General features: G+C 37.4%; 7 protein-coding genes across 11 annotated transcripts; all 7 read right to left on the reverse strand.

Annotated features, from left to right (window-relative positions):
- Positions 1-6,645: 6,645 nt before the first annotated feature.
- Positions 6,646-12,610, reverse strand: LOC103401167 (ATP-dependent DNA helicase DDM1). 3 transcript variants are annotated; one of them, XM_008339879.4, is made up of 16 exons: positions 12,480-12,610; positions 12,197-12,261; positions 11,503-11,715; positions 11,325-11,423; positions 10,609-10,955; positions 10,317-10,506; positions 10,044-10,219; positions 9,463-9,532; positions 9,186-9,375; positions 8,734-8,829; positions 8,558-8,652; positions 8,364-8,483; positions 7,826-7,945; positions 7,625-7,723; positions 7,425-7,532; positions 6,646-7,129 (listed from the first exon to the last, which is right to left on the reverse strand). In XM_008339879.4, exons 2-16 carry the CDS (start codon positions 12,251-12,253, stop codon positions 6,887-6,889), a joined length of 2,223 nt encoding a protein of 740 aa, XP_008338101.3. In that variant the 5' UTR covers positions 12,254-12,261; positions 12,480-12,610; the 3' UTR covers positions 6,646-6,886. The 3 variants fall into 3 exon arrangements, with proteins under 3 accessions (XP_008338101.3, XP_008338103.3, XP_017178110.3); XM_008339881.4 differs by having other exon boundaries at positions 12,454-12,580; XM_017322621.3 differs by having other exon boundaries at positions 12,475-12,569.
- A 1,270-nt stretch (positions 12,611-13,880) lies between these two features.
- On the reverse strand, positions 13,881-17,475 carry LOC103401168 (sulfite exporter TauE/SafE family protein 3-like). 2 transcript variants are annotated; one of them, XM_008339883.4, is made up of 12 exons: positions 16,953-17,475; positions 16,656-16,815; positions 16,364-16,564; positions 16,133-16,197; positions 15,834-15,873; positions 15,636-15,697; positions 15,432-15,518; positions 15,215-15,265; positions 14,863-15,084; positions 14,533-14,626; positions 14,278-14,418; positions 13,881-14,176 (listed from the first exon to the last, which is right to left on the reverse strand). In XM_008339883.4, exons 1-12 carry the CDS (start codon positions 17,199-17,201, stop codon positions 14,094-14,096), a joined length of 1,455 nt encoding a protein of 484 aa, XP_008338105.1. In that variant the 5' UTR covers positions 17,202-17,475; the 3' UTR covers positions 13,881-14,093. The 2 variants fall into 2 exon arrangements, with proteins under 2 accessions (XP_008338105.1, XP_008338104.1); XM_008339882.4 differs by having other exon boundaries at positions 15,636-15,703; positions 16,953-17,454.
- Positions 17,476-19,029: 1,554 nt separating this feature from the next.
- Positions 19,030-24,523, reverse strand: LOC103401169 (U1 small nuclear ribonucleoprotein 70 kDa). The gene is made up of 10 exons (XM_008339884.4): positions 24,165-24,523; positions 23,792-23,906; positions 23,603-23,682; positions 23,431-23,506; positions 23,279-23,343; positions 23,123-23,185; positions 21,038-21,119; positions 20,796-20,958; positions 20,437-20,508; positions 19,030-20,105 (listed from the first exon to the last, which is right to left on the reverse strand). The coding sequence occupies exons 1-10, from the start codon at positions 24,264-24,266 to the stop codon at positions 19,385-19,387; spliced, it is 1,539 nt and encodes a 512-aa protein (XP_008338106.3). The 5' UTR covers positions 24,267-24,523; the 3' UTR covers positions 19,030-19,384.
- Positions 24,524-30,902: 6,379 nt separating this feature from the next.
- Positions 30,903-35,718, reverse strand: LOC103401170 (proline-rich receptor-like protein kinase PERK4). 2 transcript variants are annotated; one of them, XM_070814645.1, is made up of 9 exons: positions 35,559-35,718; positions 34,410-35,199; positions 33,142-33,690; positions 32,780-32,866; positions 32,594-32,664; positions 32,423-32,499; positions 31,983-32,127; positions 31,702-31,863; positions 30,903-31,568 (listed from the first exon to the last, which is right to left on the reverse strand). In XM_070814645.1, the coding sequence occupies exons 2-9, from the start codon at positions 35,083-35,085 to the stop codon at positions 31,335-31,337; spliced, it is 2,001 nt and encodes a 666-aa protein (XP_070670746.1). In that variant the 5' UTR covers positions 35,086-35,199; positions 35,559-35,718; the 3' UTR covers positions 30,903-31,334. The 2 variants fall into 2 exon arrangements, with proteins under 2 accessions (XP_070670746.1, XP_008338107.3); XM_008339885.4 differs by lacking the exon at positions 35,559-35,718 and adding an exon at positions 35,271-35,545.
- A 10,590-nt stretch (positions 35,719-46,308) lies between these two features.
- LOC103401171 (uncharacterized) lies at positions 46,309-48,634 on the reverse strand. The gene is made up of 3 exons (XM_070814642.1): positions 48,531-48,634; positions 46,903-47,441; positions 46,309-46,515 (listed from the first exon to the last, which is right to left on the reverse strand). The coding sequence occupies exon 2, from the start codon at positions 47,416-47,418 to the stop codon at positions 46,903-46,905; it is 516 nt and encodes a 171-aa protein (XP_070670743.1). The 5' UTR covers positions 47,419-47,441; positions 48,531-48,634; the 3' UTR covers positions 46,309-46,515.
- Positions 48,635-49,287: 653 nt separating this feature from the next.
- On the reverse strand, positions 49,288-52,161 carry LOC103401172 (F-box protein At5g07610-like). Its single transcript, XM_008339891.4, has 2 exons — positions 52,031-52,161; positions 49,288-50,652 (listed from the first exon to the last, which is right to left on the reverse strand). Exon 2 carries the CDS (start codon positions 50,607-50,609, stop codon positions 49,524-49,526), a length of 1,086 nt encoding a protein of 361 aa, XP_008338113.3. The 5' UTR covers positions 50,610-50,652; positions 52,031-52,161; the 3' UTR covers positions 49,288-49,523.
- A 9,201-nt stretch (positions 52,162-61,362) lies between these two features.
- Positions 61,363-63,654, reverse strand: LOC103425054 (F-box protein At5g07610-like). The gene is made up of 2 exons (XM_008363132.4): positions 63,475-63,654; positions 61,363-62,762 (listed from the first exon to the last, which is right to left on the reverse strand). Exon 2 carries the CDS (start codon positions 62,712-62,714, stop codon positions 61,602-61,604), a length of 1,113 nt encoding a protein of 370 aa, XP_008361354.3. The 5' UTR covers positions 62,715-62,762; positions 63,475-63,654; the 3' UTR covers positions 61,363-61,601.
- Positions 63,655-68,435: the final 4,781 nt, after the last annotated feature.

Consider the following 68,435-nt stretch of genomic DNA (forward strand, 5'->3'; position numbering starts at 1 on the left):
GTGTGGTTCTATGCAAACATCGAGTCTGAGCGGAAACAGGTACGTCATTACTTTCATAGATGATTATTCAAGGATGTGCTGGGTCTATTTTTTGAGATACAAATCAGATGCCTTCCATGTGTTTAAGAAGTTTAAAATTATGGTAGAGCTTCAATGTGGATACTCTGTGAAAGGGTTGATAACAGATAAGGGAGAAGAGTTCACTTCGAATGATTTTGGGAAGTTTTGTGAAGACTTGGGGATAGAAAGACAACTCACCGTTGCATATTCTCCACAACAAAATGGAGTTGCAGAAAGGAAAAACATGACTGTTGTGGAGATGGAAAAATGTATGATTCATAAGAAAGAACTCCCTTACAATCCATGGTGTGAAGCAGTGAACACATATGTGTATCTGCTAAACAGAAGTCCTATAAAGGCTTTGGGGAACATTACACCTTTTGAGAAATTCAGCGGAAGAAAACTTAGGATTAAACACCTAAAAGTGTTTGGTTCAGTGTGTTACACTTTTTTTTCCAGGAAATTTAAGGCACAAATTAGAAGAAACAATGTCATAGGTGTTTTCATTGGATATGGTGCGTGTGATAAGGGGTATAAGGTGCCGAATCCTACAACTCAAAAGGTTTTGCTCTCTAAGGATGTAATCTTTGATGAGAATGGTAAATGGGACTAGGAGAAGCACAAAGTCAAAGAAGTATGCATTCCACTATATACAAATGAATCTTTGGAAATGAATGGAGTTAATGATGATGTTGTATATGGATGTTCTTAAGTCCAAATTAAAGACTCTCCAACTACTATCTCTGGTGAAGCAAGCAGTTCAAGTTCTTCATCTTAGTATGATCATACTCCACTGAGGTACAGGAACTTAAGTAAGATTTATGAGAAATGTCATTTGTGCATTGTTGAACCCGAAGATTTTAATGAAGCTGCACAAGATGAGGCATGAAAAAAGGCAATGAAAGATGAAATGAACATGATTGAGAAGAACCAGACATAGGAATTGGTAAGGAGAGCATTTGATAAGCTAGTGATTAGGGTAAAATTGGTGTATAAAACTAAGTTAAACTTAGATGGTTCGGTTCAAAAGAATAAGGCTAGGCTAGTTGCAAAAGGCTACGCACAAAAGCCTGGGATAGACTATAATTAAACTTTTGCATCCGTGGCAAGGTTGGATACCATAAGAACCCTTATTGCACTGGCTGCAAAGAACAATTAGAAGCTGTTTCAATTGGATGTGACATCATTGTGCAAGGAAAGGATGATAAGGTGTACAAATTACACAAGGCTTTGTATGGTTTGAAGCATGCACTTAGAGCCTAGTATGGAGAGATAGATTCCTATATTGCGCGGTGTGATTTCAAAAGAAGTACCAGTGAGGCAACATTATATACTAAGTGTAAAGGAAACTCAGATTTGATCATTATGTCTATATATGTTGATGATATAGTCTATATTGGAAGTTCTCATAAGCTAATGGAGGAATTCTAGATTGATATGATGCACAAGTTTGAAATGACAGATTTGGGCTTATTGCACCATTTTCTGGGAATGGGGGTTATGCAAACTAAAGATTGTATCTTCATACATCAGAGAAAGTATGCCTCAACTCTATTGAAGAAGTTTAGGCTTCAGGATTGTAAACTTGTGAGCATCCCATTTGTACCAAATGACAAACTAAGAAAGGATGATGATAGTAGAGTTACAGATGAAGCTTAATACAGGAAAATTGTGGGAAGCTTGTTATATCTCATAGCAACAAAGCCTGATATAATGTATGTTGCATGTTTGTTAGCAAGGTTCATGCATTGTCCTTCTAACAGGCACTATAGGATAGCAAATAGGGTACTTAGATATGTCCAAGGAACTCTAAATTTTGGTTTAGAGTACAAGAAAGGAAAAAAGGCAATTATGATAGGCTTTTGTGATAGTGATTGGAGTGGTTCAGAAAAAGATATGAAGAGCACATCCGGTTATGCTTTTACATTTGGCAGTGGTTTCTTTCTTGGGCTTTTGTCAAACAATAATGTGTTGCTTTATCCACAGCTGAAGCAGAGTATATCAGTGCATCGGAGGTAATTGCACAAGCCACTTGGTTAAGATTTGTGTTGGAAGATTTTGCTGAAGTGCAATATGTTGCAACACCAATGAACTGTGACAACACTTCAACTATTGCTATCACTAAAAATATCATATTTCACCAGAAAACCAAGCATATCAACATAAGGTATCATTTCATCAAGGAGTGATTGACTTGATTCAATGTCCTACAAAAAAGCAAGTTGCTGACATTTTTACAAAGGCGTTGGTGAGGAAGCAATACACATATTTTAAAGATCCTCTTGGAGTGAAATCAGTCCATAATTTAAAAGGGAGTGCTAGTGTGGAAATTGATGAACTAATTAGTGAAGATTATAAGTTTACATTTGTGTTATGCCTCAGCTCATAGGTTGCGTTTATGTGTTAAAATGTAATGTGTTGGTTAAGTCTCATAGGGCTTAACATTGGACAAGTGTCTTAATCTCAGAGTAAGATGTATTGGATGGCTGAGATTGAATTTAGAAATGTGTGAGCTCACATGCTCAGAGTGAGTGCCCGCAATATATGGAAGATTGCAGAGGGATATTCCTTGAGATTTTCTGATCCAAATTCTTCTATTCTTCTTCCTCAAATTCGTTGAGATCCTATTCCATAACCACTGCTAGAATTCCTGTTTAATTTGAATCCTCTAACAAAATGCAGACTCCAACCAGCACCAACTGCTAAAAGAAAACGAGCTATATACACATAATCTCTTTCCAAAGTTAGAATGATAGAATCGAATACAGCTTCACGGAACAATCTCTTATATCCAAGGCAACACTAAAGCAATATATGATATGAATTTCAACTGTAACAACAAAGAAACAAAAGCAATATTCGACAACAATTATTTGTTGCACTGTTGTTACTCATCGTCTTCTAATACAAAAAAGTAAATCTTGCATAAATTTGACATGCTTGGGGTCATGTACTCATTACTTTAGAGTAATCATGTCATATGTATGCCACCAACAGCACTTGGCTTTTTCATTCTATTTATTGTTTTTCTTCTTCCCTAGTTCATCATACTAGACCTTGAGCCGTGTTTGAAGAAAAAAAGGAACAATGCAATTCTATACGTGGGGGACCAAGAAAACACAGGTGCATGCAAAATGATATAACAAGCGGAAAATGTATTTGCTCTGGAGTTACTAAATTTGTGAGTGTTTGATTCCCAGCCCCCTTTTGTTATATTAAAAGAAAAACACAGATTAAAAATCAACAAAGCAAAATTTAGAAGCTGAGTTAACTAGAAGAATTACGGAGATAATATTACTGACATGATCCTATCTCATGATGTGCAGATCTCAATACAACAGTGGAACCTATGCCTTTTATGGGATTAGTGAATTCAAATATGTGATTTGACCAGGGAGAAAATAATGTTGCACAAAAATTCAAAACGATAAACAATCTTAGGATTTTGACATATTTAAAGAAAAATAATTTCACAACTTCTGTTTTGTTGATGTTTTTTCTCTTATTCTTTCTAGTATTTGCTTTCACAAAGGCAAAGAAAAACAGCTTTAAGTTATTGCTAGAACTATAATTGTTATGATAATTGTATATTACTCCCCGAGTAATAAAGTTATAATGAAAGGCTAGACATGGATTTGATATCATAGTACAAATGCAGACAACGTTTCAAGTTGTTTCTGATTTTACTTTCTAAAAAAAACACCTTTCTAAAAGTAGTTCATTTATGTTATGATAAAAGCATATGTATGCGATTTTGTTATTTTATTTCTTTATATTACTTAGTTAACTTCCATTAGTAATAGTGTATATTATTTTGTTTTATTGTAGGTCTGATTTGGCATGGTTGACAATTTGAGGTTAAAAAGAGCAACATGGAGCAAAGTTTATTGGCAGGCGTTGGCAAGAAGGAGGTAGATGTTTTGGAGCTTAATATAGTGTAGATTTATGCATAAAGTATGGAGGATTTGAAGATGAGGCTTGGAAGACAAGGAATATCGCAAGGAAAGAGTCCTAGTTAGCGTTGAAGAGTGAATACTATAAAAAAGATAAGGCAGTTGTTGTGCACATTATCTTATCTTATCTCCATCTGAAAAGAAGAGTCCTAATCGACTTTAAACACTCTCTAACTGATTCCCTAAAGTCCTACCTCAACCCAAACACTCATTTCTACTTTTACCTATATCTGAAATTGGTACCAGACGGAATATTCTGCGATTATGAGGTAAAATATACTACATCGACTAGTCTGACAAACTAATCAAAATAATAAAAATTCGTTAGATATAAAAACACAAATCCAAGGAATAAACTTAGTTTACTACAAGTTAACCTAGTCAACAGCAACATGGTTCTTAATTCATAATTAAGCAATATAAACTTGAGCACAAACACATATCAATAACAAACCACGCAATGCGTGTAACATAAGTTAATAATCTAGATATGTGGATAAGTTTAAGCAAGAAAGAACACAAGAAGCTTTGACCAGAAAAAACTCTAACTGAGTTAAAAACTAGGGAATCCACGGAGTCCAATCCACTAGTGAAAATAAGATTAATACAAAGTACCACCACAAGCTCAAATCCTATATCTGTTTTATGGAGCAGTTTTATACCTTTGTGCAACCTTACTTTGCACGTAGCTAGAGAAGTCTTCAGTCTTCACAAGAGGGCAACTCCAACCTTGAGCTCATCTCCATGTGGAAACAAGACCAAACACGATTTATGTAATATGACATGATGATGAAGATCATATGTAATATGGATTCAAAGCATGATAAGTCAGTTCCTCCTGTCGAACAGTTGAAGAAGAAAAACTGAGTGAATCCAACCTAAGTCTATATGAAGATTTGAAACTTAAAAACTAGCCCATGGATAATGCAAACCTATTTATCAATGATAAGAGGAGTTAATACGAATTTTTTGTTTGGAAAAAGGTTTGGCAGCTAAGGTTTCATAAATGAGGAAGACATGAAGCTTAAGGCTTAATTGCACTCTCTCACTTTCTGTGAAAACTAAAACCAAACCAATGAAGGTTGGTCAGAGTGGAAGGGGCTCTGGTCGCTTAAGCAAGTGGTCTCGGTTTCGAGCCCTTGTGGATGCAGAAAACTTTCTTGGGAGAGGTCCCCGCATATGCGCCCGACAGTACCTCGAAGGATTAGTCCTGGGCTTTGCCTGGGGATACCTTGGGAAACCTAAAAAAAGGCTTGTTTGTTTTTAACCAATAAGGACAAAATGACACTTGTCAAAGGGAAAAATAATCTGAACATATCAAGGGTGAAAAGTAATATGAACAAATCAAGGGTGAAAAGCCTATTTCCGTATAAAAGATGTCAGTCAGCCCATGTGAGATGTCTTAAATTGCGTACCCAGTTCACGAATAAACAGCAAACAATTTTGACAAGACAACCACACAAGACAGAATGTAATAGGAATTTAAACGTAAAATGCATATGCATGAAAAAACCTTTGAAGTAATGAGCCAACCCCTTGAACATTGATTTCTAGCGTCATGATGCCTCAATGATAGTGTATTCTAAAGACTAAATAGAACATGTGTGGTAGATATATGGTATATTGACAAGAAAATCCAAAATACTAAAGTCTAGACTTCACAATATCCAAATCAAATTATAACACATGATAAACCATAATTTACTCTACAAATGCACCCTCTATCATAACCTAACCTCTTTGCCGCGTTCTATACACAATTCCCTGCAATTCCCATCATATTTTTCCAGCATCTTTCATCAACCCAGTTGTGCCTTACACATTTAACCATTTAGACATTCATTCGTCCATTCAAGTGAAGTTGCAGGAGTTTTCTAGTTTCTTTCTTTCGAACCTTTGTTTATCTATTTTCTTTTCAATGTTTATTATGATTTGCTTTTCAATTATGATGAACATGTGTAACTGATTTCATTTATAACTAAAGGTGAATTCGAAGCCATGAACATATGTTAATATAAGTTGATTCCATCCAGTTATTTCTTCATAAAACATGAATGTGATTCACTGCACAAATTGATATAATGTTTTATATGAACAATGACTTGAGACATTTAATGCACCGAAGGCAGTGTGGAAGAGAGAAAAAATTTGAAAACATTGTGAAAACATTATATCAAAAGATCCAACATTGTGAAAACAGTCTAAATGAAACACCCAATGCAGTGTAACTCAAAATCCCATGATCCCACCAGGTCTTATCTCGAAAGACATCGATCATTTCGAAGGTCATTGTGAACTCTCTATCTCCCTTTTTAAACAGCTACAAATACTCATGGTTGTCGAGCCCCTTTAGTGTTGGGCATAGGAAACACCCAAGATTTATCTCCAGCAAACGAATTTGGTAAGACTTGCAGGTGCAGTAGGCACACGGTGTTTCCTCACCGATTAGGATATCTGGCTTTCACCCAGAAAACCCAGTTCAAATTCCCCGGCAATGGAACCTTTTAGCCAATTTTCAATTTTTTTTTCTAATTATAAAAACCATTTAATATTTGAAATATTGAATTTATATCAGTGCATATTCATAACAAAACAAAAACAAAGAAAAAACATACATTCGTTAAACACCTAATAACTTGAAATAGCTGTGCCTTTTGCATTAAAATTACACTTCAACAAGTGTCTTGGAATCGAACTTGGATATTCAAATGGCAAAATGGAGCTCGATTCAAACATATACAAAATAATCGAGCCCCTCCATCGGGGGTTAGTTTTTCCATACTCAATTAGGCCTAACTCAAAAACATCCAAAATCATTGGACTTGAATAAACCCACTACCCCTACCAAGTTCAACATCCGAATACCGTTAAATTTAGCTATTGAGGGTGGAGAGCATGCCTCCACCTGCAGTGGGTAGCACCACCTCCCAGCCAGGGCCCTTGAGGGGAAGAACATTGGCAACACCATTGGCCTTCTCTTCATCATGATCAGCAGGACTGCACACTAGATCACTGCGATCCAACACCCTCTCCAAATCTTTGTCACTGATAACTGTCTGTATCATCTTGTCTTCAGCAGATTCTTCCTCTCTTAGCAAAGCTATAAGATCCTCTTCCTAAGAAAGATTTAACAGAACGCACAAACCAGCGTCAGCATGATAAACCCAACTGATATAATAAGTCAAAGCTTAATGCACTAGTCATGAAATGAGTCACATCCACTGCCAGACAATTCAGACTCGCAAAATTGATTTTTGAGAGTAAGAGTAATATAGTGAATATCGTGTCCCATAGGATTATGAACAAGATCAAACAGAAAAGAGCTACAATGATTTCTGCATAAACACATCAGACTATCAAGCATGATTTTCTAATTCAGTTCAACATAACCAACAAAGAACAGCAACCAACCTCTGAGACATCAGTACTACTCTTCGCTTTTTCTTGATGAAACTGCCCTTTCCCAATCACCACATGTTCAAGCTTCAACTTGCTAAAAGCTCTTTTCAGAATCCGACCCTGTTAATTAATATTTTCTCAGAAATTTTTAACAATATAAGAATAAAATATACCCAGTTACATATAAAAAGCTGCAATCATCACCTACTTACCTCTACAGATTGTGCCGTCGCCAACCTGTAAACATGAACAGGCTTTGTTTGACCAATCCTGTGGCATCTATCCATGGCTTGCAAATCCATTTGAGGGTTCTGATATGCACATGCAATATATCAAATGAAATCAATCATTCATGAATCCTTAGTTCCAGAAGAAGACTAGAAGAAAGAATTAAACAGAGAGGAATTATATACCCAATCACTGTCGTACAGTATACAAGTGTCAGCTGCAGTAAGGTTGATACCCAGTCCACCAGCCCTGGTGCTTAAAAGAAAAATTCTATAATTGCTGTCCACATCGTTGAACGCTGCAATCTGCTTTCAGAAATAGAATAGTTATAATTAAACAATAGTTCTTCAAAAGTAAGTGCTGAACCCAAAAGGATGGTAAATCCAAATTTGAGTAAGAAAACAAGTCACGCTATGAGAAAATAAACTCCCAAATCTACATATTGTCAGAACACTAATCTACGGCACGAACTGAAGGTTTTAAATGCCAGAGGTTTTCACTGCCAAGAAAGATTTCAGATGGTATAATCATGTTTATTTCGGCAGTTATGCTTTGATTAAATGATTATGTTACATTGCGGAAGTCCAAGAAAACAAGGATTGCTACATTGCGGAAAAATAATTCAAGTTTTAATGTGGCCAAAGAAAGAGATCGCATGCATCTACTAAACTTGGAAAATTTCAAATGAAAAATTAAGACTTCTGATTCAAACCAACCACAGACCTGACTTCTCCGTTCTTCAAGTTTCACATTGCCATCAATTCTACAAACTTCACATCCTTTCTCACTAAAATAGTACTCCATAATATCCAAAATCTTAGTCCACTGAGAAAAGATAAGAACCTGAATACAAATTCAAGATATTAGCAACCCAGTAACAAACAAAAAAACAATCCGAAAATAATTAGTAGACATACTTTGTGTTTGCGGGCAAACAGGTGCTTTAACAGTCTGTCCAGCAAACTAAATTTTCCACACTGTTCAACAATCTGTTCAACAGGTGGGTAGTAATCTGTCAAGAAAAAAGAACTGCATAAGCATAGGTATATCACCTATTTATATGACAACACTGAATCAGTTTAAGGCAAAGTACATGAGCCATCAAATGCCGACTCCAAAAGGTCAGGATGATTGCAGTTCTTCCGAAGTTGGACCATCAGATTGTTAAGCTTTCCTTTCATACCGCAAACTGCAAGTTTAATAATTGTTAAATAACACAGATTGCAGCACAATAGGATACAGCAAAAGACAACTAACCAAGCCAACCATCACATTTCAATAACATGCCAAAGTTTACATAGTAATACCTTCGTCCAATATCCTGCTTAAGGTTAAGACCCATAAAACAGGGACACAATAAAATGTGATACCACAGTGAAAAAACAGATTCAAATAGCCAGTCTATCATAAATCCTAAAACCATGGAAAAATACATGCCCCACCAATGATCCACCTCCTTAAGTGTCTTTAGTTACAGTAAGACCCAAGATTTCTTACAAAAAGGAATTTAGAGTCCAATGTTTTCACCGTAAAGACATATCATACCATGATCTCCCCTCTCAAGTAAATAATTCTCCAATGTCTTATTGATCAAAAGATCTTGAAAATGTTTTTGATGATCTGTCATGGATGCATATAATATGATTTCCTTTTTCCTAGGAAGCATGTGCTCAACATCAGACTTCATTCTTCGAAGAAGAAAAGGACGCAAGATGGCATGGAGTTTTGCAACCATCTGCAGAGAATTGGAAAACCATATTCAACATTACACAATTCAAATATGTGTAAACTTTTAAACCACAATATTTGCAAGAACACATACTTGAGCCCTTCTCTTCTCTTCCAATTCTTCCTTCATTGCCTCATTACTGCACTTTCCTGCTAAATCAAACCTGACAACATGATTGTAATAAGCTAATTAATCTGGTCAAACAATACTGGAACCATTATCTGCTGTAATGTTTTCATCCAACACACTAACACAATCTAGCCACACAGAAACTTCATAGTTTTCCACAAAAGTTACTCACTTAACATGTCATGGACTTTTTTTTATACAACGATGTATATACACTAGATTCAAACCTAAGACCTCTCACTTACAAGTGAAGAGGAATACCACTAGACCATAATACGAAGTGGTAAAACGTATTGACATAAAGTATGGTTCTTAAACAGCTAACCTTCATCACAGGATTTCCAAAATCTAATACATTAGTAGGCTAGAAGCTCAGTTCCTCTAGTTATAAATATGCAATGGTATTTCAGTTGCATAATGGAGATTCTGGTGCAGGAACTTCTCAACCAGACTACTAGTGGGGATGTTCACCTCACTAGAACGAGTTTGCAAGCTAACAAGCATCAAACTGAAGAAACAATAATTAATCAGAAAACCATACTTACCATGACTCAAATTCTTCATGGGATGAGAATATATCAGGCAAAATGAAATTCAATAATGACCAAAGCTCTGCCAGATTATTCTGTAGAGGCGTCCCAGTCAACAGAATCTTATTGTCTACATGTAATAATTTCAATTCCCGCAGTAGTTTGCACTTTGAGTTCTTCAATCTGTGTCCCTTTAATAAAAACATGCATAAAAGTTCAACATACATGCTATATAGTAATATGGTTTGAAAGGGAAACTGTATCTATAGGACTAGTTAGATTACTCACTTCGTCAACCACAAGATATTTCCAATTGTAATGTCTCAAACATTTTCTTGCATCAGCCATTGCAACTTCATATGAAGTAACAATTATAGGGAACTTAGGGCCAATTTGTCGAGGCATGTACTTCCTTCGTATCTCATCCCTTTGTTTCTTGTCACCATGGTAGACAATAGCATTTATTGAAGGCGTGAACCTATTTCAGGTAGAAAGAAGTTAAACAAGGAATTAAAGTTGGAAGATCATAGGATGAAACAAAATTCAGATCAGTTAACCAAAAAGTATATAAACAATTTACCTTGAAATTTCATTTACCCAATTCGCAAGAGTAGAAAGAGGAGCAATCACTAAGTAGGGCCCATCCATTCCATTCCCTTTTAGATGAGCAAGAAAACCAATGGTCTGGATGGTTTTTCCAAGTCCCATTTGATCCGCAAGGATCCCATTTAGCCCATTTTGCCATAATGAGATCAACCACTTTACACCTTTGATTTGATAAGACTTCAATTTTCCACCAGTCAACAGAGGTACAAGTTCCTTTTGCTCTTTCTCAATTCTTTCTTCTTCAGTGAGGTTCTCATCTTCAGTTTTCACACCCTCTTTAGATCTTGTAAGCATAGCTTCAACTGCCTTCTTGGCCTTCCTCTACGGAAATGATAATTATAAAGGTCAAGATGTCAGGATACAAGAATTCAACAAAGATAAGGAACTTGATGAGCGTATAAAAATATCAAATAAAGACACAAACTTCTTCTAAAGGGATGGAAAAGTTAAAAGCCATAAGACTTCCCCAAAATATCGCAAGAATACTTACGTCACAAATATCAAATAATCCACTTGGTACAGGAGATAAGAGCAGTCAGACCACTAAAAAACCTCAATATTAATTTGAAAAAATCAGATTAATCTGATTTTAAACCCCTAAACAGGAATATCCATGTATAACTATGATCTACCAACCAAACACACAAATATCTCATTTAAGAAAAGTAAGGGAAGCATAGACTTTCTTACATTATCAAAATTTGCAGCTGCTTTTCTTTTCCTACCACGACCTTTCTTCTCCTCAACATTCTTTTCCTCAACAGTTTCACTCGGTTGATTGGCTCCAATCTAGCAAAACATTTCATTTTATAACTTAATCAGTAAAAAGAAGAAATTAACCATTCAAGAGAAGTGTAAGGGACGGTACAAGTGTGATGTTATCCATTTTCTCCAGCAAAAACTGTGAGTAAAGCTGAGTTTGTGTTAGGAGCTCATCCAACTTGTTATACTGAGTGTCATTCAGGTCGGGTAACTGCTCTGGTTCCCTTCCCGTTTCTGACTCCTCTTCCTTAACCCGTTCTTTAAGCAATTTCTCCTCCACCTCAGTCAACTTGACATCAATCTTTGCCTCACATGCATCCTTAAACATGATTCAAATGCAACAAAATTATTCAACCAACAAACAATAATTTGGGGTTAATTAGAAATGTAATATTACTCATAGACTAAAACAAATTGAGACTGATTTATGAAGTTTCACATAAACCACACAATAAAGCTATCTACTTAGGCGCATAGAAACCCGCAGAGAGCAAGAAACACCGCATTTCACAGAAACAATAGATCGAGCATGCCTGCAAAAACATCGATTTTGCAAGCAAACGAAAACTGAAAATTTCCTCTACTATTAACTTGTATTTAATTCGAAATATATGTGAAAGACAGAGATAGACACAAACAGAAACATGCATAATTTTTTCCACAAAATCCTTTATTTTGAAGCATTTCATGTCTTTCTACTCATTCCTTCAAACATTTTCCTTCAAAATCCACCAAATTACAAATCCCCAAACAGAAAAACTGTGGGAACAAACGCCATTCTAAAAGAAATGAAAGCAAACCTCGTCCTCGAGTACCGAAGTCGGAGAATCTGCCGAGGGATCGTTCTTCGTCGCCATTTCAAAATCTACAAGCGAAGAACAAACGTTAAGTACATAAAAACAGAATAGAAAACCCTAATAGCAAATAAATTTGTAAGCTTTCAGGAAAACACAAACCCTAGGGTTCAAATTCCAGAAACAGCGGTGGAAATGAAATTTTCACCCAAATCAAAATAACAAAATAGAAAAACTAACAAAAAAAAATTGAAATTAATTACATGAAATGTAGGAATTCGAACCGTACGGGATAGGGTTTCTTCTCAGAGAGAATCGCAGAGAGACAGAGGGCTCCAGAGTCCGGCAGCGGAGAGAGAAAAAGGAGGGAAGACGAAGAAGCGCTTGAGATAATTAGTGTGACACCCAAATCTATTTATTAATTTTTCCAAGTGATGGGTGTGACTGGGCGGGAAAATGGGGTTGTAAATTTGCCCTGCGATTAGTACTTAATTACTCTGATGCCCTTCGTGTTAATATTAGAAGATTTGCCTTTATCGGTATTTTATTAACGTTGGCGAACAGGGTTATATTAGTCTTTTTAGTGGTAAGTAAGTGGGTTTGTGGGTTCCCAAATTGGAGGGAACAGGCACGTTTTGTCTGCCCTACTTCTAGATTTTGGCATTATTGAGGTCACTATATGAAAATTATGGAAACTTTTTTAATTTAGTTTTTTCTAAATAACTTTTGAATTCATATCATTTACTATTACGGTCTAATGGTATTCAAGTGAAAGGTTTTATGTTCGATTATCGTCAAAGACTGTTTGAACCACATTATTGCTACCACATCATGAGCCTAAACTCACTCCCTTCCCATATAATATCACCTGTTCAAAAAAAAAAAAAAAAACTTTTGAATTCATGAGTAGGTGATACAATTTTTTTTTTAACAATACATAGCAATGAGTAACAAGAAAAACAAGGCTGATATTAAACGTATAAATTTTAGCCTTACTGAAAATCAATTCAAATGTCCCAGCACCCCTGCGAAGCAGCATTAAGGTGGTGCTTTGGTTTGATTTTAATACGATTAAATTATACAGGTTGATGTGGCCTTATACAGATGTTAATTTTTTTCTGTTAAATTTTATTTTTAAAAAATTTAAAAAAAAAAAATTGTTTGATGTTTGATATGGGCATTTCAAGTTAGAGCATATCTAATGGAATAGACAAATTAAGTTAGCAAAATTGTACTTTGTGATAGGTTTAAGGTTAGAGCATGTGATAGGTTTACGTAACCAAAACGGTAATGGACAAGTTAGAGCATGTTGCTTAACCATTTGCCTTACAAAAAGGTTGGAACTTATGACCTTCACATTAACATTCTTTTTTCTTTTTCATATTGAAGTTATAATTTGGTGTTTGTAAATTTAGAAAATCTGAGTTTTGTCCAAATACATTAGAGCTGCATTTTGTACGCAGAAAAGAATTTATGGGAAATAATTTTTCATGTCTTTTTCATTGTTATATTATTTGTAACCTACATAATTCGATATCATAATAACCCCAACTCCAAGTCAATCACTCCGTGTTGCAGTTGCTTTTTTTTGTAGTAGTTGCCTTGACAATTTTTCCACTGGGTTGGGCCGGGGATGTTTATGGTTGTTCGATTTTACTAAAATCTCCAATATTCAGTCACGAGTCACGACTTTATAATTTTTGAACATTCTCATAAAAAGGCAAGGTTGTAAAATATGGGAACAAATAATTGTCTAAAAATCCAGTACATAAATAGCAAACAATGTTTGCCAGAAAATTAATGGAAAATACACAACATATATGAAAAGTAGATTGAATTGTGGATATCGTTATTTGGGGTTGAGAAATTCCACAACAATAATCATATTAGACAACATATATACTTAAGACGGGTTACAGAAATTTTCAAATCCCATGTACTCTTGATTCTCCATCTTTTCAACCATGTTTGCTATGCCCACCCCACCTGAAAAATACATCAAAACAAAATTACGCTGAGTTGAGAGTATGTACTTTTCGGCAGTATTAATAAATATACGTGTTATAATTCAGGTGACTAGCCATTACCTAAGCTGATTGCGCTGACAAAGATTGTCAAAGCTAGAATGAAGATGACAATGGATGCTCTCCCAAGGACTGCAATTATCTTTCTCACTACATGCTGACCAGTAAATGCAGCAATTGTTGCAACTAACACAAAATAAGCAGCTGCAGCGCAGAGTAAACTTTAAACATTTAGTTTTATTTTCCCTGTATTTATACAAACTATAAGCTTAATTACATGTACAATATAGTTCTAAAGTTAGATTATTGCTTGCTTACCATAGGGGACGGGGAAACGGTTGAGAAGATAATACTGTACAACTGACATGGAGGATGAGAATAGCATTGCAAAGGTGGATGTAGCACTTGCTACCTGCAAAAGGAAAAGATATGAAAATTCATCATCTGGTTTCATTTTTCCGCTTATTTCAGTTGCAGCAGAGAGGTTCCATTGACATTTTCCGTTATGATACCCAGTTATGTAGGTTATAGATGATACGTGGTTAGTGTACAAGCCGTGGATGTGAATGACCAAAATCCCATATCGAAGAAGTACAACATAATCTACAAGTTAAAAGTATGCGGTTCACTACTTGCATCGAACTATACCTGAGGAGGAATACCCAGTTCAAGAAAAAGGGGTCCCAAGATGAAACCACCTCCCAGCCCAAGTAGTCCACCGACCATACCAGCTACAATTCCACAGCTGCAGTAGAGAAAAATCTGATGCAGCTTCCAGTTCGTGATTTCCTTTCCTTTTGATGCAATCACTCTGGTGCCTTTGCATAAGCATATGGCTTCGAAGAGTGTTACGGAAATTGCAATTGGTACCTGTTTATGCAATGATAAAACTATAATGTTGAGCTGGATCATCATTGGGAAACATGAGTGTTAAATTGATATTGCATGTTTTTCGGGTTCTTCGGAAAATTCTCAAACTTACTAAGGTTTTTATCGTTACCTGCAATGAATTCATGATCCAGAACATGGTGGAGCAAGTTTTGGTGTATGTCTGCATAAAGATTCAGACAGTTTCATTCAGTAATGGAAGTGAAAAGTTATTGTGCGTTCGGAACAAAGGCAGAGGAATTAGAAAGATGAATCTTGTAGTTTAAGAAAGCCAAGGTCTACTAGCTCTTGACTACAGTGCTAGTAGTGATCAGAATTAACTAACTTACCTTCACAATCTGGACAATAAGAAAAGCCACCCAGACATACATGAGCAACGATAACTCTTTCCAGTAAATGTTGCGCATTATTGGTACCTGGATAGATTGTTCATATATTCAACCCAACAACAAAAAAAACTAGAAAAATTGCAGATAGGAGTTTTCTCAGAGTACTCTGCGTGTGGAGGTGCTAATGATATGATTGGGACTCACCTGCTCATCTTGCAATGAATCTGGACTGCTAGGTAGCGGTTTGTAGTCTTCTCCAGAACCCTCTGCAACTAAGGAGGTTAGTTAGCACCATTGTTCTCACAGATATGCTGACATATAGATATTGTATAACTGTTTATTATTATCAGTTTTCTTCTGAGTCCTCTTTTAGTTGTTTGGATGAGATGAATGAGCACTCACCGCCTGGTTTGGACTCCGATTCCAACAGCTTTTCTGCTTCCTGAAAGTCATGTAAAACATCAGTTTCCTTGTTAGTAGGTTGGTAAGAACACGCTCATTGATAGTTCTAAATAGTTAAGTGGAAAGGGAAGTGATTTTCATAGACCCTTTTTCTCCTTCTCCACCTTTCTTTATTTTTGTCCCTTGATTCGCCTTTGATTTATTCAATCCAAAGGCCAGGAAAAAAGGGAAGGTGCTAAAAGGTTTAAGGGAGAAAAGGGTTATGTGCGGAAATCATTTCACATGAATAAATATCTTACCTCCTTCATCATTGTTTCCTTCTTCCATGTTTCCACGCCTTTCATCAAAGCTTTTGCTGCTGTACCTGCCACAACTCAGAAGAATACCTAATAAGACTATTGGGAATGCATAGATATATCGAAAACCTGGATTTTCTTTTCTTGAAGCAGAGTCCATATTCCATTTTATCAGTTCATTAATCAAAGGAAATATAACTGTTAGGAATTGATGTACGGAATGTTACTGCATACCTAAGAAGAGAATGATAAGAAGAACTGTAACCATCCAATCGGCAAACATGACATTGAAGGCAACTCCGATGCTGATCCCTAGCATGAGCATTGGCTGAAAAAGCAATGCCAGATCATAATCTATGAGGGGCATGTCCAGTGTTGGGTGCCTCAGTCTCAAATTGAAGTATACCGTTGATCCAGCAGCTCCCATTATCATACCTGCATCACCAAAACAATGCCAAACAGTTGATTAATCTGTCTAAATTTAATCCCAAACAGTTAAAGAAAAGATTGAGAGGTGATTACTCACACTTGGAAATCGCGGTGGAAGACTTGGGATCGAAGCCAACGATCAAGGCTAGCATTGGAACAAAAATTCCTCCCCCACCAACACCACCAACACTACCCAATGCAGCACCAAAGAATCCAACTATTGATCCTACTACAATTTTCCAATCAAACTTCATCTCCTGCTCAACCAAAATACATACCCATACATGTCAAAATTCAAAATACCACAACAGCAAAAATCAAATATATAATTATGAAAGACATCTGTCTTTCTGTCTCTTGATTTTTTTGGTGTGTAAAGAGAGATTGAACTCACAGGCCAAACAGGCTGATAAGAAGAGCCTCCAGCCTGCCATAGAAAATTAACCACCCTCACAAAAAATGATTCATGTGTATCTTTCTGGACAGATTTTTCCGGCTTGATGATCTCGTCTCTTAAAGGCCTATCTGCACTGGCAACTTCTGTTATGATAAGAAGATTAATGAATACTGCCCATGCAATTGCCATTGCTGCTGCTCCTGCTGATACTTTTACTGCCCTCTGAGTGGCCTTGTTTCGAGCCATTTGGGTAAAAAGATTGATGAAAGTTTGGTAACAAGCAAGGAAGTTTATGAATCTCAGAAGCTATTTTCTGTATGTATATTTCTTGAGTTGAATTTATTTTTTCAACTCTTATATTCTTGTTTTTTTCAAGTGCAGTATAGGGGTGGAGGAAAACATGAAGAATGAGGAATATGCAGTCTTTTAGTACCTGCCTGCTCTTTATAATCCTTCTCTATTCTCCTCCATCTTTTTATTTGCATGTGTGTATTGATTTGGACTCGTTTTAAGTAAAACTAATTCACAATTGGATCCTCAAATCTTTTCTACGCTCCCATTCGGGGCCCACAAACCATATATACAAAAAAAAAATTGATTGTGACAGTCACACCGTTACGTAATGTTACTAATTCACGTGTTATAATATATATGAACTACAAAGTTAATATATCTTACGGTTAGATTATAGTATTAGCAAATATATTCACGTGTTGGAACATAAATTGACTGATAATTGCATGTAGCGTTGTTTTGGAACTCTCACTCATTCCAACTTCAAATTCATAAAAGTGAAATCAGAGTGGGAAAAACACCAAATGCTATCTCTAAACTTGGTAAAAAAAAAAAAAAAAAGTTTCACATCTTTTTTCTTGAATTATTTTCTCAAGGATAGGGTAAAAAACTGATTTTCCTTTGGCAAGTCAAAATTGCTAGGTAACTTTTTGTGAATACGGCCAGAATCTGGATCCCCTGATGTGTTCTTGTCCGCAAAACATCATCTTTCTGGCCATGAAGCTTCGTAGAAGTTGAGGTACGAGAATCTGGTAATGAAATATGATTGTTACATTTCCACGAGTAATTGAGTAGGTTTGCGGCCACTAACTATTATCTAAATTTTGAATGCTCACTGATGTGGCACGTAACATGTAAGTGTTTATACTGATTGTAAATAAATGAAACTCGCGGTGAAGTCGTGTATAATCTGTGACAAATAGATCACAATGTAATATTTGTTTCTTTGTTGTCACGTTTGCTTGTTCTCTAAACAACCTGCTGCCGCGCACAAAACCTTATGTTGCCATTTTTTGTTTGAGGTGTGATATCCACACACCATTTTTTACTTCTCACACACTCCTCTAATTTTCGGCCCTCGGATCGGATGAATTAAAGAAGACAACGAACAGAAATTAACAAAGGGTGTGTAAGAAGTAAAATGGGGTGTGTGGATAACACATTCCTTTTGTTTTCATGCCATAAAAACAAGAGTATTGGCTTCCAAGAAATTTCCGAAAAGCAGTTTGAATTCTGAAACAAGGCAAAGCCAAGGCAGTATCAGCACAGCTCATGCAGCGGCAATTCTGTGATTCTTGGAGCAGCTGTGGCTGCATGAACAAGTATTAGGCGGTGCTACTTTCTATGTGAAACTTCATCGCTGCTTCATAGTTGTTGGCCTTTTCTTTGCTCTTTATTTGTAAGCACTCACCGCCACTTCCAGACAGCCCAGATCACATTTTACAAGTGTTTTCATGCAACTTAATTCCCAAACTAATGATCGAGTATAAAAAGTTAAAATGCACAGCAATGTGTGTGATTGATTTTGACTACTGTCAGTCAACATCTCGGTAAAAGTAAAGTTTGTCCCATCACAATAGCAACGCGCTGCCATTTTTATCTCAATTTAAAAACATATTACAAAAGATGGGTCAGACTCGAGTGCAAAGGACTAAAACACTGCCCTCGTGCCCTCGAGTCCTGACCAACTAACCTGACTCAAATATAACAGTGGCAAGGCACAGACCTTTGGGCCTCATCATTCCAGCCTAATACACAAGATTTTTCAAGAGAAATAAGATGCAGTAAAGGACATCATGGATTAAACTGTCACACGAAACCACCAAAAAGGTCCATAAATTCTCACAAATTTCATAAAAAGGTTTACAAAAGAGAGGTGAAAAATCTCTACCAATTTCCATCAGCACAAACGTTCAGACGTTAAAACACCCCAACACACAATATCTTCAGCTTCAAGACATCTTCGCAAAAACATTTGACTGCATAGGATTCAGTGAAAACGAAAAAAAAACCAAGAAGATCCACAACATAGATAGCAGCAGCTGTGTAAGACGCAATCTCAAGCACTGATCAAACCAAGCAGAGTGAAAATCTAACCGGTAAAGCATCGCAGCTTGAGAGGTTTTAAACTTCAGTCAATACTCATTGTAATCCCGAGAGAGTGATCTAGATGACCTCCGATAATCACGCTCCACATCTCCACCCCTCTCCCTTTCACGGGACTCAGCTGGTGCTTGTTCATAACGGTAATCATCCTCTTCCATTTGATCATAGCGGTCATGAGCATGGTCAGGATATTGTTTGTAGCGGTCGTCATCATGCTGGACATCCAATTGATCATACTGGCTACAATGACGCTCGTAGGGCTTATCATCATCATCAGGCTCTGAGCGCCTATGGCCATGTCCAGGTTGTTCAAACCAACCCTGGTCATCTTCTTGGGCAGTGTGGTCATAACCCCGCTCCCTCTCCCCATGTCGGACCCTCTCATGTTTTGATTCAATACGTTCATGGGAATGGCCACGATCATGCTCAGGGTCCCCAACTTCATCATCCCTCTCCCTGTCTCTAGAGCGACGATCACGATCACGCTCCCGATCACGGTCTCTGTCTCGATCACGACCATGCTCATAGTCGCGACCACGATCCCGTCCTCGTTCACGAGTACGGTCCCGATCACGACCACGATCTCTTTCCCTATCCCTGTCCTTGTCCCTGTTTCTATCACGGTCTCTGTGGTGTCTATCTTCCCTGTGATCACGGTCTCTAGACTTGTCATGGGAGCGTTCGCGGGACTTTTCCCTTTCTCTTTCCTTTTCTTTCTCTTTTCCCCTTTCACGGGATTTTTGTCTATCCCTGAAAATCATTTCACTCAATATCAATCACACAGAAAACAAATACTAACATTGCAACAATCTAAGAAAAATTTGGCAACACCTACAAAGCATACCAAAGGATAGAACAAAAACTTCAAGCCATTGTTGCAAAACTTTTAGGACTCAGTATTAACTATCATTAAAACAATTATGCAGCATGCAATTTCTTCTTTTCGTTTTTTTATACTTAGAACCAAGTTATAATTTTTATTTTGTGTTAGTTTCACTACATCCAAAAGTACACAGCAATTTGCAAAACACTACACCAAAACCTTTATAGACAGTGTGTACAACAATATGCAAAATCTTACAAGTCTACATGTCGCTCCTCGCGTACCCTTGGCTCCTCAGACCGGGATTGTCCTCCGGATTGTACTTGCTCCCTAAGCAAATAACGATGAATGTTATAGTTAGCAAAGATGCTTAGAACACATAGAACTTGGAAGTCAACAAAGAAACAGTAAAACAGTTCAATTTTACGTTGAATTACATATTAGGAAGACAAAGAAACTGCTTCTGAGATACACTTAAATGCAAAACCACCAGCACGAAAGATAATTTCTTCTAAGAAAATTGACCACATTTGAAATTAAGGAAAACAAAATAAGTGTAGAAGCACGTTAGTTTTCTAATGACTGAAGTGTGGAAATGTTGGAATCAAACTACATACCTTCCAGAATATTTCTGATTGACATCTTCACCTCCAACTCTGGTGGTTCCAAGCCCACCACCCAGTCGGCGGGGTCGCCAGTTTGGAACTGTTCTTCCACGTTCAACATCAACAAGTACCCTTCTTCCCTCAATCTTCCTCCCATCAGCTTGTTTGTATGCAGCTGTAACGTATATAGCTAGCATTAGAAACAAAGGATCAATCACATGGTAATTTTTAGTGCAAACAGTATTAAGACAAACCTTTCATGTCCCTTGTATGCATGTACTCAATGAATCCATAGCCTCTAGGTTTATTTGTTTCTTTGTCAGCGACCAATCGGACCTGAAATTTCAAAGAAGAATTTAATTAATAAACCACATACATAGAGGATTCAGATCTTAAGCCATGACTGGTTAAGACAGAAATTATGCATAGATTTTTTTAGCATTTACAAGGCAGCATGCTAAAAAATTCTCAAATATTGAATCCTAAATGGCACGGCAGACAGGCACTGTGCCTCTTTAGCCGTGCTCACCTTTAAATCATACAGCTTCCATCGCAAGATGCATCACCACCGGCTAGATTTGCAGAAAAAGGGACATTTGTGGCCAATTTACCAGTTGGATAGACTACTATCCCCTTACCAGGGAGACTTTTTTAATAATAAAAAAGTTGTAACTACTACTAAAAATACCATGAAATCCTGCTGCTGATGTATCTTTTCTGAGAGCCTTTAAAGCCAGATGTAAAAGTTTCAGCAGGAAATGCACGTACTAAAAAGTTCAAAGAAGAAAGAAATGGTAATACTCCCGACATGATTTACCCAGAGCAGGGAAAAGAACAGAAGTTGGGGTCTCCTTTTGTTGCTTGAAATAAAGGCCAAAAGGCACACAGTGCATCACTGCTCTGCTCAACTTATAGTAATCAGCTTTGTTATGCAGGATGAAGCATCTTTGGAGTTGGATAGGAGAAATTATGGAACCAAAGATACCATATGCGAACAAATTACCACCTTACCAGGATAGTCTTGAATGTTAGGACTTAGAAAGAATATATATCCTAAGAAAACCCATTTCCACGATCTCTTAAATAAAACTATTAACTACATCAAAGAGGAACTATGAATGGAGCAAACCAATCTGAAATTACCATAATGCTTGCAGTGAAACCTGTGTTAAATTGTTAATATAAAGGCTTATAAACTCAGCTTTTCTGTGCACAAGCACCATGCTTGTAATCAAGTTGGTAGAAATCAAAGATATTGATCAATACTCACCACTTACCAGGGATACTTCTTGAATGTTTAAAACTTAATGCTAATATATACCCTTGTATCAAATAAAAAAGATCGAAGTGCCGATTTGGTCCCTGAACTATCACCTCAGTGAAAATTAGATCCCTGAATTATTTTTTCAGTAAAATAAGTCCCTAAATTCATTAAAAATTGCTAATTTCATCCCTACTATTATATTCAAAGCTATTTTATCCAATTTTTCGACAACTTAAGTCACTTGACACTTTAAGAGTGTAAGACCGTCTTTTTCTTGCCTATAAGCCCTTAACATGTCATATAGGTTGTGAATCTAATGTCCAATTTCCACTCCAAAGTTAACTCCATACATTATTTCTTTATGAAAATTTACCAATCTACCCTCCAATGTGTATCACATGCAAGTAACATGACTTAAATTAATGTAAAATTGAATATAGTAGCTTCGAATTTAATATTAGGGATGTAATTGGCAGATTTTTATAATTCAAGGACTGATTTTTCTGAAAAAAAAAAAAATTTAGGGATCTAATTTTCACTTAGGTGATAATTCAAGGACTAAAGTGGTAGTTCACCCACTAAAAAATGCTAATGTATACCCTAGAAACACCCAATTCCAAGATCTCTATAAAAACTACTTCAAAAGAGAGCTATGGAAGGATTTAAACAACCCCGTAAGACATTACCAGTAAATTTGTTGAGACACCTGTAATAGTAATACAAATTTGCATAGACTCCACTAACAATAAAACTAAATCAGAGAGAAAAAACTTGAAAGGCGTCATAATGCATTTCCAGTTATCGTTATGACAAAAAACAATGCATTATGTCGAACAATTTCGCTGAAAGGTGAATTTTCAAAATGTGTTTATCATGCATAAAATTTGTAAATATGTACCCCAGACGTATTTTTGAAGAAAACGAAAAAGGATAACAATACTGACAATGCTGAGACTGTAGCATTTTTTTTTCAAATTCAAAATTAGAAAATCTGCAATTTGTGAAGGTAAATAAAAGAATAAGCTACAAAAACCTCTTACCAAACCCCCTTGGGGTTTCTCAAAAAAATACCTACCCGCTTGATTGGACCATAAACGTCAAACTCCCTTTTGATTCTGCTCTCAGTTGTCTCGTAATTCTGCAAGTATGCAGGGAAAATCACAAGTTAACCTTAACGATTATGAAGAATCGGAGGAGGAAATCCAATACTATATGAAAAAATGTTACTTACGAGTCTTGCAACAAACAAAGTCTTGTATGGATCTCCAGAAATACTTGGGTCATTATTTGGATCATCTGCACTGAAACAGATTTTAGGAAGACAAGAAAACAGAAATTACAAGACTCCAAACCCTACAATCAAGTAAAGAATGAAGTCATTACATTTCTCTAGCTCTTCCGCAGCCTTTGCTGCACCCTTCTCAAGTCTTAGCTGGTGTATTCGAGCCCTTCTCTGTGTCTGAATCCAACAAAGAAAAACAGATATATGTTGCAGCACAAACAATGATTTCATAACGCTGAGTCCTCATACAAGCGATTCAAGTAAAAATCTTACAGGAGTTTCGCCCTTTTGGACAGGCGGATTATACTCAGGATCTCCGGGCTCCGCAAACTTACTCACAAATTGCGCTACCCCTTCATAAAGCACAACAACAAAATTAATAGTACAAAAATTAACAGCTACAACATAGAAACTAATACCAAATTGAAACCAATCAACCCCCATATAAGATTGTTAACAGACCTGTCAAAGGTGGGCACTTTTTCTTCTCTGGAGGCGGTTTGAAATCCAACGGCAGTCTAGGCTCAAAGAGCTTCAAAAGGTTTGTTGTTAGACCGGTGGGGTGGCTCTGCCCAATCTGCAAACACAAAATCTCCAAATCAACATCCCTTACAAAATACATCCAGAACTTCACAATATTTACAAAATCACCGCACACATTGTCCAGATACATCGAAATTCGTTAAATCACGATAAAAATTACAGAGAGAAACTCAAAACTTAACTAGGGTTTTTCTAAAAACAAAGAAAATCGCATAATTAACCAAGAAATTCAAGAATTAAACAGTCGAGCTTTAACAAAAGTTATGAAGAGCATAAAAACCCCAGGACGAACCATCTTGAGCTGAAGAACATTTTGGCGGTTCTGGGCCTTGGTTCGGCCCTGAACGGCGGCGTTTTGGCCGCGCATGAAAGCATCGTTGTTGAAGTCTCCCATGGAGAAGCGATGATCGGAGCTGGGTGACGGTATCTGGAGCAGTCCGAGTACTCGTACTCAGATGGTGAAGAATGCATAAATATATGGGCGATTCGGATCCGGTTGTGACAGTCGGGCCGGGGTCGGAGTCGGACTGTCGAAGCCAGATAGCGGCAGGGAAAATTTATAGACCCCAAAATTTTGTGGGATTTTGTCCTTCCGGGTAATTTTACAATATTCGGGGTAGGGGTGGGCGCGGTGCGGTTCGGTGCGGTTTCGAGTGAAACTACAACCGAAACCGAAGTTTTTTGCGGTGCGGTGCGGTGCGGTTTTGAAGCCAAAATCGAAATGAAACCAAACCGTTTGGTTCGGTTCGGTGCGGTTTCAAACGGTTTCGGTTTGGTTTTTGAGAAAAAAATGTACAATTTAAAATATACACCTATTTATGCATAAGACAATCTTATTTTCCTCATATATTAATTAATGAATATGTGGCAAAATTGCAACAAAAACAGCAACAATGTAGCAAAAAACAGTGGCAAAACTGCAAAAAAAATGCAGCAAAAAACAGCACCAAAACTGCATAAAAACGCAGCAAAACAACAGAAAAATAACACCAAAACTGCAACAAAAAACTCAGCAAAGCTGCACCAAATCTGCACCAAAAATGCAGCAAAAAAACTGCATCAAAACTGCAGAAAATCTGCACTAAAACTGGAGCAAAAAATTGCAACAAAACTGCACCAAATATGAGTTTTAAGAAGATAAGTTAAGGAGATGAAGATGTGTTTCAACCTTCAAGAGTCGAAGTGCAAAACTAGACGATAATGATAGTCTAGTAACCTAATTGAACTAATTAAAAATTTAAAATATAACATTTATTTATTAATTTTATTATATGATGCGGTTTCGGTTTCGGTGCGGTTTTGAAAACCCAAAACCGAAACCAAACCGTTTTCTTTGCCGCGGTTCGGTTTCGAAACCGAAACCGTTTCAAAACCGCAAAACCAAACCGTTCGGTGCGGTTTGATTCGATTCGTGTTTCGGTTTCGGTTTTCGGTTCCAAGTGCCCACCCCTAATTCGGGGTGGAAAGGAAAGGCCTTTTGTTAATTATTGTTGATAATTTTTTTTTTAATTTTAACAAATGATATTATTGTCACTAATGAGGTGGGGTGTTAGTAATTTGTCGAGAATCGAACATAAATGGAATATCACTAAACTATAGTGGCCTGTTGTCGATAATGTTTTTTATTTGAACAATTGATATTTCCACACTAAGACAAGAAAGATGAGCTTAGCTTAACAATGAACTAACAATAAAGCAATTTAAATTTACTTTTAACGATAATCGAACTTAAGATCCTTCGTTTACCGTAATACTAATACTTAGTGGCATATTTCAGTAATGTTAATTGTATTGTTGACCGAGATCAAGTGAAAGGTATTTTCGTCAAATTAATTTTAAAAGAATAGAACAAAGAAAAACTCAGGCTTAAAAAAATACACAAAAAGGAACCTTAAACCTTCACGAATAAGAAGAAGAAACCCTAATTAAGGACTAACCATTTTGAGCTGAACAACATTTTAGTGGTCGTAGGCTTTGGGTCGACTCTGAACGGCAGCGTTTTGGCCGCGCATGAAGGCATCGTTGATGAAGTCTCCCATGGCGAATTGATAGGAGCTGGATTACGAGTATATGAGAAAGTCAGAGTAATCGTACCCAGATGGTGAAGATTGCATAACTATATGAATCCCGTTGAGGCAATCGGGTCGGACTCGGACTAGTGAAAGCCCGATAGTGGCAGTGAAAGGTTTTTTTTCCCTCTTTTCTGGGTAGAAGGTTTTTGTGAGGATATTTATAGAAGAATCCGGATCCGCTTACTGTAAATTGTACATCATGCGGTTAGAAATTATTTTTAACATTTTTATTTAAAATTAAACACAAATAGTACTTGACAAAAACTGACCGCACGATATACGATAAACGAACACGATTCACGAATCTCCAAGATCTTCACCAAAAGAATTTGGAAGGATCCTGTTCGTTTTTTTTTTTCTTGGAAACCAGGCAATATATAACAAGCTAGCAAAAGCTAGAAAGATATAACAAAAGCCTACCAGAAGGCTAACAAACAAAACATCACAAACAAACAGCAAAGGGGATAAGGAAAGACACAAGAACCGAGTTCAAGTGTCGCCCCATATATTGCAACCTAAATTAACATGAACTAAGAGGACAAGGCAAACCATCCCTGTTAAGTACATGAACCAACGAAGATGGAGGGCGGTTAACCCAAATCTGGTTGCACATCTCTGTGTTGTGATGCGACGCCAAGAAATCCGCCACAAAATTGGCTGATCTTGGAACTCAAGACCAGTGACAGACCTAGAAAGACTCTTCAAACTTTTTAACCAACGACAAGGTAGGAAAGGTTCCCCAGCTGCCAGCATCTAATGAATGTGATAAAGATGAAATGGTATCTTGAGAATCAGATTCAAAGATTACCTTGCCCAAGCCCAGATGAACAACAAGTTAACATCCTATCAACATAGCCAATGCCTCAGCCGTGGATGCATTAAATGCTTGAACTTCATACCGTGCAGCAATAACAAACTGACCCTGCTCTCCTCTAATCACCACGCCCACAAAGCCATGTCGAGTGGAAGAAGACCAGTGGCATCTACATTTATCTTGAAGAAGGAAAGTGATGGGTGTGACCAAATGACCACCGCAGGCTATCTCGAGAAGAGCACCAAAGAGGAAAAAGAATGTGACCCATTAACTGCCAAAAACGTCGAAGCCAAAGTAGATATGGCAAGAAGAACTTTTGTAGGGTTGATGGGAGAGTGATGAAACAAAAATTGACATCTAGCTTTCCAAATATTCCAACAAGTAAAAGCAATATTAGAGAACAAGAAACCATGCTCCTCCGAAGACCCAAACCTTTGAGTGGCAATGGAATGGAACCAATCAACCCATGAAGAGATCGCATTTATATCAACTTTATAATTAAGAACTCCACCAAACCAGACTAGCTCAACCTAAGGGCATAATAAGAACAGATGTTCAATAGATTCTGCATGCCGATGACAAATCTGACACAGCGGCAAGGGAGCCGATTTGCGAACAAACAAGTTTTCCATCGTAGCCAAGGCTTGGTGGGTAAGACGCCACATAAAATGTCTAATTTTAGGCGGGACACTCAATTTCCATATAATAGATCATACCTGGCATGAAAGAGTCTGAGAAGAGGAGGGCCGAAAATGCACCAGTGACCCATGCAAGGAGCGGGCACAAAAATATCCCAATTTAACTGCGTATAATCCATTTTTGGTAGCTGGCCAGACTAAGCGGTCTTGCTTGCCAATATCCCTAATATGGGTTTTCCTGATTGCATCCAATTCCTCAATCGACAAAAAAGATTGAAAGCAACTAAGATCCCAAGAGCGCAAAGTAGGATGAATTAATGTTTCCACTCGAGTAGTCCAAGTAACAGGCACCTTTCCACTGGGAAGAGGATGACCCATCAGAATAGAGGGAAGCCAACGATCCACTTAAAGCCTCATGGTATGCCCATTCATAATTTGCCAATGGGCTTCCTTCATCAACAGATATCTACCCACCAGAAAACTATGCCACGCCTAAGAGGCCCTACTTCCACGTGGAGCATAAAAAAAAGAACAATTGGGAAAGTAACGAGCCTTCAAAACCAAAGCCTAAAGTGAGTGAGGATTATGGATCAATCGCCAACATTGCTTGGCAAGTAAGGCGTCATTAAAATCAATAAAGTTCTGAAAATCCAAACCTCCCACCTGCTTGGAAAGGCCCAAAGTCGTATGAGATAACCAATGGATCCTCCGCTTATCTCCAACATCTCCCCACCAAAATTTAGATATTAAGGAATCCAGTTCATTACATATTGCCGCTGGAAACTTAAACAAGTTCATAGGGTATGTAGGAATCGCTTGAACAACAGCTTTAAGTAAAACCTCTTTCCCAGCCGGCGAGAGCATATGCTGCTGCCAACCGCCGTGTGGCTTGAGCGAAGGCTCATACTTCATGGTTCCTAGAGTGGAGGGCACTGCGTAAGGCTGGATCCTGTTGGTTTATAGAAGCCAAAGTCGGCCAAAAGGAATGGGTAATTTTCCTGGTAGTTTTTTCTCCTTCCTTGTTTTTTGGGTTATGAAAGTGACAAAGCAAAAAAAAAAAAAAACAATGCATAAATCATAGAGGGTACCGACCCATTTTTACTATTGTTAAAGCCTAATAACTATTAATCTGTAAAATGGCAAGTTCATAATTAAAATATTCCTTTACTCTTTTAGTGTATGTAACATCCTTGTATAAAAGAAAATGAAATCGGAGCCTAAATAGTACTTATTTTGTATGGGAAGTGCTACTAGCACTCTCAAAATTTAATTATACACTCCACATTTTTTATATTTAAAAAGAAAAATGCTCTTATGAGGAAAGAATACATAAGAATATCATGAGGCCAAGAGACCCCAATTATATCTGCAATTAGCAACTGACTACAAGAAGGAGGAGCTTGCTAAAAAAAGACCGAAACTGCATGACAAACTCAAACAAGCCAAATTATCAGCAACAAAATACTTTTTACAATAAATATGTCGAATTTCAAAATACCAACTTTGGTGCATAAGAGCACAACATTTCAATACTAAACTTCCCATAGGGTGATATCCACTTTTGCATTTAAAATCAATTGTAGTGCAAGTGCAGAATCTCATTCCACCATAATCTTCTTAATTTCATTATTCCATGTAACTTGCAGCCCGATAAAAAGACCTTAAACTTCAGCACATAGAATCTCACCTCGACAGCACCAACACCAATGAAATTAGCCATTTCCTTGGGACACCCATCAAGATTAAGCTTTACCCAACCCTCAGGATTCCAATAAAAAAAGTATGTGTTTGAAGGGGCTTTGTGGAGGAAGCAATATTCGTCTGAAGCCAAATTATCACTCGTAATAGTTCCCTTTCATATAAGCTCTTTTATTGATTCACCATTGTTAAATGAAAACCAATTTGATTATTAGGAAGCTCTATGAGATGTTAGATTAAAGTAAATGGACAAAAAATTCAGAAAGAATACGAGGGCAGAATGGATAAAATAATAAAATTCATGATTCCTTGTTCCTTTTAAATCAAAATACTAACTCCCTCAAATAGTCTTGTTTGTACCATACTTGACCAATCCCGAAACTACTGAGCACTGGTCAATGTTATACTGTCAAGGACTCAGAAGAGTTTCCCTCCAACTAAGAGGCCAATCACAGCGCGACTTGTGTCGACATCAGAAGCCAATCATAGCGTGACACGTGTCGACATCAGAAGTCAATAACAACACGACACGTGTCAATGTCAGAATGAAACTAGAAACTCTCTTCTATAAATAGATATCATTCTCTCACAATATTTCATAATGTCATTTGTACTAAATCATTCACTAGTACTCACTAAAGGAGAGCTTGAACCTATGTACTTTTGTAAACCCTTCACAATTAATGAGAACTCCTTTACTCCGTGGACGTAGCCAATCTGGGCGAACCACGTATATCTTGTGTTTGCTTCCCTGTCCCTATCCATTTAGATACTTATCCACACTAGTGACTGGAGCAATCTAGCGAAGGTCACAAACTTAACATTTTATGTTGTATCAAAGTCCTCATTGATTTTGTGCATCAACAAGTCTAATTCCTCCAAAATCATAAGTTTAATTCCTTATTTTGTGTCGAAAACATTTATTTTTTATTCTTCCATAGTTAATACACACATGAATGATTCATAATTGGAAGCATGTTATTAATGTTTATACATATCAATTTAATCAGCTAACGCATGAACTATAACATTTTTCTCAAAATTAACGTGAGCATTAGAACAGTGCAACTTGTGATTGACTTTAGTTTCCGAAAAATGCATAAATCCTGGAATTTTCGTAAAAGAGGGACTTGAGTGACTCGCCCTAATCAAAAAGTGGGAGAGGGGCGAAGAAACTCGATCGGTTACTAGATACGAGCAAGGGCCATGGACGCACTCGACGTTAGAACTGTGCCAACTTCCATTCATGAAGGAGTTGCACTCATGAGTAAAATCTACCTAAACCAATGAAACGAACCTCCTAACCATAAGATAACCAAACAATTAATATTTGACAATATTAAGAAATTAATATTTGACAATATTAAGACCATGAAAATATCCCAAAGCTCAGCATGAAAAATGCCAAAAAATTACAAGAAGAACGCACGACATTAACTTCCATTAAACAATCCAATTTGTTAGGCAAACGAGGCGTTTTTAGGCAAAACATTAATTCAGATAGCAAATCATGGGTGACAAGATCATTAGCTGCAATTGCTCCGGTCACAAAATTCGTTTCTTGAAGAATACGCTTAAGCATGAATATCATAAAAAACGAGCTAGCAAGGGAGTAGATTTGTTTAACTTGTTTAAAATTAAGATGAAAACATTAGCATTAGATCCTCTATTTTGAGAACGAAATTTTCCTTAATATATATAGTGCAAAGGATTTTGATCAGAAGTATATTAATTAAACCCTTTTCTGATCCTAATTTCTGATTTGCAAGGAGGTGCGCACTACCTTTCTGAATGATAACATAAAAAGATTTATAATGTGTGATACAACTAATTTTATTGAAAATAAAAAATCCAACATTCAATGCAATTTACAACAATACAGACAATATATCTTCCAAGTCGAACGTATTTGTACGGGTATAGTACAAATCCAGTTATCAGAGAAAGATCAAAGTTAATTAAGCTAATTAACATCTGGGTCATCTCAATTACCCCACAAAGTACACAATTAACCAAAGCAAATCGCCCCGCGGCCGATCAATGGCACTCCAAATCTTCCATTAATCTCACATTTTTCAGCTTTATCACAAAGTTCTATGACAAATTAGAAACAGTAATCACGTTGCATGCATGCATATATGATCATCATCAATTGCTTTCTTTTTTACAGTTTTACTGTACTGTGAATTTTGTGTCCTCTTAATTCATTATTGTTGTAGAGGATGAGGGCTCAAAGATACTCATTTCTTGGGTGTGCTCATTTCTCTGGAGTCATTACTTGAAGTCCCGTAGTCACTGCTCCCTAATTCCTGGCTTGAAAGGGCTAACTTTCTGAACTTCTTCATGTCAGCATTGTACGCTTGCGTATCATAGTCTGAGCTTCCTCCACCCGCGTTGAACATAGAGCTCTGCCCGGGTTTTGTCCCCTCATTTAGGTTGTCCAGCGACACTTCTCCTTCTAGTGCACGTACTATCTGTTTTGTTCACAACACAAAGTGTTATGTTATCAACTGTAGGTCTCAAACAACAGTTAGGATGAAATTTTCTTCAAACATCGAGCCCACATCAATATCTATGACAACATAGCATTTTATTAGATATGTATACCTGACTCATCTTTGGGCGCTTTTTAGCAGAGTGACGGATACTTGCAGCAGCACAGGCGACCATGCGTGCCATCTCCTGAGGGTTGTAATTATTGTCCAAACCGATGTCTACTAGCTCCGTGTAATTACCATCCTCTAATGAACGAGTGAGAAGTGGTCGAGCCTGTACATTTATGTCACATTTGGCACAAATCAGTAAAACCTTAGTGATATATAATACTCTAAATATCCTTAATTTACAATAAATGATCCAAATTTGGAAAGAATAGAGCAAGTACTAACCCAGTCAACCAAGCTGTCGTCCATTGCATTTGAAGGATCCACTGGTTTCCTTCCAGTTATGAGTTCCAGGAGCATGACCCCAAATGAGAAAACATCAGACTTCTCTGTCAATTTTCCACTTGATGCATATTCTGGAGCTAAATATCTGCATTATTCATATGCAAAACCAAAATTAGAGTTATTAATTGGACCAGCCCACTAGTAATTAAGAAGAGATTGAGTTAGAATTTCACAGATCATATTATTGCTTGCATTGCAAGCTATCTATAAAATTGCTTCATCTAGTTTTAATTTAATTGCAGTATATATTTTTCTCAAAAAAAAAAAAAAATATTGCAGTATATATTATCTTCATTTTCTTATCTGTCATAATGAATATTCGAACTCATGTCTCGAGTGTAGGAGTAAAACTTATGTAATACAGAAGCTATATGAATTACCCGAAAGTTCCCATGACTCGTGTTGAGACGTGGGTATAATTGTCAGAAGACAGCTTAGCCAACCCAAAATCAGCAACCTAAAAGAAACGAAAAAAATGAACAGATTAAAAGGATGTTTAAAATGACTGAATGATTTTGGTACGCAAATTATAAACATCTCAGGGACTATACCATGGCTTCGAAGTTGTTATCAATGAGAATGTTAGCAGATTTGATATCACGATGGATGATTTTTGGGTGGCCTGGATGCAATTTATTTCCAATGAATTAGTAATGATAAGATTTTTAAGTGTGAAAAAGAGACAAAAATAAGTAAATAGGGGAAATAAATAGATATAGCGGCTGCGACTTTCTTACAATCTTCGTGAAGGTATGCAAGCCCTTTGGCAGACCCAACTGCAATCCGAAGCCTAGTTGGCCAATCCATAGGTGGAAGACCCTTTCCTGCAACCCAAAATTTAAACAATAGCTCAAAAAATCAATCAATACACAACTATTGAGACAAAACTTGATGATTACTTTGTTGACCACCTCTCTCGTTTTACCTTTTATTAAGAGAGAGACGATCAACAAGAATGTTTGAGATAGTATTGGTCCATATTTTTATTGTTAATGATGTGTTGTCATTTGTTGACATTTTGTGATATCAATAGAATATCGACAATGTATCAAATACTCGTGTCACAGAGGAGAATACATTAAGTGCATACAAAACTCACCGTGCAAGTGATATTCCATGGTTTTGTTGGGAACAAATTCATATACAAGCATTCTCTGCCCACCAGCAATACAATATCCAACCAGTGACACAAGATGCCGATGATGGACTCGACTAATGATCTCCACCTCTGCCGCGAATTCTCGTTCTCCTTGCCCACTACCCGACTTGAGACTTTTCACTGCAACTACTTTTCCATTGGGCAAAACACCTTTGTGCACATACCCGAAACCGCCCTGACCCAACAAATTGGCCTCATTAAACCCATTAGTGGCGGCCGCTAGCTCATCATAAGTGAAGGTGCTCTTGTTGAACCCAAGTGACATTGTTGGTGAGAGGGCTGGCAATGGGGGTCCCCGAGCTGCTGAATAATTGGTGCTCACTTCACCGCTCAGCGGCATTTGAGGCGGTGGTGAAGGCCAAGGACCACCACCACCACCACCACCACCACCACCAGGCGGTTGGTTGTTTAGCCTCATCACATGGTCTCCTTGTGGATTATTTATATCGTGCCAATTTTGTTGTTGTGTGTTGTAATAGCCACCACCAGCTGCGCACATATAAAGTTTTCATTTTTTGTATGAACAAGTCGATAAGTCTATTGCATGCTCTACGATATGTAGTTCAACTAATCCAATCGTTTTCCATATATGTCTAAGCTCTTTGATTAGGAAAAGTCATAAACATGGTTTCAATTTTATAGAATGATGAGGTTAAAACACATCAAACAAATTTAAAACAATCCTAAAAGAATCAGATTTTTAGATCATGGTCATATCATGTGGTCAACTACTATGAAAATAAGGTACTTCTAGCAGTAGCGAGAGAATGAATGCTGCTAGTGCAAAAAAGGAGGAAAAAAAAACAAATTAATGAATGTTGTGCATGGATATTTAATGCATATGGGTATTTAATGTTATTCCTACCATATTTTTATACCACATTTCTATACCACCTTAGGTAGCAATTGATGTGGACAGCTACATCATTTGAAAAATTTGTAAAACCCAAGAAAAAGAAGGAGGAAGACTCCTCGTATACTACAATTATCATTTAAGTAACTAGTTTTTCTTAATTATTAGTTTATTAAATAATAAACTAAATTTAAAAATCTGATTAATTCAAATGATGTGACTGTTCACATCAAATGTCACCTAAAGTGGTATGAAAATATGGTACAAAAACATGGTATAAATAATATTACTCATGATGAATAAGGTCCACCTACTCTTTTTTGGAAAGTAATTATTTAGCGTTAGGGTTTGGCACCTTTAGCAGGATCTCCATAGTACTGCATATCACGGCGTTTTCTCCTCTTCTTCCTGATACAAACCACACAAACAACGAGCAAGACAATTATAATTACCGCCGCCCCAATCGCAACTCCGGCTATCCTACCTCTATATGATGATGATGTGCCGTCATCATCAGAACTATCTTTTGATGAGGAACTACTGCCACGTGATGGCGTGAGTGCACCAGAGGGAGAAGTCCGAGAGCGCCCTGGAGGAGGAGGCGCTCTGAAAGTCTCACCTCCAGTATCTGCCTCTGGTGTCTTCTGTGCCGGCGGTGCCTTACCCGGTGGTTCCCTAGCATGAGGTGGAGATGGGGTCGCCTGCTGTGGTGCAGGTGGAGACTGGGACTCCTTCTTGGGTGGAGGTGGCGATGATGATGAAGATGAGTCCTTGGGAGGTGGCGATGATGGTGAAGACGAGTCATTTGGAGGCGGTGGTGAAGATGGTGGCGGTGAGGACGGTGGTGGTGAAGATGGCGGCGGCGAGGACGGTGGTGGTGATGATGGCGGTGGCGAGGACGGTGCTGGCTCTGAAGATGACTCCTTTGGGGATTCCTTTGGAGATGGACCAGATGGTGATGATTTGGACGAGTCCGGTGCAGGTGGTGAAGCGGATGAGGAGTCCGGGGACGGAGCATTGTCAGAAGACATTATTCGTCTCTTGATCAACCTCCGGCCAAGGACTACTTTCCCAAAGATATGTATGTTGTTGTGGCCGGAAACTTCACCTCTCCCGCAACTGCTCGTCGCAATGGTTGAAGACCCCTAAACCATAATCAAATTAAACAATATTTGAACAAAACAACATTAGGGTTTTGTAAGATCAACGTATATACCTCACGACACATGCAACCATGTAGACGCATGTAATAGAAGAAGAGAGAAATTGCAAATGTGTAACGTTAAACAAATGTACATGTACATGTGCTACCAAGTAGAGATAACAACATTAGTATTGATCTCCCTCCAGGATTTAGATCCTATGATCTAATATGTACGTCCTTTTTACGTTTAATTAGATTAAAAAAGAATATTCCGAAATTTCAAAATCGGATATTATTGGAGAAAAGATGCATAAGATCTGTCTGGAAATTAAGGGGTCGAAAAACAAAATAAGGTGGTACCTGGTGATCAATGAAAGAAGGTAGGAGGGTTCTCAAAGGAAAGAGAAGCAAGGTATGATTGCCATGGCATTATGGCCTCCTACAAAGGAGGGACCAACCCCTCTAAACCTATCCTTCTGTGTTGGCCAGCCCTAACTTAGCATTCTGTTTGTTATTTCTTTTACCAGTTCTCTCCCACTTTGGCACCTCGCTGTAATCCCCCACATTTTTATTTTCTTTACATTCTTGCCTCACAGCCAACAAATATTGCCTTCAAATTTAGACATCTCCTCCACGTGGGACGCTTCTCTTCACACTTGTTACAACTCACATCAACCAACTTAATAACATAAAATGGTACCAAGAATAGTAACTTGTAGGTACTGTGTCTGTATAGGGCATACATCCATTGTTTTGTACCTGCTCACCACCTCAATCATCCCCTCTTACACCACGGTAAAAGTTCGGTTCTTGCACTTATGCGTTATTTTCTACTTATAAGACAAATGGGTTTATTTTGTATTCGTCGAGCATTTTTCCATCCCACTAGATGGGAAAGAAAAAACCTATAAGCATGACGATCTCAACAGAGACAAAATTGGAAAATGTGATTCATTGAGAGTTTTAACGAAAAGTCTGCGGTACTGTTCACTTTAACGAAAAACCACATTTTTACACTAAAAAGTCAAACCTGATACTATTCATTTTACCCTTTATTTTGTCTTTATCATTAAAACTCAAAATTTTCAAGTAATTTTCATTAGTTTTCCTTTCATTCTAATGTATGTCGTCGACTAAACAATAAACACTGCAAATTGTTTCAATTTGATGATTAAGAAATGAAAAGATTCAACATTCAAGGGACTTCTGACTAAAAAGAGGAGAAATTCAACATTCAACATTCAAAATGGTGATCCCACAGTCCACGATCGTCAAATGATGTTTCCATGATCCCTGCATATCATATCGACAGTCAAAACCCCCTGAACAAACATTATGACTTGTGGTCCAAGAAACTAAACATTAGGCCATCTTCAACCGAAGGGTCCAGAGGGCCGAAAATAGCCCGAAAATAGTCCCTAACAGAGGGCTAGGCCAAAGGCCTCGTGAGCCCCACTGGACAAAAAAGGGGCAAAGGGCCAACCGGCCGGCCCAACCTAGCCACCCAGCCAACCCTGGGCCGGGCCACAATTTGAATGCAATGGTAACTAGCTCACGTCAGCTAGCCGTTATTTTTGAATTTAAAAAAAATTAAAAATTCTATTTTTTTTCCTATAACTTCCTAAGCCATTAAACAATATTAAATAACATTAAGTAACATGAAACAACATTAAACAACATTAAAAAATATTAAACAACATTAAATAACATTAAACAACATAAAAATTATACAACATAAAAAAAACATTTAACAACATGAAACTTAAACAAAATTTAAAAAAACAAATATTAAAAAATTCTCATTTTTTCCTATAAATTTAAGTTGTTGTAGTTTTTAAATTTAAGTTGTTATAGTTTTTAAATTTAAGTTGGTGTAGTTTTTAAATTTAAATAATAAATTATGTTTGACTCTATGGCCCTTGGTTGGAGATGGTAAGAAATATGGCCGCACTGTTGGAGGGCCGGTTGGAGATGGCCTTATAACCTGTGGTTCAAGAAACTAAACATTATGACCTTGAACAAGTTTCAACTAAGAACTTCTAAACGAGTTTGAAAACAAGTTCGAAGTTGAACTTGCAAAAAATAATCAAATCCTGAAATCAAAAACCCAATCTAAGAGAGTGGAAGGTGGGCAAACAGAGAACAAAAAACAACTAATTTACAGCACCACGGCCGCTCTTTAAGGATGTCGAAAGAAGCTCTAGCTAGCTAGCTTGGCACCAGGATCCACTGAAAGTATGCTGCTCATGTATGAAGGATGAATGTGCACAAGGTTGTTCATGTAAGGAATATACCTTACATATCCATCAACATCAGTCCCGTCACCACTTCTTAGAATTTTAGCCTTCCCTTTCTTAAGAATATAAGCATGCAGTCTCTTTCCAAAATCGAATATCATTACCTCATTGTTCACGCAAGACAATGCCGTCAACTCCTTGTTAAAATTGTTGAAAGACTCAAGACCAAGAACAATCATATGCTTCAGACTCATGTCCTGGTCACTATAGATGTCCAGGGTGTTTGCGTACTCTTCGTTGCGAGTCAGAAGGTAACACAACTCACCATTCATCTCTGTCAATACAAAGTGATAGAATACCATCATGCTCGTCATTCAAATCAAAAGCCAAAGCCGCTTCAGCAGAAGTTTCCCAAAAGGCTACACCATTCAGAAAGAGCCCGTCGTCATTCAACTTCGGAGCATCCAGCTCATAGCATTCTGCGTCAGCAAGTTTCCGTGAGGATGAGTAGATCTCGAAACAGATAAACGGATGGTCAGTTAGAGAGAAAGCGCAAACAAGTTGTAATTGTTATGCAAAATTAAGCGCATAAGGCTCAAAGGCTAGACCTATGAGAGGTTAAGGGTCGTGAAAGAAGTTTGACCTGGGAAGCGTTCTCCATTCCTTGGTAGCGGGGTTGCAAATGTAGTAGGTGTTCTCTCCATCACAACTTTGGCAGCAAGGCAGTGTTGGGACTTAAAAAAGGCTTCACTACTTTGGAGATGTTTATCTCACAAAGAAGAATGAAATGCAGCGGAATTGATAAGCAAGAGAAAGAACACTCAAAGTGTTATACAAAAATTTTTATTTTCACACAAACTTAGTACAAGAGGAAACACTCAAACACTCTCACACTTATTGCTCTCTTACTTGCTCTCACTTCTTATTAGTTCTTGCTTCACAACACACACACATACACCTATTTATAGGTGTGGTTTTGTCGACTTTCCTTATTGCACCGACTTGAGCATTGCTTAACAGCCACACGAATTGCTAGCTTTGATCTTTCTAGAAAAAGGATACATTAGATATAGTTTAGATATTTCTAGATGGCTTAACCGACTTGGTCTTTGCTGGATTTTAATATGCATGCATTTCACCTGCTTTTGCTAGAATTATCTAGCATTTGCATGAACCATCAATTAGCTTGTGTTGCCTTTTCAGCATGGGTTGGACTCGGCCCAAGACTGGATTAGAATTCAACATCCCCCCTTAATCTTGTCTTGTGACGCCAATTGAATTTCTCAATCTCATAAAGTCTTCTTGTTTGAGTGGCTTGGTGAATATGTCCGCAATTTGGTCTTGAGACTTCACGTATTCCACTTGCACATCCTTTCTTGCAATACACTCTCTTATGTAATGATAGCGGGTATCTATGTGTTTGCTCCTGTCATGGAATACTGGATTCTTTGCTAGAGCTATTGCAGACTTGTTGTCGACATAGATCTTTGTTGGCTCTTCTTGTGGCATGCTTAATTTTTTCAGTAAGTTTCTCAGCCAGATTGCATGACAGACACATGAGGTAGCAGCTACGTATTCAGCTTCGCAGGTAGAGAGAGTGACAATCGGTTGCTTCTTCGACATCCATGTGAATGCAGTGTCTCCCATGAAGAACACAAATCCAGTAGTGCTTTTTCTATCATCGGAATCTCCTGCCCAATCACTGTCGCTATATCCAGCAAGTTTGTAGTTATCAGAACTTGAATAGAACAAGCCAAAGTTAACAGTACCTTTAAGGTATCGAAGAATTCTTTTGGCTGTCTTCAAATGTGTAGTTGTGGGATTCTCCATGTAGCGACTGACTAATCCGACAGCATAGAGAATATCTGGTCTTGTGCAAGTCAAGTAACGCAAGCTTCCAACTAAACTCTTGAAAAATGTTGGATCTACACTTTCTCCTTCGTCATGCTTGGTTAGTTTGACTCCGCACTCCACTGGCGTGCTTATGGGTTTGTAGTCGTCCATTTTGAACTTTTTCAGTATCTCCTTTGTGTAGCTTTCTTGGGAGATGAAAATACCTTCTTCGTTCTGCTTGACTTCAATGCCTAGGTAGTATGCCATTAACCCGATGTCCGTCATCTCGAATTCTTTGGTCATCACTCTCTTGAACTCTTCAAACATGCTTGGATTACTTCCGGTGAAGATTAGATCATCCACATATAAGCACACAATCAAAATATCTCCATCTTTGACTTTGACGTAGAGAGCATGTTCATGAGGGCACTTGGTGAAGTTGTTCTCCTGGAAGTACTTGTCAATGCGACTATTCCATGCTCGTGGCGCTTGTTTTAACCCATATAGGGCTTTCTTCAACTTCAGAACTTTATCTTCATGCCCTTTGATTTCATAGCCTGATGGTTGCTGAATGTAGACTTCTTCTTCAAGGACTCCATTTAGGAAAGCGGACTTCACATCCATTTGTTGAATCCTCCATTTGTTTTGAGCTGCCAAAGAAATTAGTAATCGTATAGTTTCCAACCGAGCAACGGGTGCAAATACCTCATCATAGTCGATTCCGGCTCTTTGACTATAGCCCTTCGCCACTAATCTCGCCTTGTATCTTTCGACCTCTCCATTGGCATTTTTCTTTGTCTTGTACACCCACTTGACTCCGATGGCTTTGTGTCCTTTCGGAAGAATAGCGAGTTCCCATGTATCATTCTTCTGGATTGCTTCAATTTCTTCATCCATTGCTCTCCTCCACTTAGTATCTTGCACTGCTTCTTGGAAGTCAACTGGTTCACAATCAGCAAAGAGACAGAAAAGTGTAGGATTATCGAGTCTTTCAGCTATCTCATAGAGATCTCGTAGACTTCTTGTGCGTGGTACTTCTCTTTCATTTAGACTCCTACTTGATGATGCTGATGCTGGTGAATTACCATGATTGGTTGATGTTGGTGAAGCAGGTGGAGTAGTGGATTCTTGTTGAACCTTTCTTGCTTACTCCGTCATCCCTTGTTCATTATCTTCTTCAAACTGAGGAAAGAAGTGAAGATCACCTGCATGAGAGCAAAAATCCCATTCTCCTTCTTCATCGAACGTCACATCTCGACTGATCACCATCTTCCCATTGTTTGGATTATACAACTTATAGCCTTTTGAATTTGAGTCATAGCCGATGAAGATGAACTTCTCACTTTTGTCGTCGAGTTTGGTTCTCCTTTCGTCTGGTACATGTACATGGGCTATGCTTCCAAAAACTCTTAGATGAGAGATACCTGGTTTTCTTCCATTCCATGCTTCTTGCGGAGTCTTTCCCCACACACTTCTTGTTGGAGACCGATTGGATAGGTAGACAGCACATGCTACAGCTTCTGCCCATAACTCTTTTGGCAATCTCTTACTTTTGAGCATACTTCGAGCCATGTCGAGGATAGTTCGATTTTTTCTTTCCGCCACACCATTTTGTTGAGGGGATCTTGGAACTGTCAAGGGTCGACGAATTCCATTTGCTTCACAAAACTCTTGAAATTCCTTCGAAGTGAATTCTCCTCCTCGATCAGATCTCATGGCTTTGATCTTGCAACCACTTTCTTTTTCTACAGCAGCTTTGAACTTCTTGAATGCTCCAAAGACTTCTGATTTCTGCTTCAAGAAATACACCCAGGTTTTCCTTGAAAAATCATCAATGAAGAGAAGGAAATAATTATTTTTACCCAAAGAGCTTGGTTTTATTGGGCCGCACACATCGGTGTGAATGAGCTCAAGTGGCTTCTGGGTTCTTGTGGTCGACTCCTTTGGAAAGCTTTTCCTGAACTGTTTCCCAAGTAAACATCCTTCACAAACTTAATCAGGGTGGCTGATGCACGGTAAGCCTCTCACCATCTCCTTCTTAGATAATAACTCCAATCCCCCAAAGTTAAGATGCCCAAAACGAAGATGCCAAAGCCAAGATATGTCTTTGTAACATATCTTGAGACACTTTGCAACATCGTTTTGAATGTCCATGGGAAACATCCTATTCTTTGACATTTTCGCCTTGGCAATTAATCTTCCTTTGTCATCTCTAAGAAAAAGGATATAATTTTTCATATGAAAATCATAACCTTTTTCTAAGAGTTGACCCAAACTCAAAATGTTGCTTTTCATATTGGGCACGTAGTAGACATTTGAAATTAATTGGTGACCTCCATTTTTCAAGGGAATAAGGATGTTACCTTTTCCTTTTACAGGTATTTTGGATTCGTCTCCAAAAGAAACGTTGCCACTCACTGATTCATTGAGCTCTACGAACACGCTTCTTCTTCCACACATGTGGTTGCTGGCGTCGGTGTCAAGGTACCATGTATAGTCTTGGTCTTTATCATTGTTCTTGCATGCTAGTAGCACAATGCCATTCTCTTCTTTATCTTCTTTCACATAATTGACCTTTTCATCAGGTCTGTTGCTTGGAGCTCTACATTCCCAAGCATAATGCCAGAACTTTTGACAATTGTAGCATTGAACTTGAGATTTTTCATACCTCAAGTTTGAGCGTCCTCTTCCACGACCTTTTGTTGAGCTTCCTCCTCTTTCGTAGTTACTATGGTTGTTGAAGTTCCAACCACGTCCACGTCCATGTCCACGTCCGCGACCTCGACCACGACTTCTTTCGTACTGGCTTCTCTCGTTATCGAAGCTTTCTTCTTTCTTCTTTGGCTGAACATGCGTCTGGAGGAGCTGCTCATCATTCCCTTGCCTCTTCTTATGTTTCTCTTCATATGCTTGTAGCGAACCCATTAATTGCTCTATACTAATTTCTTCCAAGTTCTTTGTTTCTTCAATCGTCACGACAATGTGCTCGAACTTGGGGTCCAACGAGCGTAGTATCTTCTCCATAATTCTAACATCTTCTAACTTTTCTCCGTTTCTTTTTAATTGATTGGAAATGGCTAAGACTCTTGAAAAATAATCAGAGATTGATTCAGACCCTTTCATTTGTAGAGATTCGAACTCACCTCTTAGTACTTGAAGACGAACCTTTTTCACTTGTTCGGCTCCTTTGTAAGAGGTTTGAAGCTTCTCCCATGCTTGCTTGGCAGAGGTTGCACTCGAGACTTTCTCAAAGCCATTGTCATCTAATGCTTGGTAGATGAGGTAGAGAGCCTTCTTGTCTCTCTTTCTTGAATCTTTCAAACTCTCCTTCTGGGGTTGGGACAGAGTAGCTTCATCTTCTGGCTCAGTGTAGCCTTTCTCCACGACTTCCCAGACATCATGTGCTCCCAAAAGGGCCCTCATTTTGATACTCCAATTATCGAAGTTGTTGTTGTCGAGCACTGGAACTTGGAAGGCTGCCATAACGTTGCTAGCCATAGCTCTGGTACCACTTTGTTGGGACTTAAAAAAGGCTTCACTACTTTGGAGATGTTTATCTCACAAAGAAGAATGAAATGCAGCGGAATTGATAGGCAAGAGAAAGAACACTCAAAGTGTTATACAAAATTTTTTATTTTCACACAAACTTAGTACAAGAGGAAACACTCAAACACTCTCACACTTATTGCTCTCTTACTTGCTCTCACTTCTTCTTAGTTCTTGCTTCACAACACACACACATACACCTATTTATAGGTGTGGTTTTGCCGACTTTCCTTATTGCACCGACTTGAGCATTGCTTAACAGCCACACGAATTGCTAGCTTTGATCTTTCTAGAAAAAGGATACATTAGATATAGTTTAGATATTTCTAGATGGCTTAACCGACTTGGTCTTTGCTGGATTTTAATATGCATGCATTTCACCTGCTTTTGCTAGAATTATCTAGCATTTGCATGAACCATCAATTAGCTTGTGTTGCCTTTTCAGCATGGGTTGGACTCGGCCCAAGACTGGATTAGAATTCAACAGGCAGACCATTGCAAATGGTTCTGACAGTGACTTGTTCAGGCAAGAAGCTGAGGAAATGACTGGGAACGCCATAATCACGGTTAAGAGATACAAAGAAAGGCTTGTCGCCAGGGAGTTGACAAAAGAGACCAGAGATGTCGCGGAAATGGTAAGCATGCTTGTCCATCAGTGCATTAAGAAAAGACTGGTAATCAGGTCATCCCACTCTTTTCTAACAGCTCTAAATCGGGAGAGTGTTTTTGCGGGGAGGAATGGAAGAACATGCTCCGTAACATCTTTGATCTCCACAGTATGCTTGAGCCTTTTGTGTCCAGGATATTCCCAAGCTTCATGTACAAGAGCAATCATTTTGTTGCGATATCTAGATATAACGCATTAGAAAGATGCCTAAATAGATAAAAGTTGAACAATGGCAAAGCCTGTTCATCATTAAACGAAGCAAGTGAGGAAAATGAAATCCACCTGCAGATTGCTTAAGTTTGCTGCAACCTACAGAAAAACAGAATTTCTTCTTCCCTTCTAATTTTTGTAGATTAGTATAAAAACCCCGTCAACTATAAGTTTATGAAAGGAAAAGCCGATTACTGCTCAAAGAAAAAATTAACATAATAGTAAGAGTATTAAGAGAAGACTAGGCAGACAAAATGGTATAAAGTTTATCAGAACCTCAACTCTGCTATCGAAACTATGCAAAGTTATCAATACTAAAAAAATAGCATCACCAGAAGCTGAAACGAAAATCTGCTAATGTCACGCCCCGAACCCGGAGTCGGTAATAAAAACTCGAACCCGAATCCGAAATGTGAGTTAAAAGTAAAAATAAATAAAAGGAAATTGACACAGGTTGGAAAAATAAACTCCTCTTATTAAAATAACTCCAAAATCCTTACAGGGTGTACAAAAATAATAAATTAAAACTCTTAAACTTCTCCTCAATCACAACCCCAACTCTTCTAACTGTCTTGCCAAATAACATCTATCTTGCCAAATAACTTATCTGTAAAATAATAGGTGAGGGGTGAGCAACAACCACCGTCGCTCAGTGAGTAGAATATGTACTATGTCAGTCAAGCAATTCATTTTTACACACACTAGAAAATACAATAATAATATCAAAGCTTTAACGTAATTTCATATCACATCATCCCTTTACGTGTTCATTACATCCTTCATAAATTGTAACTCACCACGTGACGCCTACTAGCCTTTCCGCCCTAATGTTGCCGTGTGCAGTTTACATTTATCCATCGGATTAATGCAACACTAAAGTTCTCATGCTCCATGAACATATCCAAATAATCCACATATCACCATATTAATGATTCCAAAGGTATTTCAACAAATCCAACATGCTTGACTTAAAATAGATAGAGATTTATAAATGGGAACTTTAACGAAAAGCTCCTGGTACTGTTCACTTTAATGAAAAACCACATTTTTACATTAAAAAGTCAATCCTGGTACTATTCACTTTACCCTTTATTTTGTCCTTATCATTAAAACTCAAAGTTTTCAAGTCATTTTCATTAGTTTTCCTTTTATAAATAGATAAAACCGATGATAGTTCGTGGTTTTCATTTATCAGAAAATAAGAATATTTTAAAACACATTACATAAACCACTCACCTCAATAATCCAAGCTTTGGCAAGACAACACAACTAACATCTCTGCACACCTCAAACTAACTTTCCCTTTTTCTTTTCTTTCTAAGCTCTTGCTCTAACGTATATATAATATATACGCACAGCACACATATATACAAGTATGTATGTATGTATATATATTACACACACACCAATCTCTACGTAATGCATGCTCTGCATGTTTCCTTATTTTTATGCTCCAAAACAATGGAGCAAAGCTCCTATTTATAGTGAAATAGAACGGCTCCAAGACTTGAGGTCCAAGGAAAATATACAACAAAATATATGAAGTCCTATCCGTAAACTCCTATGTGTGTATGAAGTTAATACTTTTCTTACCTATTGTAGTATCAAGATCTTAGTCACTAGTTATGCAAGGTGTCAATTGCATGTGTGCAAAGGATGACACGTCCAAGTAAATAGTCTTGTAAAATCAGCACACTAGAGTGCTTACTAATCACCTATTTCTCTCTCCCAAGATAATTAAGACTAGTACTGATAGGAGCTAGGCACGTGGTATATAATAATAATAACAAATATTTACTTTTAAAATACGGGATCTTACAACTAAAGATAATTTAAACATCTGGTCACATGAAGAATTACAGAACCTATATTCAATTTGTTCTGCAAGAACGAAGTTTTATAATTGTATTCTAATGAGAACACATCGAAATGAAGCGTAGACAACCGTTCAGCGTAATTCTTATGAAGCGGTAGAAAACTGAAGCAAATGTACAAGCTCCAAATTAATGTAATCTATTAAACATGAATGTTCTAAAAATAAAAACAATTAATCAACCGCATCGTAGCCGCAGCCAACCTCAACTTTCACCACATGATTAGGAGATGGATCATGCATAAACTCTTCTTGTCCACATTCATCAAAAAGTTCCAACTTCTCCGGAACTATCAGAATTGCATTTATCGATGATGACAAACCCCTCATTGTCCTCAGAAGTCACCATTTCCGCAAAAACAAAATGTTGGTCAAAACAATCACGTTTCAAAGAATTCAACTAGGGTTTCTGGAGAAACCCATCACCCCTCTTTGAAGAAACCCAAAACCCATTAAAGGAAAGATGTGGGTTTCTGGGTAAAAATTGATCATTTTTTCGAAAATTAAATTTAAACCCAAAACACAATCAGACCCATTTTTCTTGCATTTTCCTTACTTTCTTAGTAACTAAGGGGATGTATTTAATTGAGATTTTGAAGAATTTTAATTCTTTTAATGAATCTAAGGGCATTCAATCAGGATTTTAAACGATTATTTGATATTCAAGGTATACAATCAAGATTTTAAGATAGTTTATTAAAATCCTTATAGATCTGAGTGTATTTAATTATGATTCTAAAGAAGTTTATAATATTTCAGATGTATTCAATTAGAAATTGATTTTAAAGAATTAGTTCTCAACCTGCACAGCATTTTCGCAGGGAGGAAAGGAAGAACATTCTCCATTGCAACATCACTGATGTCCATTTTCTTATTATAAAGCTTTTCGTCATGGGGAACTTCAAAACAATCATGTGCACGACCGATTCTTTTGCATGGATATGTGTGAAACTGCATATAAAGATAATCATTAGGATGCACGTCAGAGAAAAAAAATTAAAGATAACATTTAATCACATGAACAATGCCAACGCCTCCAATTCATCGTCAAAACAACGTAAAAAGGGAGAAATAAATTATCGTCCAACGTGTACAGGGATCTTATAACAGCTTGCTTAATTTAGTTACACACGCAGTAGCCAATAATGCTTATCAAGGAGAAAACCAACCGTTTGGATTCCAAGCTTTCAGACAGCAAAAATTAAATATGTAGATATTGTAATATCATATACAAAATCATTTAATCAAAACAGCATGAGAGTAATATAAAATAAATGAAAACATATCCCATAAATAATACAGCAACACCAAACCTTAGAGCTGTCGACAATTGCATACCTAACAAGAACAATGCCTCATCTTCAACTGTTTCCCAGGGAGTACAGTATCCATGTAATGTTGATTATCCATAATCTTCAACTGTTTTCTGAATCCATCAGATGGTTCTTCTACACAATCAGTACTCATATATCTTTCATTATCCACATTCTTCAACTGCTGTTCGCTTTCGTCAAATAGATAGACTTCAGAATCGGTACTCAGATAACTATCATTATCCACTTCCTTCAAATGTTGTTCGCTTTCATCAGATAGAACTTCTTCAGAATAAGTGCTCTCACCACAATCAGAGTCAGAACACACATATGCGTCCTTTTCCACATTCTTTGATTGTTGTGTGCTTCCAACAAATAGTTCTTCTCCCGAATCGGTAGCCACATTGTTTTTAGGACTCACAATGACATAATTTTCGGAATCAGTACCCACGACACTTTCAGAATCACTGCACACAGAATTGGCATTGCTCACAATGACAAAAGAGTCGGAGTCATTGCCAACATCTTTATCGCTATCCATGATAGGATCCTCAAAACTCACAGCTGCACAGTGAAAAATCATTCAATGCAGATAACTGAATTTCCCAAACATCAAGACATATAAAAAATCACAACTTTCAAACGAGGAAAACAATGCAACCTTATTTGTACCTCGAAACGATTTTGCTGTCAACAGGCTTTTGGCATGAGAAGTTTGGCTTCAGACAAAGGAAGAACTATTCACACAGCAGCTAGTTTAAACCCTAGTATCCAATTATGGTTGCTTGGCACAAAAGAAACCAAACAAAGTTTTACAAAATCAGATCATAATAAAAAACCCCAAAGTCCATCTTCGACATATTAATTCACAAAATTTGAACATTTTTAAATCATTCAATGCAGATAACTGAATTCCCCAAACATCTCAACCTATGAAAAATCACGAAACTAGCTTAAACTTTAGAACGAATTCGATGCCAAATACAACCTTTCGGAATAAGAATTTTGATTTCAGACAAACGAACAACTGTTCATACAGTAGCTAGATTAAACCCTGGTATTCAATTATGGTTGCTTGGCACAAAAGAAAGCCAACCAAATATACACTATCAGATCACAACAAACCCCCCCCAAGCCTTCGTTTGATTGCTTCAATTAGGTGTTCTGATATCTTAATTAACTAAATTTAAACATGGGTTTTGCAAAATGGAGAAAAGTAGCGAAACCCCATAAAGAATAAATCTTTTTTTTTTTAATTCTTTTTCTTTTCAAAAATCAAATCCAAAATCCAAGATACAATGGCTTCAAATCCCAGTTTTCCTTCAATTTCTCTGGGTTTCTCAGTAACCAAACAAATCAAAAAGGGTAAATAACAACAAGAAAATTGAACAAAGAAACAGAGAGCTTACTATTTAAACAAGAAACCCAGAACAAACAGATACGAACGAACCCATCAACGATCAATCAAAACTATTAAACAGAGGCAGATCAACGATCAGAAATGATAGGAAAAACCCCAGAAAAACCCCACTCATGCACGTCCTGAAAGATTCAATATTCACCAGAAAACCCATATAAAATCTATAAAAAACAGACAAGTTTCTCATTCTAAAAATTGAAGAGGTAAAGAATGAAGTGTACCGATAAGCTTACCGTGACTGCCGTCGTAGGCCTGCGAAGCATACCGGCGATCGAAAGGCTTCGTCGAAGTAGAGAGAGACTCAGAGCATGATAAAAACAGAAAAGTCCATACAGAGTGGGAGGTCGTGGGACAAAGATTCTCTTTATTTTCTTGGTCGTAATTAAATCTCGTTAATATTTTTATAAAAAATATAAAAAAGAGAAACGCGAAAAAAAAAAGAGCGGAAGAGATTTAATGGAGGGAGAATTCTACTTCGAGGTGGTATAAGCTTTCATTTGAAGAAATTTTTAATTGTGATGTAAGTGGTAAAAAAAATTTATTTTATAAGTTATTAACTTTTTAACATACATATTTCACCATTTATATAGCGATATGTGGTTTACCATTTCGTATGACGATCACATTGAAAAATCTTCCTCCCTCTGATGCCAATTGTTTGCATCGACTCTTTCAGTGACACATGTACGACTAAGATTGGCCTTCACCGGAGGAAAAGTTGTGGCGAGATCAATAGGTTGCTTAAGCTTTAAGTTTGAAAGATATGTAAATTGTAAATTGGCAACCCTTGGATTTTATTCAGTATCCTACTGTTGTTGCTGTTTAATACGCAGTCAAACTCTAATAGATAATTACTGGCTTTTTTCTCACCAATATTCCCGCTGTCTAATCTTTAGGAAGTTAACTCAATTAGTGTTTGATTCACAAAAATTTTACCATATAACATGTACCGAATAAATAGAGCGTTGAATGTGCAGTACATTTTGAAGATTACATTCCAAATTCTCGAAAATATCATTTAAAAAAAATTGGATAAAAAGCAAGAAAAAATTCATAATGTATCAACTCAAGTCCAAGAAGCTTCCAATCTACTTTCATATGTTTTGGCTAAAAAAAACACAGCTAATTAGAAATAAGCAGTTCACGAATTATTGACCAAAAGAAAAGCATATTTACTATTTAGTTCAAAACAAAACCACCCAACTTCTTCATGCCTTGCACACCAGCTAGAGCTCCACAAGACTGTTCACGTGAGAAACAAGCCTCCCACTCGAATTAAGTTCATCACAAACACATTGTATTTCTTTAGTCTTGATGTCGTAAACGTGCATTTTTCCGCCACCCCGAAACATGATCACATTTCCACTGCCAAACACTACACTACGAGACTTTAGACCATAACCGGTTCCAGATGACATCGGAGCGGGCAGTTTGATCTGATGTTTCATTACCCATGGCTCGACATTGCTGCCCATCGCCATTGTGTTTGTGTACGCATTACACAACGTTCGTACAACTAGTGTGGGAGGTTGAGAAAACGTAGAACAAAGCCTTCCATCCATCATACCAAGGGTCCCATATCCTCTGTTAAGTTGTTGCGCACGCTCCATCTTCAGGTCAAAAACAAGAATCTGACCATTCAATGCCAGCCAATAAACTATGTCGTTCACATGAACACCGGATCTTGGCAAGAGAGTGCTCTTGCCGAAGAAAATCTCACCGGAAACCCTCCAAGACTCCTCCCTAGAGGAATAAATCTCGAATTCATATCCATTGTCGAAATCAACTGATGGAAAAGCACACACGAGCTTGTACTCGGCCACAAAATTGAGCAGAGAAGGTTCAAAGATGAGAACAATAGCAGGGTCATGTCCGTGATCCGCGTTTGGCTTGGGAAGTTTTGTCCACTTCCTTGTAACAGGATTGCAAATGTAGTAAGCCTTATAGCCATCACGTCCCTGGCAGCAAAGTAATCCATTCGAAGAAGCTCGTATGTCAACTGGCTCAGGCAAGAACTTCAGAGATGGGTCTGGAACACCATATGCATTCGGATTGATAGAGATGAATGAAGGAGGGCCTGCATTGGATTGATAAAAGAATCCCGATATTCCACGAAAACTATTTGACTGCTTGTGGGCAAAGAAAGGAGTTTTGATATCGAGCTTCCAGTCCCTACAAACTCCAGTGAACCTGAGAAGTGATTTAGCAGGTAGAAACTCGAGGGCATGGTTCTTAATGATGTCCTTGAGGTCCATGTATAGAATACTGTTTTTGTTTGCAAGTAACTTATTTGTTCTCCTTTCTTTATCCATCGCACTCTCAACTAAATCTTCTTCTCCTTCAAGTGCAATCAATCTTCAAAAGTAAGAAAACCGTTAAGATTAGAGGTTAACCACAGTAAACTGACATTAAAAATCACAAGCAAAGCCATTTGAGACAAAGATGGGCTGAATGCTACATCGTTGATTTCTCTTGTCACGCATTTATACGATCTTTTTCTTTTGCCTAATACTTCTTAAACATCATAATTAAGTCAAAGGTAATCCATATTTGGCAGAAACCAAACACAAATTCGATTTTCATAGATAAAACCCTAGCTTCTCGTAACTCATAAGTTCATACAAAATTTCCGAATACTAAAGCCGACGAAATTGATCGGTTCCCTCTTAATACCAAAAACAATCCTCAATCACTATTCTATTCTGCACATTCTTTTAATCAAAATAAAAACACAATCAACTTGCCCTAATTATATAGAGCCCTAACCCAAGTATTTTAATTTCCTAAATATTTACTTTTATTGACTGAAAGTACTTGAATCTTGACTAGTAAGGATGAGATATCTTTACAACATCACGGTACCCTCCATTTTGCTTAAGCAAAGGGACCCGAGGCAAGTAAGGTAAGCGGTTTGATCTAGGGACTATTGACACATTGTGTGGCTTCACTCAAATTCCACACTTTACGCAATAACATGCCAAATAATACTGTAACACATGTTATCTTGTTTTAAATTCATTGGTTATTTGAATGTATACCAAAATAAATTGATTATTTGAACCAGACATTGAACAAATATCAAAATAACTAATACAAAATATTGATCAAAAAAGGAATACGAACTAATCCTTGAACACTGTTAAATTTCAGGTAGATGGTTCGAGGGTCCCCTCCAACAACACCGATACTGTCCCCACTTAGCCACCTGCTCAATCCGTTAGGAATAGGGTTTTATCACAAAGGACCTTGGTTTTAGTTAGAGTGGGATAATTCTATATAAGGGGTTTGTTCTCGAGCCCTTTGGCCGATGTGGGACTGAGGAATTCCAACAAACACCACCAACAGAATAAGCTTCACCAACAGAATCGAATATTGTTTTACGTAATTTAGGATTGCACACCTTATCGTTTTTCTCTAGAACTTAAATAACAAGAAGAATTGAGAACACATAGAATCCGAAAATAAATCTTTTATTCCTTTAGCCTAAATCTTTCTAGCCAACCAAACAGACGATAGCAGAAAGTCAGAAACGAAAATATCCAGAGTTACGGTACACCATGAAGAGACATGCAGTGAAAATCAAACCAAAAACCCTAAATAATTTCCGTTACAAACACGAAGCATACAAAATCCATGCAGACGTTTGCAGAGAGTTAATCATGATTAACAACGTTGATTAATCGATTACATAGAGGATTAAAGGAATTCAAAGTGAGTGAGAAGGGGATCGTACCAATCGGATTGCGTGGTTCATCAAATCGTCGAACTGAGTTACTGAAGAGAGGGGGTGTCGTGTTTTTGGACTCTGCTGGGGGTTTCCGAGTTTGTGTTCAAGTAGGACTCTGCAGTCACCGTATGCTGTTTCTACTTCGGAAAATATGAGTATTATTTAGTTTCCGAAAATTAGAGGCCATGAAAATTGGAGGCCCAAAAGGAATTTTCCTTTTTAACTTTAAGAAATTTTTTTTAATTATCTCCAGTAAATCGAAACAGTTAAAAGTTAAAAGTTAAAGTATTATGACGCTAAATTAATTATCTCCAATGAATCTAAAAAGTTAAAAGTTAAAAATGAGACATGACTCTAAATTTGACTTATTCTGTTTCTAATGTACTAGAAAAATTGAGGTTATATATAACTTTGTTGCTATATACAATTATAAAGAGTTCTGCTAGACCATTGTCCTTTTTTTTTTACCTATATTATAATCTCACGCACTACAAAAATTTGAACAATTAAAATGCTATTTCCTAACCCACTAATATTCCTAAAATAACATTTAATATATGTTTAAGTTGTTTTTCAATTTTTCATAAGAATAAATATTAGGGTAATTTTATTTAGACCCAACAGTACTCTTTCTACACCCAGCTACAAATTTTTTTTATGTAATTCCTATATTACCCTTTATACAAAATAAAATAAAAAACTGAAAATTAAATATCTTTCTACACCCATTCAACCGAGATAGAACCCACATACATCGCAACCACTCAACCACCACTTCAAACCTCCCTCCCTCTTCCTTCTTCTGCATATAGAAGTAGTTAGGTAGGATTGCTAAATCAAACATCGCCTTCAACAACCCGACCCAATACAAAATCCATTTGACTTCATTTTGGACTTCTGCAACACGTCGCTTATGGAGTCGACGATGCCGCTTAGTTTTGCCTATTAACAGCAAGACCCTATCATGCGCAATAGAAGAAAAATGGAAAGATTCACTGGACGTTTGGTGGAGTAGCCATCGTGAAGAATTGGTGGGTGTGAGAGAGGTGGGGGGAACACACCGAGAATATCAGGGAAAAAAAACAGTCGGGAAGGAGATAGACCCAACAAATACAGGGAGGAGAAGCCAAAAGGCGAGAGAACAGTTAGGAAATGGGTTTGATGAGTTTTTCTTTTTCCAGTTTATTTATGTTTATAATTTATGAGGGTAAACTAGAGAATTTAGGTAACAAAATATTAAAGTTGGGTTTAGAGAAAGGAAAACTGGGTCCAAATAAAATTTCTCTAAATATTAGAATGAGAAGCCCATTTGAGGCTCCACTCATCTCCACCTTTCTGATTTTTGTTCCGATTAGAATTTCATAATCTAGTCCTTCCACCTTCCCCCATTTTCAAATCCCACAATCAAGCCTCATGCCGCATTCCAAAAATTTCATCCTCATACCCCATTCCCAAATTCGTGATAACCCAATCCCACCACTCAAACTCCAATTCCTTCTTTTGGTCTCCCATTTCTTTTTTCAAAATTTAAATAATTATTTTATTAGTAAAATGTTTTGAACAACTATTATATATGGCTAAACTAGACAAAATAGAAAATGAAGAAAATACTTATTCGAAGGAATTGAGTTGTAGATAGATGGTGAATAGAAAATCCTTTCAATTTTTTTTTTGGAACTTTAACGAAAAGCTCCTGGTACTGTTCACTTTAACAAAAAACCACATTTTTACACTACAAAGTCAATCCTGGTACTATTCACCTTACCCTTTATTTTGTTCTTATCGTTAAAACTCAAGTTTTCAAGCCATTTTCATTAGTTTTCCTTTTTTATTGGGTCCTTAGATGTCATTTTATAAGAGTGTAAATTTGGCTTCAAACTTTTTTTTTTGGATTCTTTGTTTCACCGAACTATCTCATACTGTACTAGGTTCAGGGACTAACCTAGATTGGTTTAGACTAAACTAAGCTGGATTAACTAATTAATGATGCGTTTGGAACTGTGTCAAGAAGCTGGACTAACAATAAATTATTATTATTATATTTTATTTTCTTTCCTATTAAAAATATCAAAATTAATATATGTGAAAAAAGAGCATAACCCTCTTCTTCTTCATGATTGCTAGTGCTTCTCTGCAACTTGGAGAATTGCCGAATTTCCAATAACAAAAGCTTACCCCCATTCAAAGCTACGAGGATTTCCCAATAACAAAGAGAAAATTTTGATTATTACAAATAAAAACACCCAAGAAAAACCCTAAAAAGACTCAAATTGCTAGTGTTCTTCTCGTGCTTAGGTTACGATACTTGAAGATAGAGAATGACGACTCTATAAAGGCTGTCGTAGAAGAGCTGAGCTTGATTAGGCAGAGAAATCGCAAGATTGTAGAACCCATTCGGTTTGAGATTCGCAGCATCAGAGGTGACCTTAGAGAGAAGCTTATCGATTAATTTTCCTATGAGCTTTGATCAAGTAGAGAGGGAGGGAGAGACAGAGATAAGGAAAGGCGAAGGAGGGAATATAAAGAGAGACAGAGAGAGATGAGGAAATGTGGAGGCAGCATAGTGAGGAAAGGTCCTTAGCAATCCCATGGTTCAACATGAGACTAGTTTGGACAATCTAACTAGGTCAGGAGTCCACACGAGTTTGGACTAGTCTCATTTAAGTTAGTCCTTAAGCATACCAAACATGGAATAATAATCTTAGATAGTCAAATCCCACTTAAGAAGGTCAAACAAACATGCCCTTAAATTTGACTTAGGGGGTGTAGTCAATTTGGATTTCACATGAATTTAAAAGATTTTTTAAAGTGACAAATTTCAAAAGATTGTAGAATCCTTACAACTTTCAAATGGATTTTAAGGATTCTTATGGATTTTGATTAAAGACTTGAAGGGATTCTTATGGACTTTGATTAAAGATTTGAAGGGATTTTGAGAGACTCTTGCCATTTTAAAATTTATTTTTAAATAAAAAATAAGATTAAACCTTGTTGATGCACAAAACCGAAAGGGTCTTGAAACAATGTAAATCCGATTGTGAATCTGCAAGAAAATAAATAACATAAGATGTATCGTGGTTCACCCCAAGGTTTGGACTACGTCCACACTGATATTGTATTTCTCTGAGATGTTGAAGAGGTTAGAGAGAGCTTCTCTGTGAAGATGAGAGCTCTGAGAGGGTGAGGGTATGACCTAGGAATTGGCCTCTTCTAATGAAGAGAGTGAGGGGTCCTTTTATAGAATAAGGGCTTCTCACTTATTACATATTTTCCCCTTCATTTATTACATAATTATATTTGAGTCCTCCGAGTATTTATACGAGATCTAAATACGGAGGCCTTAAGTATGGTACAACAGTAGTCCCCCAAGTCCTCAGTCAAGAGAGTCTTTTGGCTGGAGACTTGAAATTCAGTCCATGTGTGGGCCGAAGTAACTAGATGTCGTCTTGAACTGATGCTCGATATGAGGCAGTGCTCAATCTGAAATGATGCTAAACTATAAGTAGCACATGTTGCGAGGCTGCTCGGTTTATGGTTTCTGTTGCTTTGGTTGGCTCGGCTTGTGGCGTTGAAGGTGAGGGAGTCCCTTTTATAGAATAAGGGCTCGCTCATCAATACATAAATGATGGGCTAGAGTTGATGCTCGCGGGAGGTGGCGATGCTCTCTAATGGTGAGGGAGTCCCTTTTATAGAATAAGAGCTCGCTTCTCAATACATAAGTGATGGGTTAGGAGTGCTGCTCGCGGCGAGGTGGTTGCTTAGTAGGCGACGATGCTCTCTAATGATGGTGAGGGAATCCCTTTTATAGAATAAGGGCTCGCTCCTCAATACATGAATAATGGGTGCTTTCTAATGAAAGTGAGGGAGTCCCTTTTATAGAATAAGGTTTCGCTCCTCAATACATAAATAATTGGTTAAGTACCCCAAGTATTTTTTATGAGGCCCAGTTGCGGAAGCCCAATATATGATACATAGTGTAGTCCCCCAAGTCTTCAGTCAATAGAGTCTGTTGGCTGGAGATTTCAAATTGAATCTATGTATGGGCTGAAGTGGTAGTTGTTCGGAGGCGGTATTTGTATACCCTGCACTGAAGCTTTGTAGGTGAAGCTTTGCAAGTGAAGCTTTAAAGCTAGAGCTTTTGTAAATGAAGCTTTGAAGCTGGAGCTCTGTAAATGAAGCTTTTGAAGCTAGAGCTCTGTAAATGAAGCTTTCGAAGCTGGAGCTTTTGTAAATGAAGCTTTTGAAGCTAGAGCTCTATAAATGAAGATTTTGAAGCTGATTAACATGAGTGATGCTCATAAATGTTTATGTTGATTGACATGAGTGATGCTCATGGATGTTGACATGAGTGATGCTCATAAATGTTGACATGAGTGATGCTCATGAATGTTGACATGAATGATGGTCATGAATGTTTATGTATGATTGTCATTAGTGATGCTCATAAAATGTTTATGTATGATTGACATGAGTAATGCTCATGTATAATTTTGGAGTACTGGGCGTACTTTTGATCATCTGGTTGGTGATAACAGCGGTAGGCTGCCGAATAATTTTGGAGTACTGGGCGTACTTTTGATCACCTGGTTGGTGATAATAGCGGCAGACTGTCGAATAATTTTGGAGTATTTGGCGTACTTTTGATCACCTGTTTGGTGATAATAGCGGCAGACTGTCGAATAATTTTGGAGTACTTGGCGTACTTTTGATCACCTGGTTGGTGATAATAGAGGGCCTGGCTCTTTTGGGCATATAGGCCTTCGCCCTCCACATAACATTCCAGCCCATTATTTTAGGCATTGCCGTTTGTTTTTTATTTTTTATTTTTTTTATTTTTATTTAATTACCATCTGATGGAGTTTATACAGATGTCTCTGAAAGATAAGAAAAATAAATTACATGTTTTCAGCATGTTAATGGCCATCTTCTAGTCCAACAGAAAGTAGAGACGAGGAAACTTGGTGGGAATCTTCTTGTCTTTAATCATGTTATCCCGTGGGATAGTGGAATAGTGGAAAAAGTGGAGCATCTTCTTTTCGGCTTTTCCTTTTCTGCTTTCTTTTACTTTTACTTTCTTTTTTCTGCTTTTGTTTCTCATGTGCTCCCGATGCCCCTTTTTCTTTTTCTTTTTCCTTATGCAGATGGTAGACAAGGAAATCATGTGGAGTGTCTCTTTTCCCTTTCTGCTTTTGTTTCTCATGTGCGCACATGACCCCTCCATGACTGCACCACCTTTTCTTTACACAGTTTTCAAAAGCAGCTGGACGATTAAAGGAAGCCATATCTAATCTGTTTGTTGCAACCGAGGACGATGACAGAGAGGAAGCGGCTGTGCTGGAATATGGAACAAAGATAGCAGATGAAGATGATCAGACTAACCTGCGTTACAAACTTCAGCCATTTCTTTGATGCATCCTTAAAATGATGTGGAGATGTTACGCCGTTAGACTCTTCCCTATCTATAGCAACATTAAGATTCATTTTACTCTTTTCATCTTCTGATAACCGCATAGCTTCAATGATTGCTCTTCTCTGTTGCCCATACTTTTTGTGCCTTTCTTGCTTGAGCTACATGTTCCTTGACCTCAATGGGTGTCAGTGCAGGGAAATATCCCAAGTATTTCATGGTTGCAGGCTCATAGCAATGAACCTTGGTCTCTGCTTGTGGTGTCCTTCCCCTCGGAGGTATGTATACGAAACTGTTCTCCTGCGTCTGATTCCCATCATCCAACACATCAGAAGTATCGACTTCAATAGAAGGCACATTGGGGGGAATGAGCATCAAGATGAACCTACAAACGGCGTAAGCAAATCCGAGGACGAAGAGAGCCCACCAAAACACCATCATTTCGAAGCAGAATACAAATCAAACGCCCTTACGCTGTAGAGAGAAAAAAATTGTTTATTGGGCTCTTCTTCCACTTTCTTCGTTGGGAAATTTTGAGATGGACGGCTACAATGGCATCTTTGACCTGGTCAGGTAAGCTCTGTGAGGTAGAGTGAGGACCGAGGATAGTGAAGACTGGGGGCATCTAAGAACGAGGTCGTTTTAGTACGTTTGTTTGGGGTTTTCTGGGCAGAATGAAGACTTTAAAAAGCAGAAAAAGAGAATCTTTGGGGCTCTTTTATGGGCAGAGACTGAGAGAGAGAGAGATCGAGTTTTTTTTTTTGGTTTTGCAGTGCAGGTTTTTGTTTCTTGGTTTCTGCAGATTCACGGTGGTGAGATGAAAAATTGAGAGAAAACCGACATGATTTTTTGTGTCGTTTCCCACAGACGGCGCCAAATATTGATGCACAAAACCAGAGGGGTCTTAGAACAACGTAAATCTGACCGTGAATCTGCAAGAAAATAAATAACACAAGATGTATCGTGGTTCACCCCAAGGTTAAGGCTACGTCCACACTGATATTGTATTTCTCTGAGATGTTGAAGAGGATAGAGAGAGCTTCTCTGTGAAGATGAGAGCTCTGAGAGGGTGAGGGTATGGCCTAGGAATTGGCCTCTTCTAATGAGGAGAGTGAGGGGTCCTTTTATAGAATAAGGGCTCCTTACTTATTACATATTTGCCATTTTATTTATTACATAATTACATTTGAGTCCTCCAAGTATTTATACGATATCTAAATACAGAAGCCCTAAGTATGGTACAAACAAACCTGAAAGTAAATGAAGAAATATGCCCAGTTCTCCCAAGTAACCCCTATCCGCCATGTCCATGGTCCTCCACAACAGAAACCTTCCACCATAATCATTCATTCATGAAAGCGCTTTCGGCTTTTGACTTTTTCAAAAAGGTGATTCCTTTTATTCGAGAGAGAGAGAGAGAGAGAGAGAGAGAGAGAGAGGAATGGATGCTACAAAGGTAGGAAAAATGAAGGAGTCCATTAGCAAATGCAACTCAAACCCTACAATTATCCACACCCCATCTCTTGCCTTCTTCAAGTCCTATCTTCAAAGGTATGATCAACTTTGCTATCTTTGTATATGATCATATACAATGGTATATTGATTGTATATTGAGAGGATGTGGTGGGTGGTTGAGACCTAGAAGGAAGGAAGGAAAGATGGGTTTCTCGGAGAAAATAGAGTGAGAAAGAAAGCTCGAGTTGCAGTGTGGGAAAGAGAAAAAGAAAGTGAGGGGTTGAAAAGAAATCCTAGGGTTGGAGGTAGGATTTTGTTATGCTTAGCATTCATTCTCAAATTCTATAAAATCTCTTATTGAATGAAATCCTTCAAAATCTATGAATTTTTGAATACCTATAGATTTGCATAGACTCTATAAAAATCTTTTAAAATCCTAGTTGACTACACAAGGATTATAGAGTCTTTCAAAATCTTTTAATTGACTACCCCTCTATTTGAATAGACTTTTTAAAATCTTGTAAAATCCTAATTGACTACACTAAGATTCTAAAGTCTTTTAAAATCCTTTAAAATCCTTATTTGACTACACCCCACTTAATCCCTCTCTTATGCATAAGAGTTAAAAATTAAAAGTCCTATTTCACTCCATATGCATAGGAGATGATATAATCTGCACAACCATATTTTTGGTAGAAAAAAAAAAAAAAAAGAAGTCCGTTGCAATATTTGTTAATTAAAAAACGCTTAGACAACTTTCTTTATAATTAAGTGCACCTTTTATTATCAGGAATACTTTCATTATTATTAAAGATTTTTTTTAATTAAAACCCTCATGAAGTGTGACTTCTTATTTGTTTTTCATCCTTATAATATAAAAAATATCCTTAATAATAAGAAAAAAAAAACTTTCGAGGAACTTTTCATTAGTTCTCCCTATTATAGGGTCAAACATGACTTTATAGCTTTTATAGGTTTATGCATCATGGGGAATGTTTTCATATTTCGTAGACGTTTCAAATATCTTCCTTTATTTTAAGCGTACCTGATTGGCAGAAAATAATAAAAACCTTTGAATTTGTAGGAGATCTTTCTTGTAAAGCTAGAATTGCATCTTCAATACGTTGTATCACGTTCAACACAAAAAAATAAATTAAATTGAATCAATAACATGTAGATCAATTTAATAAAATAATAAATTAATCATAAAAAGAATGATTACAACGTAATACTTATCAAATTGAAGATTAAACTCTCTTTAGGACAGCGTGAAAAGCGTGCTGATAACGTGTTGCAGACATAATTTACTGAACAAGTATGGAGGCCAAAGAGAGAGAGGAGGTGTGGCATAGAGAGAATAGAGAGATGTGTAATTGCGGGTGTGTTCTATTTCATCTCATTGTGCCTATAAATTATTTATAGTAGTAGGGAAGGTTAATTCCTTACTCTTTTAGGATTACAACGCTTAATAGGTAATCAACTCCTAATAGGAATATAAGAGATATTCCTAGATCTACTAGGATTTACACAATCATATTCATAATCTAATAGGACGGTAACACCTTGCAATATTTTTTAATTAAAAAACGCTTAAACAACTTTCTTTATAATTAAGCGCACTCTTTATTATCAGGAATACTTTCTTTATTATTAAAGATTGTTTTTAAATTAAAACTCTCGTGAAATGTGACTCCTTTTTGGTTTTTCGTCTTTGTAATATAAAAATATCCTTAATAATAAGAAAAAAAAGCTTTCTAATGAACTTTTCATTGGTTCTCCCTATTATAGGGTCAAACATGACTTTATAGCTTTTAACATTTTCCTACAGATTGGAGATGTTTTTAAAGGTGAAAAATATGAATACACTTTTATTGTTTTAATCTCGACTTTTGACATCAAATCAAAAAACAAGAGACCATGAATTCTTAGTCGACATGTAAACCAAAACAACTGAACTCATTAATAATTCAATATATTTAAGCATAGGCCATACCGCTCATTTTCTCCACAGTGTCAATCATATTCTCCAATAATCCTCTCATGTATCGCCCATTTTATTTTTTCCAACAAAGGGTGCTATCACCAAAGCTACCAAGCCCTCCACGCAGGAATCGGACTACACCAAAGTTTGTGGACGAAGACTTGCAGAAAACCTCATCGGACCTCAATGTACACTCCTCCTTCGGGCATGACTTAAGCCCTTGCAACTTGTCACTCCGATGTATCCTAAACTTGCAGGAATGGGGCTAGAATAAAGGGACATGATCGTTCACTTTACATGGAACATCGAACGAATCCATCAGAATAGGGAAACAAACGGAGCATGAGATCACTCTTTTTTTTTTTTTTAATTTCTTGAACAAACAGTGAGCGTCGAGATGTTTTATTGCCTCCCTCATTGATGGAAATCGGTGATGGTATCGTACTTCTCAAAAAGGCTACAAAATTATTATTGAAGAACCCGAAAACTAAAAACTAAACGAAATGGCTCTCAAAAGAGCCCTTAATTAGATAGATAAAGTAACATAACGAGTGTTATTTAAACATAAAAAATAGTACAAATTTGCTTGCAGTCAACTCCTCTCCAAGTGGGGAAAGAAAAAGAAAAGCAGTTTTTTCCTAATTAGTTTAAAACACAATCACCTAATACAACTAACCAATGCCTTTTTTTCTTCAGTGTTTCAGAATGGCAGAGTAGGACATAAGAGAGGCAAGCTAGATCTCCACAAGACTGTTCACATGCGAAACAATCCTTGCATTCTGATCAAGTTCATCACCCAAACATTGAGTGTCTTTAGTCTTCAGGTCATATGTATGCAATTTTCCGCCACTCCGATACAAGACCACATTTCCACCGGCAAACAGTATATAATTAGTCATCATTCGATGGTTATAAGTCGTTGAATCGAATGGTGGAGGGGATAGACTAATCTGATGTTTCGTTTCCCATGCCTTGACATTGCTGTGCATCCCCATAGTGTTCGTGTAGGCGTTAGACAACACTTTCACAGTTAGTCCTGTAAGACTAGGCTTTGCCAGACAAAGCTTTCCATCCATCCGACCCAGGGCCCCAATTCCTCCTGTTTCACAAAAACTGCCAGAAAGTTGTGCGCGCTCCATCGCCAGGTCAAAAACAAGAATCTGATAATCCAATACCCAATAAACTATGTCATTCACATGAACACCGGTTCTTGGCACGGGCGGATGATTGCCAAAGTAAATCTCACCAGAAACTCTCCAAGACTCATCCCTGGAGGAATAGATCTCAAACTCATATCCATTGTCAAAATCAACGGATGGAAAAACACATACGAGCTTGTACTCAGCCACAAAATTGAGCAAAGATGGTTCAAAGATGAGAACAATAGCAGGGTTGCATCCGTGATCCGCATTTGGCTTGGGAAGTTTTTTCCACTTCCTAGTAACAGGATTGCAAATGTAGTATGCCTTATAGCCATCACGACCCTGGCAGCAAAGTAATCCATTGGAAGAAGTCCTTATCTCAACAGGCTCAGGCAAGAAGTTCAGAGGTGGATCTGGAACACCATACGCATTGGGGTCAAGAGATATGAATGAAGGTGGGGCTGTGCCGGATTGACAAAAGAAGCCTGAGATATCATGAAAGCTATTTGACTGCTTGTGGGCAAAGAAAGGGGTTGTGATATCGAGCTTCCAGTCCCTACAAACTCCAGTGAACCTGAAAAGTGATTTAGCAGGTAGAAACTGGAGGGCATGGTTCCTAATGATGTCCTTGAGGTCCATGTATAAAATACTGTTTTTGTTTGCTACCAACTTATTTGCTCCCCTCCCCCGATCCATCACGCTCATCTTCCTCTCCTCCGACAACAATCAATCTCCAAAACGTCTCAGAAAGAACTGTTAAGATTACAGGTTCACCAATGTAAACTAAACAAAAAGTGACATTTGAATACACAAGCAAACACAACCAGTACAAAATTAGACCTCTCTCTTGTATTTAAATGCTTTCATACTTGACAAAGTACCAAATGCAAATTCGATTTTATACGCAAAAACCTGAAAGGATTTCGTAACACATAAATTTCATAATCCATTTCTAAAAACTAGACCCGGCGAAATCGAGCAAACAACCATCAATCCCTATCAGTTTCTGCATATTCTCTGAATTTAAATTACATGATGCCACTTCACATTTTGGGATCTCAGAGTATATTAAAAGACGAGATTACCAACCTGAAGAACTCGCCATAATCAACTTGCACACAGATTATAGAATCTACCAATTTTCATACACTTACAAATTGAGAGCATACACAAACTGAAAATTGAAAAAGAAAACGCTTTCCCCAAATTTTCTGAGCTGCCAAACAGACGATAACAGAAATGAAAACACCAAAATTCGCCTATCACAATCAAGACACAGACAACACAGAAAGTGAAACCCTAGACTAAGAACTCTAAGTAATTTCCATGGCAAAATGCGAACAAACTGGAAGCATACGGCATTAATGTACAAATTTACAGAGAGTTAATCCCGATTAACAACAATAATTAATCAATCAAATCGAATAATTCAAAGTGACAGTAGAGAGATGGTGAGTGATCGTACCTATCGGATTCGCCAAATCGGGGAGGAGAGGTCTCGATCGGGACGAAGAAATTGAAGAAAAACAGGTGTTGAGATTTTGGACTCTGCTGGGGGTTTTGGGCTCCTCTTTCTATTGTGTGAAGTATGACTATGGCTTGACTAATAAAGCGAAGTCAATTGGGGTTGTTTGGATTCGGGGAGACGTGTGTTCTGGTTCTGAATAGAACTATATTTCTATTCCGTTCAAGACTCTTGACCGAATTTAAACCATATTATTGTTATACCTATTGTGAAGCTAAGCCCACTCTATTTTGGGCCGAGCTTAGAGTCGTTCTTAGTCCAGTAACATTCATATAGAATATTGTCATTGGCTGTCCAGTCAAGGTTGACCGAGTCCTATTACAAAGAGGATTGGTTTAGATAAATGTGAGGTAGTTGAACCCTAATGCAACAAGGAATCTTAAAGCTAAGGATGCTTAGAATTAGGGGATGAATCTGGTTCGTTAAGAAACTTGGTTCAAAGTCCTATAGGGGTTAGGATTGGTCGAAATTTGATCATATTGGGTTGATGAGTTCTAATCCAAGTAAATTTCTAGTTCGGCCATAAGGGGGTTCACTGCTATAAATAGAGAGGGGAGTGCATCATTCAAATGCCCCCTTCAAATCAACACACAAATTGTCTTGTGCAAAGCTTCTCAACAACCCTGTGATTTTTTCATCTTCCCTTTTATCTCGCCAACACATCTTCAGTTTGGATAGACAGCACTGTGAAGGCAACCGGCGACATCTTCAGTTTGGATAGACAGCACTGGAGCCTTAAAATCAGCCAACCAAAGAGCACATTCAGTTTGGATAAACAGCACTGCTTCGAGGCCGACTGGTTATTTATCTAAGTCTCAGTCAACAAAGATTTCAGAGTCCTTGTTGGTAGAGGTCATCTCATTAGCCTTTTCGGCGAAGTGAGGTGTTACCAAGTTACTAGGCTCGACACATTGAAAGCCGAGTTTTATGATTGGATATTTGCAAGTACATTTTAGAGTTCGGCATTCTGACGGCCTAACCATATTTACAATCAAGACATTTATCTATTTCGAGTATTTGTGTTCGTATAGTCTGTTACTAGTTTGGTATACTTAAACTCTCACAAATATAATTACCGAGACAGAACCCGACGCTGACAATTTGTGAACATTGAAGAAACTAGCAGCCTTGTCTTCAGGCTTTAGAACCCGAAGGCCAAGACGTGTTCCTTCTTCGGCCGCAGTCACTAGATCAAGAAGTTAGTAGCGCGTCAAACGCCACATCAACATATTTTACTTCACGGCCGAACTCGGCCGACGAGTTGGCATGCCCCGCACATAACCAAAAAACGTAGTTTGCTTATTAATTACTCGGCCTGCGCGCCACATAGGCTTGATAGTTTTTAAGGTCAACAAGTATAGATAATATCGTTTGTTAAAAAAAAAAATGAAGGTTTACTGGTTTAAGGAAAGGTATGAGGAAGGGAGGAGGATTCTCTCATCTCTTAATCTCTCTCTCTCTTTCCTTTCCTCTTATTTGAGCAGTTATGATTAAGTCACATCAATATTTTATATTAATTTTTTTATAGAGTCAAAAAGTAAAATGTGAGATGATGGGAGGGAATGAGAGGGGAATATAAGGGGAGATAATCCTCCTCTATGAGGAAAACCATGGAAGGCTAAGAGCGATGATGAGGCTAGGATTTGGGTATTTCTTTGGTTACAAAGTTTCATTTATTAGTGTAGAAGATTGTAGTATAAGTGCTTTTATTACCATCCAGTGTCTTATGTCTCCACTCACTTTTTAATGAAATTTTTAGTTACAAGTTCGCCTATTTGTAAAATGACCGATAAAAACCTTAAAAGATATATAATAATAATAGGTTGGGTGCGGAAAAGCTAACAAGAGCCCTAGACTTACATTGGGTTGTGAAAGGAATGAAATGAACCATATGTAAGCGAATCCGCAAAAAAAAAAAAAAAAAAAAAAAAAAAAAAAAATATAAAAGATGAGGATAGAAATAATTCTAAAACTAAAAAATGTGGATGTCATTTCCAATTAAAGTGTAAGAAGCTAGCAATTGATGATGATTGGATTTTAATGGTAGTTATTGGAGTGCATAATCACATCAACATAGATATTTGGAGGGCTATTCATTTGTTGGTAGAAAAAAATATTTATGTGATAATTAACCTTTTCCATTTGGGCTGGAGATGAATTTTTTACTGGGCTTAATTGAGATGTAACCCTAACTTACATGCCTTAACAAAACAATAATGCTAGGGAGACTGAAATTGTAAACTAAATAATGTGTCACCAATAAGAAATAAGCACGTTAATCAATATTTAAGTAATAGTGCAATCATAAATTTCCATGTCATTTAGTTTATAAAATTTAGTCTACAAAATTTAGTCCCCTAACATCCCTTAACAAAAATGTTACCCCTCTTGTTGCATAAGAAAGTGAACAAAATAACAAAAATGTTATCTTGATCACCTGACCAATGCTCCAGCGAATTTGGAGCCTTCTAGATGATGGTCAAATGACCATTTTGCCCTCAACTTCGTTCGTTTATAACTTCTTCGTTATAACTCCAAATTACATTATGTTTGCGCCAACTTGTTCGTAACAATGAGAACTATAAGGATACATTAATAGAATAGGTCATACGTTGCCCGGTACGAAGGTCAACAAAAGTCAATGATTTCACCTCTAAGGGTATTTTCGTAAATTCACGCATTAAAATTATAAAAACCGAAATATTTATGGACGGAACATACACTCCAACTTGAGGGGGAGTGTTAAAGAAGATATCTCAAATTGATTAAGTCAATATTCTAGTTACCACATTGAAACGTGATTTAAATTTTTCTCCCTCATTTAGTCATGGTAAGACAAAGGAAGAAATTAACAAGGAAGCACAACACATAGCAAGGAATAAGTAGTGAAGCATAACACGCAATAAGGAAGGGTCGATGCATCTAGGAGAACCAAAATAGCCCACAATGGTGCAAAGTTTTGGAACCAAAGTGATAAAATCTAACAGTTTTAAGCTCAAAGGTCACAAGATTCAAGATAAAGTCAAAAGAGTTGCAAGATTAATTACAACAAAAACTAAAAGAAAGTGGAGTTTTAAATTTAACAAACATTGTTTAATGGCTAACAAAACAGAACCCCCCAATAACACTTGCTCTTAATTAACAAACTTAGAACGCCTTGGATTATGATGAGTCATTTGAGCCAATAGGAGATCCAACAGCAAAGACATCTTCAATAGGGGCATCTCCAGTGCGGGCCACTACTAAAACCTTTTGCATCTTCATCTTCATCAAAATAATAGGAAAATCTGATGTGTTTGCCTTTCGAGGTAGAAGTAGAAGAGACATGATGATGAACATTGATGGTCACACCTTTTCCTTTAGCAGCATAGATTGCGGCCATCTTGGCAGCAACGACACTTGAATGGCTGGAGGAAGTAGCAATATGATAAGACGCATGTGACAAAGTCATGGGACGTTAAGGGACAAGTTTTGGAGGATGTAGAGACGGCTCAGGGACAAACGATGAAGGATTTAGGGAAGTTTGACTCAGAGATGGTGTGGAGATTGAGTGACTAACAAATGGTGAGGAAGTAGATTGTCTAATCAAGGATTTGAAATCAACAAATTGCTTTCTAAGGGAGTTGATTTCAGACTTTAGATAAGCTATTTTTCTGTCTTGAGAAGCATTTGGCGGAGGAACTGGTTTAGGATCATCCTGAGCTACAACACACATTACATCGCTTAGGTTCATCACATTTCTGTCAAGATCCTTAGTGGTTCTAGGACAAAGATCATTCAGGCTTTTTTTAACACCAACATGTTCACATAACTGAGTGATCAGACAATGATGAATGGTAGACCCTCTCTGGTGGGTTCAAACACGTTTGGACTTAGACATAATTGACTTGAAAATCAGAAACCAAAAGGCACATCACAGTGAGTTAACATGGCAAACAATACTCTGGCTGACTTAATGGTAGGGTTACCATTGTTCGACATTCCTAAGACATTTCTACGGATAAAATCAGACCAAATCCTATAAAAAGGTTTGAGACGAGACTTTGACACCTGCCCTTTAACGAGTGGAATAGACGGATCAACATAGGCCTCACGATGGTAAGCACTTAAGTCATATTGACTAGTTGCAACATTATATTTTGATGACACGGAAGCAGAAGACAGATCAAGTTCACGGACAGTACAAATGATAGACGGGTCAAAAGCAACCATAACACCACGAACATAAACAACCCTACCTGACTCAAGAAAGTTCGACGGAATATTAGAGTAAAACTCTTGAACCATAGAAATATTGTAATTGGGAGGAAGAAAGTTTACCCTATGAAGCCTGTACTGTTCAATGAGGTCATCAAAACAGATAATGTCAGACAAGGAAAGATCATCCCAGATGATTTGTCGTTCACGCATAACCTTTCGAGCAACCACCGTAGAGAAGAAATTCTTGGCTTGAGTGGATGAAAATATGGGAACTTGATTATCAGTTGCAACTTTAGAGGAATTCCTCGCAGTCTGTGATCGAGTAAAGTAACGAAAGGGTTGAGCACGGACAGTAGCAGTGTTTCCGACCATTGGTAAGTGAAAGTTTTTGGCGAGATAGATTTAGAGTTTGAAAAATGAGGGAAGGAAATCAAACAAGGCAAACGGCACAAACTAAGGTATGGTAAAAACCTATATAGGTTAGAGAAGGTTGAAACCTAGGAGATTGTGGAAAGGTCTAAGCCGTATTATGAAAACCAATAGATGAGATGCAACAATTAAAACAGACGGCGCAAAGACAAGAATACCCTTAATTAACCTCACGTTTCTGATTAGACCACGTGACTAGTCAGAATGTTGAAATTAATTACAACAAAAGTAGTTAAGTGCAACAAGATGAAACCATGAGAGAAGATAACACA

This window comes from Malus domestica, chromosome 15 (assembly GCF_042453785.1).
Source record: "Malus domestica chromosome 15, GDT2T_hap1".
NCBI lineage: Eukaryota > Viridiplantae > Streptophyta > Magnoliopsida > Rosales > Rosaceae > Malus > Malus domestica.

Coding starts and splice junctions, on each gene's coding strand:
- LOC103401172 (XM_008339891.4), bottom strand. CDS start 50,609: ATGGATAAAGAAAGGAGAACAAATAAGTTACTTGCAAACAAAAACAGT.
- LOC103401168 (XM_008339882.4), bottom strand. CDS start 17,201: ATGGCTCGAAACAAGGCCACTCAGAGGGCAGTAAAAGTATCAGCAGGA. Junction 15,266..15,431: donor TTATTGTCCAGATTGTGAAG/GTAAGTTAGTTA, acceptor ATCTTTATGCAG/ACATACACCAAAACTTGCTC. Junction 14,419..14,532: donor CCGTTTCCCCGTCCCCTATG/GTAAGCAAGCAA, acceptor TCTGCGCTGCAG/CTGCTTATTTTGTGTTAGTT.
- LOC103401170 (XM_008339885.4), bottom strand. CDS start 35,300: ATGCGTCTACATGGTTGCATGTGTCGTGAG. Junction 35,200..35,270: donor ATGGTTGCATGTGTCGTGAG/GTATATACGTTG, acceptor ATTATGGTTTAG/GGGTCTTCAACCATTGCGAC. Junction 31,864..31,982: donor ACGACAGCTTGGTTGACTGG/GTTAGTACTTGC, acceptor ATAAATGTACAG/GCTCGACCACTTCTCACTCG.
- LOC103401169 (XM_008339884.4), bottom strand. CDS start 24,266: ATGGGAGACTTCAACAACGATGCTTTCATGCGCGGCCAAAACGCCGCC. Junction 23,907..24,164: donor ATGTTCTTCAGCTCAAGATG/GTTCGTCCTGGG, acceptor TTGTGTTTGCAG/ATTGGGCAGAGCCACCCCAC. Junction 23,186..23,278: donor CTTTGTTTGTTGCAAGACTC/GTAAGTAACATT, acceptor GCATACTTGCAG/AATTACGAGACAACTGAGAG.
- LOC103425054 (XM_008363132.4), bottom strand. CDS start 62,714: ATGAGCGTGATGGATCGGGGGAGGGGAGCAAATAAGTTGGTAGCAAAC.
- LOC103401171 (XM_070814642.1), bottom strand. CDS start 47,418: ATGGATAGCGATAAAGATGTTGGCAATGACTCCGACTCTTTTGTCATT.
- LOC103401167 (XM_008339879.4), bottom strand. CDS start 12,253: ATGGCGACGAAGAACGATCCCTCGGCAGATTCTCCGACTTCGGTACTC. Junction 10,507..10,608: donor TGGGTAAATGAAATTTCAAG/GTAAATTGTTTA, acceptor TACCTGAAATAG/GTTCACGCCTTCAATAAATG. Junction 8,830..9,185: donor ACTTGAGAGGGGAGATCATG/GTATGATATGTC, acceptor TTAAACTTGCAG/TTTGCGGTATGAAAGGAAAG.